This window comes from Heteronotia binoei, chromosome 1 (genome assembly GCF_032191835.1).
Source record: "Heteronotia binoei isolate CCM8104 ecotype False Entrance Well chromosome 1, APGP_CSIRO_Hbin_v1, whole genome shotgun sequence".
NCBI lineage: Eukaryota > Metazoa > Chordata > Lepidosauria > Squamata > Gekkonidae > Heteronotia > Heteronotia binoei.
The window spans coordinates 264607822-264678520 of record NC_083223.1 but is presented as its reverse complement, the minus strand read 5'-3'; the positions used below and the strand labels follow the sequence as shown (position 1 = coordinate 264678520).

Here is a 70699-nt window from a genome sequence, read left to right as displayed (position 1 = left end):
TAGCAATGAAGGCTCTTATCCTTGTTGGAAAAAGATTTGATCATGTCCTCAGGTGGTCTCCTGGTCTTCTGATTCTTTAACACGCATACCTGTCCCCCTGCACACACCGGGGCTAAAAGAATCCTCGTCAGGGAGAACTTTCAGTGGGGAAAGTTGCAGGGCAACAGTGGAAAAATTTAAAAAAAAAAACTTTCCTTGTTATTGGATCCCAGTTGTATCAGAAGTCCCTGTGGCTTTTTTTTTTTTAGATTAAATAATACACTGGGTGATCCAGTTGTGGATCTGCCGCAGGGATCCCTGTGGGCAACATGGCATCCATTAACACCTTTCCTGGTGCTCGCCGAATGGTTTTAGACAGGGTGGGGGTTTTGGTAGGAAAAAAACCCAGCCGGGACTCATTTGCATATTAGGCCACACCCCATGGCATCACCATTGTTTCACACAGGGCTTTTTTTGTAGAAAAAGCCCAGCAGGGGCTTGTTTGCATATTAGGCCACACCCTAGGCTTCCCAACCCCCCCGCCCTGGCGGGGGACTCCAGAATTTATAGCCTCCTCCCCCGCTCTTCAAAAGTCCAGAAGCGGGGGGGGGGGGGGGGGGAGGGGAACGGCGCCAATTTCATGCCACTCTCCTGGAAAGAGCCTGCCTGATTCCCTGCACCCACTGAAGGCTCGGCACTGGAGTCCAGTCATCACCCAGGCATGTTAAGAAAGAGCCTAAAAAGAAGGGAAGGGAGGGGGGGGGTGTCTGTCCTGTCCTGTTAGTAAGGAAGATTTGTAGAGCCTGCGCGACTTGTAGATCTCATTGCTCAAACGGTGGTTGGTGTGTAAATAAACATTCCTTCCAGGCACCGAGAGAGGGGAGATCTAGCAAACATTTTCTCCTCACACAAACCTGCCCTGTGCCTTCACTACAGAACAGAAAGGCATGAGGTGTTCTTGATGAGATTTTGAATGATGCATGAACTGATAAACTGCCTTGCCCTCAACCTGTCAGCAGCAACTTCTGCAGAACTTTGCAGTAGAATACTTATTGAGAACTTTTGGGGTTGCTTTGCTTTTAAGAAGAAAAGCCTCTCTTCCAGAACAGGAATTGCAGTGGGTGGGTGTGCAGGCAAGGAGTAGTCTTCTGACGCTGTTTTGCTCTGTGACTAAGGTGCTTTCTACAATGATTTAAGGTATTGGTTTAGAGTGCTTAAGTTTTTGTTTTATGTGCTTTTCAGCCGGGCTGGGCTAAGCGCAGTCCCAGCCTTGTGTTCTTGTGGAGACTGTTTATTTTTTCATTGTCTTATCTGATTTATTGCCTCCTCTGCTTTTATTGCCTTTGGCTACCCCATGTTCAGCTTAACTTTAGTATATGCTGGCCCGGGTGTCTGGAACATTCTGAAGAAATTTGTCTTAATTTTTAAAACCTTGCTAAAACTTTGAACCCAGTGGCACCTTTAAGACCAACAAAGTTTAATTCAAGGTATATTTTTTCATGTGCAAGCATACTTATTCAACTCATTTCCAGATTACAGAAGTCATTTTCACTTGAGAAAATGGGTGTTAAAACTAACCTATTTTTATTTGCTAGCATTGTTTAGCTAAGTTAATTATCTTGCTCTCCTTCCCCCCCCCCTTAAGATATAGCAGGTTTTTTTTATCACAACAAACACACCAAACAAACCAATCCTATAACAACTGGGGGGAGGGATTTTCCAGGTAAAGATCAGATAGTTTGACAGGAATTGTATTTTTTGTGAAAAAGAAGCAATATAGTTTATTGCATTATGAATATGTTGGTTCTAGATGACATTTAAACATATTTTTGAGCAATGTTTCCTCTAAGCTGAGTTAGTGTGAGCTAGTTCAGTTTTTAGTCTCCAGCTCACACATTTTTGTCTTAGCTCAGGAAAAATGGCCCCACATGAAACTAATTTATGCAGGAGCTCATGACTTCAATGCCAGTAGCTCACAAAGTAGATTTTTTGCTCACATGACCCCACAGCTTAGAGGGAACATTGCTTCTGAGTCTCAGGTGTTCTAAATGCAGTACTGCAGATATTGTTTTGATATTGTGTTCTTTTCTAATCCCACTAAATGGAAAGACGAATAACTGATACTTGAAAGTATTTCCTGGAATTATGGCATATCTCCAGATTACAAAGTCAATTTCTACTGGAGAAAATGGATGCTTTGGAGGGTGGCCTTTGGGAGCATTGTAACCCCCTGAGTTCTGTGTCCTCCCCAGGCTCCACCTCCAAGTTTCCAGGAATACCCCAACCTGGAGCTGGCAACCCTACTCCTGCCTCTGGTCAGTGACAGGTCCTGGCAACCCTAGAGCTATTCTATTACATGATGGTAACCAGAGCTGCTTATTAGGATTTTTGGTAGGGGTGATATATGCAAACCTCCACTCCCAATTGCTAGACATAGAGGAGGACATAATATGCTCTAGTGTGCATATAAGAATTTTCTCTGGTGTGAATTATCTTAAGCTTCCAAATTACCAAGTTCCTGAAGCATAAAGAGCTACAAATTCTTTTTTGTGGCAAAGGGAATGCAACTGAGAAATACCTGACCACAGAATTACCATAGGTATGATAGAGCTACTTAGCCTTGTAATTGTGTTTGACCTGAGAAGACAGCAGTAACTAAGTCTTACTAGGTTGGGAATGGCTTCCACTGTTTAAGGGGGAAGCCCATATCTGTTTTGAATTAAGTGACATTATTTAGCAAGCTTTCATCCAAATTTGTCAATTAGAATCTTATCATTTGAACTGAGTCTAGCACTAAAGTCTCTCCCCCCCCCCCTTTAGAATCAGGTGTGCTGGAGTATATAATAAAAGTTCTTCAATAAAAAATTCAGATTAATTACAGCACCTTGCTATATCTGATCATTTTTGCTGGGGAGGGATATATACATTTAGTATTAGAAGAGACCCCATTTTGAAGTGTAGGAGGATAGCCATTGCCCATGGGTTTGAATTTTTTAGATGGACACATTCAATTTAAGTGATGTAGAAATTAGGATTCCTAAACCCCCGTGAAGGGTTTTAGAGGTGGGGTTTGATGCAGTGTGCTGGAAGTGATATAGAGGAGTGAAGCTCAGGAAGTGACCTTTGACTTGGAAGTGATGTCACTTCCTTGCTCCTGGCTCCACCCCCAAAGTCTCCTGGCTCCACCCCCAAAGTCCCCAGATATTTCTTAAATTGGACTTGGCAACCCTACCACACCCCCTGACACCAAGCCAGCCGGAACTGTGCTCCTGTGCGTTCCTGCTCAAAGAAAGCCCTGGTTTTAGAAAATGGGCAGGGCGAGCGTTGACCCAGCAGAGCTTCTGATTAGCTAAGCAGATTAAAAGGCATCCTGTTCAGCAGAGTTTTGACCTGAACTGTTGAAAAATTATTATTAAGAGTTATTTATTCCCTTGTTCCCTGTCCTCTTGTGGTTGGCTCCGCCTCCCGCTGCAGCCATTTTATGGTTGGCTCCATCTCCTGTGGCGGCCATTTTGTGATTGTGCCCCCCGCCCCCCGTGTCAGAATTCCAAAGGTGCCTTCAGGTTCAAAAAGATTGAAGGCCGCTGATCTACAGCATTTTGTTTAGCCCTAAAGGAGATTCCCTGTTACCCCCCACCTCTGTGTCGGCCGAAGTGGGGTCAACATGGCTTTTTTTGTAGGAGGAACTCCTTTGCGTATTAGGCCACACAACCCTGATGTAGCCAATCCTCCAAGAGCTGACAGGGCTCTTCTTACAGGGCCTACTGAGACTCTTCGGAGTGGAGCTTACAGGGCCTACTGTAAGCTCTTGGAGGATTGGCTACATCAGGGGTGTGTGGCCTAGTAGGCAAAGGAGTTCCTGCTACAAAAAAAATCCGGGGGGGGGGTCAATGAACCTCTTCCAAGTTAAGGGGTCTCTTTGCAAATGCCCAGCAAAGGTCACCCTGGGGTTCTTTCCCTTCTCGGCTTCTAACAAGGGCACAGCTGAGCTTCTACCACTTTTCCTAGCTGGATTACCGTTTAATCCATACCGTTCGCCTTCCCTTTTTAATCAGGGGCAGAGAGTGACGGCGGGGGTGATCTTTCCTGATTGAGGTTCAGACTTCCAGCAGTAAGTAGATTAAAACCAAGGTCAGGCCGCACGCTAAGTGGACAGAGGCTCATTCGCTCTTGGGCACGCGTGTGGCCAGCCGCCTTCCACTCTCTCACACTGGAGAGGGGGGAAGAAAGGACGCACATTGCAACTAGGGTTCCCTGGTCCCATTTAAGAAATATCTAGGGACTTCGGGGGTGGAGCCAGGAGACATTAGGGTTGCCAATCCCCAGGTGGGGGCAGGGGATCCCCCAGTTTGGAGACCCTCCCCCCACTTCAGGGTCGTCAGAAAGCGGGGGGAGGGGAGGGAATGTCTGCTGGGAACTCTATTATTCCCTATTTGAGATTTATTCCCATAGAAAATCATGGAGAATTGATCTGCGGTTATCTGGGGCTCTGGGGGGGGCTGTTTTGGGGGGAAGAGGCACCAAATTTTCAGTATAGCATCTAGTGCCTCTCCCCAAAATACCTCCCAAATTTCAAAAATATTGGACCAGGTAGCCGGCTCCAGGTTGACTCAGCCTTCCATCCTTCCGAGGTCGGTCAAATGAGTACCCAGCTTGCTGGGGGGAAAGTGTAGAGGACTGGGGAAGGCAACGGCAAACCACCCCTTAAAAGTCTGTCGTGAAAACGTTGTGAAAGCAACATCACCTCAGAGTCGGAAACGACTGGTGCTTGCACAGGGGACAACTTTACCTCCCCCCCCCTTAGCTGAGTTAGTGTGAACTAGCTCACAGTTTTTTAGCCTCTGGCTCACACATTTTTGTCTTAGCTCCGGAAAAAATGGCCACAGAGCTGGCTAATCGATGCAGCAGCTCACAACTTTGATGCCAGTAGCTCACAAAGTACAATTTTTGCTCACAAGACTCCACAGCTTAGAGGGAACATTGGTTAGGACTTGGATGGGAGACCACCAGGCCTCATTCTGGGCAGGAGCTCACAGGAGCGGAGCTCTGGAACCTCTAAATTTTATTGTGCTCTTTCTTTCCTACCTCCACCCCACCCCAAATACTTGTTTCTGGGCTCCATTGTTCAACCCCCCTGTGAGAATTTTGCTGAACTCTAAGATTGGACAAACTTTCTAATATTTTTCCCCACCCAAAAAAAAGGGGGGGGGGGGGAAATAACCAAAACATAGATAGCAGACAGATGGGAAATCTTCATCAGGCCACTGTGGCTGTACAGGAGAAAGTAATGTAAAAAGTATGGTGGGAGTAAGCTTTTATTTATGACAATTATAATTCAAGAGGCATTTTAAGGTACATACTGACTAGGTATAATTTAGTATACCTTCTTGTGATGTCAAGGGTGTGTGGCATATGCAAATGAGTTCTGCTAATGAGCTCTAGCACCTGGAGAGCCAGTTTGGTGTAGTGGTTAAGTGTGCAGACTCTTATCTGGGAGAACCGGGTTTGATTCTCCACTCCTGCACTTGCATCTGCTAGCATGGCCTTGGGTCAGCCATAGCTCCGGCAGAGGTTGTCCTTGAAAGGGCAGCTGCTGTGAGAGCCCTCTCCAGCCCCACCCACCTCACAAGGTATCTGTTGTGGGGGAGGAAGGTAAAGGAGATTGTGAGCCGCTCTGAGACTCTTTGGAGTGGAGGGCGGGATAGAAATCCAATATCTTCATCTACCTCACAGGGTGTCTGTTGTGGGGGAGGAAGGGAAAGGAGATTGTGAGCCGCTCTGAGACTCTTCAGAGTGGAGGGCAGGATATAAATCCAATATCTTCATCTATCTCACAGGGTGACTGTTGTGGGGGAGGAAGGTAAAGGAGATTGTGAGCCGCTCTGAGACTCTTTGGAGTGGAGGGCGGGATATAAATCCAATATCTTCTTCATCTTCTTCTATTAAATCACCCCTGGAGTTCACTAAGGAAGACCAGTGTCACTACACAGAGGCAGGCAATGGCAAGCCACCTCTGTTGATCTCCTGCCTTGAAATCCCTACACCCAGGGTGGCCAGACTTGCTTAACGTAAAAGCCACATAGAATAAACATTGGATGTTTGAGAGCTGTAAGACACGAACAAATATTACACACATGTCTTTATTAAAACTCTTAATACTTTATTTGTACAAAAAGATAAAATACATATGTTTGCAATTTACAACACAGCCATGCTAGAAGGAGACTTTAAAAAAACAACCTGGGAATAACAGTCCCTATAAGACCAGCATAGGGAAAGGTTAAGGAATTGTTTTTTGGCACCAGTGGGAGAAGGAAACGCATATCCATCTCTCTTTGCCTTGACACAAAGGTTAAATACAGCTTATATAAGAGCTGTGAAACTAAGGGGGAACCCTGCGCCACCCTCTTTAATTCTGTCCCTCCTTCCAGTGGCTCCCTCAGCTCTTGCACTCTGTTTCCCTGCTCTAGTTCTCTGGGTGACCTATGGGGTGGAGAAGAGCTTGCAAGTCTGCCTGTTTTCCCCTCCTTCCCCACTTCATACATGGTGGAAATAGTCACCTACCTATGGGTCAGCGGCTGACTGAGGTCCCGATGCGAAGCACATTTACTTGAGAGTAAGCCTGCATTAAGTTCCTCCTTGACCACCGGGAGCCACACAATATGTGTGAAAGAGCCACATGTGGCTCCCAAGCCACAGTTTGGCAACCCCTGGGCTAGTCACTCTCTCACAACAATCCTGTAGGGAAAGGTTGGCTGAAAGTCTGTGTTCCCCCAAGCAAGAACTAAATCAGCATAATTTTTTTAAATTAGGACCATCCGAATTGACATAAAACATTGATCTGCCTAGGCCATTCAGGAATTTAAACCAAGGGCTACCAGGTCTAATGATAATGCCCTATTCCAGGTGTCCCCAATGTGCCTCCCATACCTTTCTTGGCGCCCACTGAGTGTTTTTAGAAAGTGGACAGGGCCAGCTGGGGCCTTTGCTCAGCAAGGCTTCTGATTGCGGGAGGGACAGTGGCTCAGTGGTAGAGCATCTGCTTGGGCAGCAGAAGATCCCAGGTTCAATCCCTGGCACCTCCAAAAAAGGGTCCAGGCAAATAGGTGTGAAAAACCTCAACCTGAGACCATGGAGAGCCGCTGCCAGTCTGAGAAGACAATACTGACTTTGATGGACCAAGGGTCTGATTCAGTATAAGGCAGTTTCATATGTTCATATGATTGGCCACTGGATTGTTGATTGGCTGTATGTAACTTAAATTTAATTTAATTGGCTTTTAAAGAACATTCATTTGGCAACAGCTGCACCCACAGCACAAGCATCCTCACTGCGTGACTGAAGGTACGATGCAGCTGCCATTTTGTGGCCGGCTCCGCCTCTTGCAGTGGCCATTTTGAGGCAGCAACCACCATGCTGTGTCATAATTCCAAAGGGGCCTGCAGGCTCAAAAAGGTTGAGGAACTCTGCTCTATCCACCACCTATAACTAGCAGTGTGAACAGGAAACGAAAAATCTTTACAGGATAAGCTAAAATATTCTGGACTTTTGAGCGCTTCCTTGCCACCTAAATCTACCTAAATAACCTAAATCACTACCTAAAGCCCCCTTTTGTAAAGGAGGATTTGGAGGGGGGCCATGGCTCAGGGGTAGAGCATCTGCTTGGCATACAAAAGGTCTCAGGTTAGATCCCCACCATCTCCAGTTAAAAGGCTCAGGTGATATGAAAGACCTCCACCTCAGACCCTGGAGAGCGACAATGCTGACCCCAATAGTCTCCTTCATCATGCATTTGTGTGTGTGTGTGTGTGTGTTTTCGGGACTCTGTCTCAGTGGCAGAGCATCTGTTTGGCGTACAGAAGATCACAGGCTCAATCCCCAACATCCCCAGTTGAAAGATCAGGTAGAAGGTGACATGGAAGACTGGAGAGCCCCTGCCAGTCTGGAGAGACAATGCTGACCCCCAGGGGTGGAATTCTAACAGGAGGTCCTTTGCATATTAGGCCACACCCTCCTGATGTAGCCAATCCTCCAAGAGCTTACAAATGAAAACCTTGTAAGCTCTTGGAGGATTGGCTACATCAGGAGGGTGTGGCCTATGCAAAGGAGCTCCTGCTAGAATTCCACCCCCACTGACCCCAATATACCTCTTGTCTGATAAAGTATAAGGTAGCTTCATGGGTTCAGTCACTCAGTGAAATGGAAGATAAACTAATCAGTACTAATCCCGATTTCTGGTTTCTATTAATTTGGGCTGCAAATGAGGACTCACAATATCGAATTCCTGCATATAGAAAAACACTCAGTCACTTTGTCTATTTGTGCCTATCATTAATTAATAATTAACTCTGGGGTACAGAGACAGGCCAGGTGGGTTGTCATTCTGTGTTAGGGTTGCCAAGTCCAATTCAAGAAATATCTGGGGACTTTGGGGGTGGAGCTTTGAGGGCAGAGTCAGGAGACATTGGGGGTGGAGCCAGGAGCAAGATTGTGACAAGCATCACTGAACTCCAAAGGGAGTTCTGGCCATCACATTTAAAGGGAACCGCACACCTTTTAAATGCCTTCCCTGCATTGGAAATCATGAAGGATAGGGGCACCTTCTTTGGGGGCTCATAGAATTGGACCCCCTGGTCCAATCCTTTTGAAACTTGGAGGCTGTTTTGGGGAGAGGCACTGGATGCTACACTGAAAATCTGGTGTCTCTATCTCAAAAGACAGCCCCTGCAGAGCCCTGGTTACCCACAGATCAATTCTCCATTATATCCTATGGGAATCAGTCTCATAGGGAATAATGGAGTGTCCGGCAGACATTTCCTTCCCCCCCCCCACCCCGCTTTCTGATGACCCTGAAGTGGGAGGAGGGTCTCTAAACCGGGGGATCCGCTGCTCCTACCTAGGGATTTATATATATACACACCCTAATCTATGTGCAACCCCCAGGAAAACTCCAGTGGTTCTGTTAGAGTGGGTCTGTTCTTACGGCTCTGTTTACTTGTGCAGGGATCAGGCTTGGATCCGCTGTGTTTAACAGGCTTCTCTTTAATTTGATTAGTTGAGATTAACAGCCGATCTGAGCTGATTACACAGGAGGGGGAGGGATGCGTTTCAGCAACCCAGTCTCCCATGCAATTCCGCCCCGCCCTCCCCCCGCCTTCCAAAGCAACGTCTGAGCTTCCAGCTCTCAAAAGGAACGGGTGTTCTTCATGGCCGTCGGCCCAGGTAATTGTTTCTGAAATCCAATCGCTGCCCCTGGCTATATGCTCTTTGGCTGGTTGCCACTTCTGCCTGTCTCTTGTGATTCTACTGGTCTGGCACATCCAATCAGAGGGTCTTAGGAACTGCCAGCTACTGAGTCAGTCCAATAGCATAATTTAGCCCCAGATGTGCAGCCTCCAGCTGGTAGCTGCAACTCAAAGGTAAGAGCTTTTTACACTGACCTTGTAACTTTTGATTCTTTCAATGGAGGTACTAAAGCTTTTCTCAAGCTTCAGAATTAAAATCATATTTCCGGGGCTTTTTTTATTTTATTTTTTAAAAGCGCAGCAGGAAGCCATTTGCATATTAGGCCACACCCCCTGATGGCACCATTGTTTCACATAGGGCCTTTTGTGAAAAAAGCCCAGCAGACATTCATTTGCATATTAGGCCACACCTCCCGATGCCAAGCCAGCCGGAATGGCATTCCTATGCGTTCCTGCTCAAAAAAAGCCCTGGCCATAGGGTATTGATGGAACTCTCTGGGGCAGTGATGCTCTGTATTCTTGGTGCTTGGAGGGGCCAGCCACCAGCGAGCCTGCAGCAAACGTGGACTATTGCACCCTTCTTAAATCTTCGTTCGCGAAGCCAAGCCGAGAGAGAGGGAGGGGCGGCAACAGTGGGAGGGCTTCTAGTGTCCTGGCCCCACTGGTGGACCTCCTGATGGGACCTGGGTTTTTTGGCCACTGTGTGACACAGAGCGTTGGACTGGATGGGCCACTGGTCTGATTCAACATGGCTTCTCTTATGTTCTCTTATGTTATTATGACTTCCCCCCATAGTAACCTGGGAACTGACATTCAGAGAGGTAACTGGAGAAATCTGGTTTTGATTTCTGTCTTCCCAGAACTACAGATTCCAGGGTTCACTGGGGAAAGGGAGGGGTGGCCATTAAAGCAGGCTCACATCTGGCATACACACATGTCCTTAGAATGCCTCTGAAATGTATCTGATCAGACAAAATAACAGGCCATGTGAATCCACTCTTATTGGTAGCAGCAGATCTCCAGGTTCTCCAGCAGAGAAAAGTGTTTCCATGTGACCTGGGGAGGCCAGAGATTAAAGCCAGAGATTCCAGATAGGGTTGCCATCCTCCAGGTAGGGCCTGGAGATGTCCCAGAATCACAACTGGTCTTCAGACTACAGAGATCAGTTGTCCCTGAGAAAATGGCTACTTTTGCAGGTGGACTCTACGGCACTGTACGAGGGTCGCCAATCCCCAGTTGGGGCCAGGGGATCCCCTGGTTTGGAGGCTCTCCCCCTGCTTCAGGGTCATCAGAAAGCGAGGGGAGTGAATGTCCCCTGGGCACTCCATTATACCCTATGGAGATCAGTCCCCACAGGGTATAATCAATCTATAGGTATCTGGGGCTCTGGGAGGGGTCTGTTTCTTTAGGTAGAGGCACCAAATTTTCAGTGTAGTATCTGGTGCCTCTCCTCAAAAAATCTCCAAAATTTCAAAAAGGATTGGACCAGGAGATCCAATTCTATGATCCCCAAAAGAAGGTGCCTCATCCTTCATTATTTCCAATGGAAAGAGGGCATTTTAAAAGAATGTGGGTACACCATAGAGTTTTCCCTCCCAAATTGCTAGAGTAGCTGGGGAAACCATAGAGTTTCCCCGGAAACACCTAGAGCGGCCGCACACGGCGTCACCGGCACGATGACATCACTTCCAGGTGATGTTATTCTGTCAAGTCCCCTGCTCCGGGACAAAGAGGACTTGGCAACCCTAGATCCTGACCAACCAAACACTTCTTGCCCAAAGGATCAACCATATTGGCCATGAAGCGAAACAGAACCTCCACATTTAGGAGGTGTCTATCATTATTGACTGGTTGTTCCAGTCAGAAAAGCAGTTGCTTTGGAAACAGGATGCAGTGGACCTCTTTAGTTGGAGGCAGCATGGTTTTCTTCTGTTTTCGTATCCACCTAGCCCCAGACACACAATAGAGACGTTCGCTAGAGGGAGAGAGGGATTAATGGCCGCACTTCTGAGATTGATTAAAGAGGCTTTAGCTGGGATTATGCGATCATGGCAGATCAAGAGAGATTGGCAATCAATCGAGGGAGAAAAAACAGGGAGGGGGGACTGAAGTGTTTTTCAGAGGGGGAGTCATAGATAGCATCAGCCTCTCCATTATAGGAAAAAAATTAAGCATTTGTGGAGGCGGCAGGAAAGGGACGACACCGCCTCAGTGCAGCCACAAAATAAGATCATGTGATATGGCATGCTGTCACTCTGTCACCATGGTAACTGCGAACCCGGAGAAAGGCCGGAATGCAAGGCCTCGCCAGAACCCCACAGCTTTGCCAACCTCCAGGTGGGGCCTGGAGACTTCCTGGAATGACAAGTGGTCACCAGATGACAGAGATCAGTTCCCTTGGAGAAAATGGCTGCTTTGTAGGTAGACATATTCCACCGACCTCAGGCAACACCCCTCAATCTCCAGGAATTTCCCGACTCAGAGTTGGCAGCCCTGTCAGATACTCATCAACTTTATTTAGAGCAGGGGTGTCAAACATGTGGCCCAGGAGCTGAATGAGGCCCCTGGAGGACTGCTATCGGGCCCACAAGCAACTCACTGTTATCAAAGATTTCAGGTTTTCACGGCTGGTAACATCATTAGGGTTTGTAGAATCTTTCGGGATCAAGTGCCGTGTTCTACTGGAGAAAGTTTTCCTTCCAGACGTTTCGTTCTCAGCTACGGAGAACATCCTCAGTGGCGTTGCAGCCGGAGCAGGCGCTCAGACCTTCTTGGCTGCTGTGCATTGAGTGGGGCCAGGGCTGCTGGAGAGCTGCTATTTGTAGGCTGGAGGGGGTGTGATGAAAGGGCAATTGGTTTGTGGATGTGCCCATTGTTTGGTGGGGCTTCCTGGAAGGGTAGTGATAAGGAAACTGGCTGTTGAATGTGACCATTGTTCTGTGTTAATTGCTGGGAAGGTTGGAAGGGGGTTGAAGATAAGGAAGATGGTTGTTGATTGTTCTGAAAGAACTGAAGTCCTTTCTACGGTCTCACATTATCATACCCGCCTGAACAGAGAAGCTATTGAGATTTACAAACACCAGCACAATTTTAACAGAAAGGAAGAAGGCATTTTCATCCACCAATCTTGGTACCCAGCTCTGCAAAACACTCTACAGACTATAAATTGCAGAAAGTCTCAGAACAACCAGCAAATTCCACAGAACAATCAACAACCATCTTCCTTATCTTCAAACCCTAATAACTCACTGTTGTCTGCTTCCTTCTCCCTCTCTTGCTTCCTTCTGCATCAGAACTTACTTTGCCTGGCTTGCTCCATCGCACAGGAGCAACAGAGCAAAGCTCCTCCCTTGGGGAGGAAGCGGGGGAAGGAGAGCTAACTTTGCCAGGCTCTCTCAATTGCACAGCAGAGCTACTGAGCCAAGCCTCTCTTCCTTCTGTTGGCTTAGGCTCAACAAGCCAGTGAGGTGGATTAGGCTGAGCGTGTGTGTGTGTTTGTCTGTGTTCTTTATAAAGTTTATATCTCCCCTACCTGGCATTACATTTTATGACACACGTGGCCCAACCCAACAAGGTGAAGATAAGAAATGAGTTTGACATCCCTAATTTGGAGGGACATGTTACTAATCCCTCTCAGTTCTGCTCCCTTAGAAACAGAACTAGAGTTAGCTACACCAGGGATAAAACAATGGGATTGGTGGGAAAGAGGGAAGCAGTTTCAGAATCTGGAGAGCCAGTTTGGTGCAGTGGTTTAGTGTGCGGACTCTTATCTGGGAAAACCGGGTTTGATTCCCTACTCCTCCACTTGCAGTTGCTGGAATGCCGTTGGGTCAGCCATAGCTCTTGCAGAGTTGACCTTGAAAGGGCAGCTGCTGGGAGAGCCCTCTCAGCCCCACTGAGCTCACAGAGTGTCTGTTGTGGGGGGAGAAGATAAAGGAGATTGTAAACTGCTCTGAGATTCAGAGTGAAGGGTGAGATATAAATCCAATATCTTCTTCTTCAATCTGGTCTTCTGGGCTTTTTTGACACCTTCACACAGGTGGATTCTTCATTCTTCCCTCCATTTCCCCTCACACCTGACATTTCTGTCACCTTGCTTCTGGAACGCTTTTGGCAAGATGAGAAAAAGAAGAAGAAAAAGAGAAGGAGGAGATCGGATTTATACCCTGCACTTCACTTGGAGTCTCGAAGTGGCTTACAACTATCTTCCCTTCCTCTCCCCACAACAGACACCCTGTGAGTTAGGTGGGGCTGAGAGAGCTCTGAGAGAACTTCTCTTGAGAAAACTGCTTTAAGAGAACTGGGATTGACCCAATGTTACCCAGCTGGCTGCATGAGGAGGAGTGGGAATCAAAACCATATTAGAGTTTGTGCTCTTAACCACTATACCAAACTGGCTCTCTGGAAAAACTATGTCTTAAAAAGAAGAAGAAGAAGAAGAAGAAGAAGAAGAAGAAGAAGAAGAAGAAGAAGAAGAAGAAGAAGAAGAAGAAGAAGAAGAAGAAGAAGAAGAAGAAGAAGGTGATATATCACTATATTGTAATGCTGCTCTAGTGATATAGAATCATAGAGTTGGAAAGTACTTCTAATGTCATCTAGCCCAACCCCCTGCACTATGCAAAGAATTCACAAATACCTCCCCCCAATATAGCTAATGCCAGTTTTTTTAAATAGCCCAAAACCTGCTGGTTCAGAAGGAAGAGGGTATGGGAATGGTAGGCATGAGGGGAAATAAACAAGGGAAAGCTGTGCTATATGAACAGGGAGGTATGGAAATCTGCGCAATCTCTCCTCAAACCTTTGAGACTGCTTTCTCAGGAAAGAGCAAATGAAGATAGGCTTGGAGGAAAAAACTAGTGTTGCCAGCCTCCAGCTAGGACCTAGAAAACCTCCAGGAATTACCTCCAGGAATGAGCCGCCCTGAGTCCGCTTGCGGAGAGGGCAGGATAGAAATTTAAAGTAATCAGCTCATCTCTAGACTATAGAGATCAATTCCTGTGGAGAAAATACCTCAGTGAGGACACTCCTTTCCCCAAGCCCCATCCTTCCTGGGCGCCGAATCTCCAGGAATTTTCCTTTGCAGTGTTGCCAACTTCCAAGTGATAGTTGAAGATCTCCCCTGGAATTACCCCTAATCTCCTGGTGAGAGCGATCAGGTCCCCTGGAGAAAACGGTTGCTTAGGAAGGTGGACTCTATGGCATTATACCCCATTAAAGTTCCTCCCCCCAAAACCCCCACCCTCCTCAATCTCCACCTCTAAAATTCCAGGGATTTTCCCAACTTGGAGCTAACAGTCCTACTAAAAATCCAAGAGAAGAAGAAGAAGAATACTGTAGATTTATACCCCACCCTTCTCTCTGAATCAGAGACTCAGAGCGGCTTACAATTTCCTATATCTTCTCCCCCCTCAACAGACACCCTGTGATGTAGGTGGGGCTGAGAGGACTCTCACAGCAGCTGCCCTTTGAAGGACAACTCCTGAGATAGCTATGGCAAACCCAAGGCCATTCCAGCAGCTGCAAGTGGAGGAATGGAGAAAACAAACCCGGTTCTCCCAGAAAAGAGTCCGCACACTTAACCACTGCACCAAACTGGGCAACAACAGAACTACGTTGTACGGAAGTCTCCTCCAACCCTGTTGCCTTTTGGTGGGGAAAGTGCAGAGAAAAACCTCCATGTGTTGTGCACAGTTTTACTGGCTGGTGAAACATTACTGCCTGGTAAGCAACTAAGATCCCTGCCCTAAGGAGCTTACAGTACGAATTTCAATAGTGGGAGAGATGAGTCAAAATACGACATCCTAAATCTTATGCCTTTATGACCCCTAAGGCCTACATCAGTCTGCTGAAGCCTTCTCACTACCTTCTGTTGCCCGTGGCAACCACTTGCAAAATCTTGGACAGCAGCAATGAAACCAGATGATGAGGATGCAGTGAAAAGTTTTAATGGCCTTGGATACACACAGACACACAAATGCAATCTCTCGTTACAGTCTTGAGGGGCTCTTGCATGCAGAGTTAAGATATCCGACAGTTACAGCCTTCATGGGACCTGCTGAACCCTCATGATGTTGGTGTAGCCAGCTCCAGGTCTCCAGCCGGTCACCACAATGACCACGTCCCCCGACTGCAGGAACCCACGCACCTTGCCTGTGGAGAAGAGTGAAAGAGTGAAGGGCTGAAGGGAAAAGAAGATGACCCAGAAGCCTTGCTAACAACCACCTAGGGCAGAGGTGTCAAACATGCGGCCCGGGGGCTAAATCAAGCCCCTAGAGGGGTCCTATCAGGCCTGCAAGCAAATCAAAAGTAGGTTTGCAACTTACAGATACACACCCAGGGCCGGCCCGCCCACTAGGCAAATTAAGCATTTGCCTAGGGTGCCAGGAGGGAGGGGGCACCGAATTGGGCTTTCTCCCCCTTTCTGGTACTACCCAAGACAAATGCCTAATGCCCTCCCCCAGTGGCACCCCCCAGGCTGCTCCCCTCTGCAGCAGCACCCCTCTCCTCCGTTCCGCAGCTCTGCCTCCCTGGTGTGCTTATAGGAGCAACACTAGCTTCGTCCTTACCCGCTTCAATGCGGGCATCTCAGCAAGTTTGGTGTAGTGGTTAAGTGTGCGGACTCTTATCTGGGAGAACCGGGTTTGAATACCCACTCCTCCACTTGCACCTGCTGGCATGGCCTTGGGTCAGCCATAACTCTGGCAGAGGTTGTCCTTGAAAGGGCAGCTGCTGTGAGAGCCCTCTCCAGCCCCACCCACCTCACAGGGTGTTTGTCGTGGGGGAGGAAGGTAAAGGAGATTGTGAGCCGCTCTGAGACTCTTCGGAGCGAAGGACGGGATATAAATCCAATATCATCATCATCTTCTTCTTCTTTTAATAGAAAGCAGGACAAAGCTTCGCTCCCCCTCCCTTCCGGAAATGGAAGGGAAGGCGAGTAAAGCCTTGTCCTGCTCTCTATGAAGAGAGAAAGCTGTACTGAGATGCCCGCATCAAAGTGGGTAAGGACGAAGCTAGTGTTATTCCTCAGAGCACGCCCTTCGGCTGGGGGGGAGCCCTGTCCCCTGCCACTACTCTCCCAGCATGCTCAAAGAGCGACGCTATCTTCTTCCTTAACCACTTCAACACGGGCATCTCAGTACAGGTTTTTCTCTTAATAGAGAGCAGGACGAGGCTTTCCTCCCCCTCCCTTCCGGTTCTGGGGGGCAGAGTGCAGCACTGCATTGCGGCGGAGGGGAGGGGTGCCGCCGCAGAGGGAGGGCGGCTGGCAGTAAGTCTGCCTAGGGCACCATGTGTCTTAGGGCTGGCCCTGAACAGCACCTGAACAGCATACTCAAGATTGCTACAGCACAGACGTTGTTTCCACTTTTTGATGCAATCATTCCAAACAAGCAGTGTCAGTTATCAGAGACTGTTAAATAAATAAAATATTGCAAGCATGCTAATGTTTTAAGCATGTTTTATTTAAAGTTTTTTAAAAAAAAAAAATATTTAATTGTGTTCGTCTGTGTTCGCTATCTACCATTATATTTTATGACACACATGGACCGGCCTGACAAGGCCTCATTTATGTCAGATCCAGCCCTCATGAGTTCAACACCCCTGTCCTAGGGGCAAACATCCTCTGTCCAACTCATCTGGGTGCTCAGGGAATCCGTTGGAGCCCCGATTAGATTAACCTCATTCAGGGCTTTTTTTTGTAGAAAAAGCCCAGCAGGAACTCATTGCAGGCCACACCCCCGACACCAAGCCCAGCCGGAGCTGCATTCCTGTGTGTTCCTGCTTTTTAAAAAAACCCTGATCCCATTTCTTTAGGGTTGCCAGCTCCCGTAAGATTTTGGGGGCAGAGGAACCTCAGCGGGGCATAATGCCAGTAAGTTCATCTTCCAAAGCGGCCATTTTCTCCAGGGATACTGTTCTCTGTAGCCTGGAGATTTGCTGTAATTCCAGGAGATTTCCAGTGTCCCCACAGCTCGGAGATTGGCAACCCTATCCTGGTTTAATTATGAGGCTTTCTGAAATGTAATGACATTGGAACAAACATGGGATTGGTTAAGTGCGGTGATTAAATGTGTGGCCTCTAATCTGGGAGAACTGGGTTTGATACCCCACTCCTCCACATGCACCTAGGACATTGGGGGGTGGTATTTGTGAATTCTTTGCATAGTGCAGTGGGTTGGGCTAGATGACATTAGAAGTACTTTCCAACTCTATGATTCTATATCACTAGAGCAGCATTACAATATAGTAATATGCAGCTCCCTCTGTTGGTTCTAGTGACAAACAAAAATCTGGCAAAGTTGTCTCTGACCCTTAATTTTCCAAGGAGCTCATGTCAGGGTACATAGTAGTTGGACTGGAAAAGGAGAAGAAGCAATTGGATTTATACCTCGCCCTTCACTCGTAGTCTCAGAGTGGCTTACAATCGCCTTTCCCTTCCCCTCCCCACAACAGACACCCTGTGAGGTAGGTGGGGCTGAGAGCTCTGAGAGAAACTGCTTTTGAGAGAACAGTTCTGCTGATAATTTGTGGCTGACCCAAGGTTACACTAGTAGAGTGCATGCGGAGTGGGGTATCAAACCCAGTTCTCCCAGATTAGAGGTCACCCATTTAATCACCGCACTTAACCAATCCCATGTATCTACTCCGTTAATGACAGCTGCAGGATCTGCCCCCCAGAGAACTTATCATTATCTCCAAGCAGAACGTTTTCTAATTCAGTTTGCTCCTTCCTTATTCCTTCATTTTTAATATCGTTTTCCACCAAGCTCTTTATTTGTTGCATCTGGAACCAGTCATACTTATTATTCAATTCTTCAGCTGTTTTCAACTTTATCTTGCCACCTTGTATTTTTAATAATTGATTATATGACAACCATCTTGCTTCACCCGTCTCAGCTGTTATTAATTACTTCTGCTGGCACTATCCACAACGGCTACCTGTCATCTCCATATTTTCTATATTTCATCCACGTATTTACTTCTTATATAGTGATGAGAGAAAAATCCATCCATCTTTTTCTTCCCATAGTACATATAAGCGTGCCAACCAAATATGTTCCCATGGTCTTCCAATGCTAAAAGTTTTCTATTCAACAACGTCACCCACTCTTTTATCCTTACTAGATATACTGCTTCATGGTATAACTTTAAGTCTGGTAACTGAAATCCTTCTCTTTCTTTTGCGTCTGTTAAAATTTTCATTTTGATTCTTGGTTTCTTCCCTGCCCATACAAACTCTGAAATTTTTCTTTGCCATTTATTAAATTGTTTACTGTCTTTCACTATCGGAATTGTTTGAAACAAATACATAATTCTTGGTAGAAATAGATTTATCCTCCATTAATCTATCTAATCCCCTTTGAAAGCTGTTTATTTGCTTAGTCGGCTGTACATAAGCTGTGATTCATATAAAATTTGGAGGAGAAGAAACCCCTGGGGGGAAATGGAAAATTCCAGTACTAATGCAGCAATGGCCAATATTATGATTCCCTTACATCTGCAGTCCAGCCTCATTTGGAATACTGTGTGCAGTTCTGGTCACCGTATCTCAAAAAGGACACTGCAGAGCTGGACAAAGTACAGAGGAGGGAGAGCAAGATTATTAGGAGCAGGGGTGGAATTCTAGCAGGAGTTCCTTCGCATATTAGGCCACACACACCCTGATGTAGCCAATCCTCCAAGAGCTTACAAGGCTCTTTTTGTAAGCTCCTGGAGGATTGGCTACATCAGGAGGGTGTGGCCTAATATGCAAAGGAGCTCCTGCTAGAATTCCACCCCTGATTAGGAGGATGGGACACCTTCTCTATGAGGAAAGGCCGAAGAGTCTGAGACTTTTCAGTTTAGAAAAGAGATTACTAAAGGGGGATATTATAGAGCAGAGATGGCTAAACTGTGGCTCAGGAGCCACATGTGGCTCTTTCATACACATTGTGTGGGTCTCGAAGCCCCACCCCACCGGCTGGTGGCTTGGAGAAAGAATTTAAATTTAAAGTTGCTTTCTTTCCACCTCCCACCACACTTATTTGCCTGTCTGCCTTCCTTCCTGTCTTGTGGCTCTCAAACATCTGACGTTTATTCTATGTGGCTCTTACGTTAAGGAAGTTTGGCCACCCCTGTTATAGAGGTTTCTAAAATGATGCACAGGGTGGAGAGACTTGACAAAGAACTTTTTCTCCCTCTCCTAAAATACAAAACCTCTAGGGCATCCAATGAAGCTAATGGGCAGTAAGTATAGCATGGATGAAAGGAAACACTACTTTACACAGAGAGTGATTAAAGTGTGGAATTCACCGCCGGAGGATGTAGTGATGGTCACAGGCACGGACAGCTTTAAAAGGGGATTAGATAGATTAATGGAGGAGAGGTCTATCAGCGACTACTAGCCATGGTGACTAAAGGGAACCTCCATGTTCAGAGGCAGCCAACCTCTGAATGCCAGTGGCAAGAGGCAACATCAGGGTAAGGCCTCAGCCTCTCTGCCCTGTTTTCGGCCTTTCGGAGGAACTGGATAGCCATTGAATGAGGCAGGATGATGGACTAGATGGACAACTGGGCCAATCCACTGGGGCTCTTTTGATGTTCTTATGAGGGGAAGGCCTGGGCCTCTCTGCCCTGTTGTTGGTCCTCCAGAGGAACTGGTTGAGGCCACTGTGTGAGACAAGATGCTGGACTAGATGGACCCTCATTGGTCTGATCCAGTAGGGCTCTTCTGATGTTCTTATGAGGGGAAGGCCTCAGGCTCTCTGCCCTGTTGTTGGCCCTCCAGAGGAACTGGTTGAGGCACTGCGTGAGACAAGATGCTGGACTAGATGGACCCTCACTGGTCTGATCCAGCAGAGCTCTTCTGATGTTCTTATCAGAGGAAGGCCTCAGCCTCTGTGCCCTGCTGTTGGCCCTCCTTTGAGGCCACTGTGTGAAACAGGATGCTGGACTAGATGGACCCTCACTGGTCTGGTCCAGCAGGGCTCTTCTGATGTTCTTATGAGGGGAAGGCCTTGGCCTCTCTGCCCTGCTGTTAGCCCTCCAGAGGAACTTGCTGGCCACTATGAGAGACAGGATGCTGGACTAGATAGACCCTCATTGGTCTGATCCATCAGGGCTCTTCTGAGGAAAAAAGTTTCAGACTCTTTGCCCTGTTTTTGGCCCTCCAGAGGAACTGACTAGCCAGTTAATGATGATGGCCTAGATGGACCACTGGGCCAATCCAGCAGGGCTCTTCTTATGTTCTTAATTCCCCTTCAGGAAAAGACTAGGTAATTCAGAATTCCAAAATCTGAAAAGAAATTGAGATGAGAACATTGCAAGCCTCTCAAGAGGCCTGATCTGTGTTTACATGGTACAGGCAAGGGAAGAGTTTGACCTCTTGCAAGACTGGCAGGACTCTATCTGTTGAACTGCTGTCTGTCTTTCCTGCGGTAGGTAAAGAAACAAGAGCCTTACCAGAATAGGAAAGATGATGGCCCCAGGCGGAGACGGGACAGCATCCCTCCAACTCACCTATCTCCATGCCAAACTGCACACGGCGATCGACATCATCCGCCCACACTTCCTGCTTAGCGCCACGCCACAGGACAGGAAAGACACCACGGTTCAGGTGCACCTGGCGGGCCACTTGCTCATTGCGGGTCACAGCGATGATAAGGGCACGTGGCCGATAGCGAGAGAGCAGCTGTGCAGATCTGAGTCGGGGGAGGAAGACAAAGGTGAAAGGGGGGATCGAGATACCCACTTACAGCCAGGGCTTTTTTTGTAGCAGGAACTCCTTGGTACATTAGGCCACACACACCCTGATGTAGCCAATCCTCCTGGGGTTTACAGGGCTCTTAGTAAAGGGCCTGCTGTAAACTCCAGGAGGATTGGCTACAGCAGGGAGGTGTAGCCCAATATGCAAAGGAGCTCCTGCTACAGAAAAAGCCCTGCTTACAGTCAAATTCAGGAGTGTTCTAGTGTAAACCGGGGGTCCTCCTTGGGTTGCCAGTTCTGTGTTGGGAAATACCTGGAGAGCATCACTGCCCCAGACAAATACCGTTTTCGCACACAGCTTACCTCGCAGTCACAATCCTGTTCCCTTCGCAGCGTCCGGTCGGATTTCCCACCATCTGCGCCGGAGTTACAGGAAGTGCCGCAGCTTCTGCGTAGCAAACGTAAACTGGGTTTTAGCGGTTTACGTTTGCTACGCAAAAGCCGCGGCACTTCCTGTAACTCCGGCGCAGATGGTGGGAAATCCGACTGGACGCTGCGAAGGGAACAGGATTGTGACTGCGAGGTAAGCTGTGTGCGAAAACGGTAAAAGAGTTCCAACAATAAGCTGTGGCTAATAGCCACTGATGGATGTCTGCTACATATGCTTATCCAGTCCCCTCTTGAAACTGTCTGTGCTTGCAGCCACCGCCCCCTCCTGTGGCAGTGAATTCCATGTGTTAATCCCCCTTTGGGTGAAGAAGTACTTCCTTTTAACCGTTCTAACCCAACTGCTCAGCAATTTCATGGAGTGTCCACAAGTTCTTGTATTGTGAGAAAGGGCGATTCATGCCAGTGTGCTAAAACGATTGCACAAGGTGCTCCTGTGCATGTTTATTATTTATTGTGAGATCCTGATGTGTGTCACTTCCCAGTAAAGGTTTTGCAACAACCAGTGTTTGTGTGAAAGAGCCATATGTGGCTCTTGAGCCACAGTTTGGCCACCTCTGGTATAATCTGAGCTGGACACTTCATGGGGTCCTGACTCCCAGGAGGGTCATAAGAACATAAGAGAAGCCATGTTGGATCAGGCCAATGGCCCATCCAGTCCAACACTCTGTGTCACACAATGGCCAAAAAACTCCAAGTGCCATCAGGAGGTCCACCAGTGGAGCTAGGTCACTTCACAGGCAGGCTGGCAAAATCAAGAGGTGTCTCTCGATTTCCGAATCCATCATCTTCCTCACCTGCCGGACGTCGTGAGAACGATGATGGTGGCTGCGCAGCACTTGAACGAGGCTTCCACGGCCCCGATGGCCGTTACCTCCGTGGGGTCTTGGCTCAGCGGGGTCAGGCGGCGTAACTCCTGGAAGAGCTGCTGGTGGTACATGGCAGCCTCAGCTTCCCGGGTGATCTGTGGGACAGAGGTTTGTAAAATGACGTCTGGTGCCAATTGGGTCGCCAGCTATGGGTTGGGAAATCCTTTCTATTAAGGGGTGGAGCCTGGAGACAGTGGGGCTTGCGGAGGGGAGGGGCCTCCACAGGGTATAATGCCACATAGCCCGCCCTCCAAAGCAGCCATTTTCTTCAGGGGGGTCTGATCTCTGTTGTCTGTAACCCCAGGAGATCATTTGGGTTTTTCTTTGTAGAAAAAGCCCAGCAGGAACTCATTTGCCCAGCAAGAACTCCTTCGCATATTAGGCCACACCCCCTGATGTCACCATTGGTTTGAACAGCCCAGCAAGAACTACAAAAAAAGCCCAGCAGGAACTAATTTGCATATTAGGTCACACCCCCTGATACCAAGCCAGCCGGAACGGCATTCCTGTGTGTTTCTAATTCAGGCAGCATAAGTACATAAGAGAAGCCATGTTGGATCAGGCCAATGGCCCATCCAGTCCAACACTTTGTGTCACACAGTGGCCAAAAAAACCCAAGTGCCATCAGGAGGTCCATCAGTGAGGTCAGGACACGAGAAGTCCTCACACTGTTGCCCTTCTCAAGCACCAAACAGTTTTTCTCCAGGGGAACCAGTCTCTGTAGTCAAGGGATCAGGGGTGGAATTCTCATAGCTCCTTTGCATATTAGGCCACACACTCCTTATGTAGCCAATCCTCCAAGAGCTTACAAAAAAGAGCCTCGTAAGCTCTTGGAGGATTGGCTACACCAGGGGGGTGTGAGGTCAGGACACAAGAAGTCCTCACACTGTTGCCCTTCTCAAACACCAACCAGTTTTTCTCCAAGCCAGTTTGGCCAGGAATTCTGTAGGTTTTTTGCCATCTTCCGGGCATGGAGCAGGGGGGGTTACTAGGGGCAGGGCCAACCCTGCCACTAGGCAAACTAGGCAACTGACTAGGGTGCCAGCCTTCTGAGGGCACCAAATTGGGTGCCCCCCATGGGACTTGGTGACAGTATTAATGCGGGGGGGGGGGGGTTTGCCAGAAGTTAGCCTTGCCTGGGGTGCGAGAGAGTCCAGGGCCAGCCCTGACTGGGGGGTGTATAACGTTTTCATGGGGCTTGTCATACATCCAGGCTTGCCTTCCTTTCAAACAAAGACAGAATCTGTGCTGCTCTCTTATCACCCCTAAGCTCAGTTTGCTGCTTTAACAATATCAAATGTATCATTCATATAAAATGTGAAACGATCCTTGGTGTGCACACCTAGAGTTAGGAAGAATTGGAAAGAGAAAGCGTATACAATCGTAGTATTTGTCATATGTACGAATGTAAATTGCTTCGTTTTTTATAAGCAAAACTGCAAATATACCCAACTGAGTAGAGTTGCGCTAGCTCTGGATTGGGGAATGCCTGGAGATGTTGGGGGGGTGAAGCCCGCAGAGGGTGGGGTTTGGGGAGGGGAGGGGCCTCAGTGGGGTAAAGTGCCATTGAGTCCACCCTTCAAAGCAGCCACATTCTCCAGGGGAACCAATCCCTGTAGTCAAGAGATCAGGGGGTGGAATTCTAGCAAGAGCTCCTTTGCATATTAGGCCACACACGCCTTATGTAGCCAATCCTCCAAGAGCTTACAAAAAAGAGCCTCGTAAGCTCTTGGAGGATTGGCTACATCAGGGGTGTGTGGCCTAATATGCAAAGGAGCTCCTGCTAGAATTCCACTCCTGCAAGAGATCAACTGTAATAGTGGGTCAATCTTCATGTGCTACCTGGAGGTTGGTAACCCTATGACACGGAGAAAGAGAGACAAGCAAGAATCCAGTAGCATCTTAAGAGAGCCAATTTGGAGTAGTGGTTTAGTGTGCAGATTTTTATCTGGGAGAACCGGGTTTGATTCCCTACTCCTCCACTTGCAGCTGCTGGAATGGCCTTGGGTCAGCCATAGCTCTCGCAGGAGTTGTCCTTGAAAGGGCAGCTTTTGGCTCTCTCAGCCCCACTTATCTCACAGGGTGTCTGTTGTGTGTTGGGGGGGGCAGGAAGGTAAAGCCGCCCTGAGCCTGCCTTGGCGAGGAGGGCGGGGTATAAATAAAATATTATTATTATTATTATTATTATTATTATTATTATTATTATTATTATTATTATTATTATTATTATTATTATTATTATTATTATTATATTAAAGGCAATTGTGACCGCTCTCAGACTCTGAGATTCAGAGTATAGGGCAGGATATAAATCCAATATCTTCATCTTCTTCTTAAAGACTATCAAAATTTGGGGCAAGGCATGAGCTTTTGTGAGTTACTGCTCCCTCCTGTTCTGAAGACCCCTTCTTGGCAGAGAAGAAGAGGGATATAAAGCCATATAAATTAAATTAATAAAAAAAAATCTTCAGATGCCCTCTTTCAGGTGCCTTTGCCTCCTGAGATTAGATAGGTGGCAACGCAGGAGAGGGCCTTCTCAGTAGTGGCACCAAAACTCTCTCCCCTGGGAGATTCCCTGTCCTCTTCTCTTGTAGGGGTTCCATTACTACTTATTGGCTGATAACAGCCAGCCAATTTGGGATGGATGGGAGGCATCCTGAATTGGGCTGGCTCAAAAAGAAGCATCCCAAAGCATCCACACACTCCTGCAAGCCATCCCCATGTTGGATCAGGCCAGTTCAACACTCTGTGTCACACATTGGCCAAAATACACACACACACACACACACTGGCTAATAGCCACTGATGGACCTCCAATCGTTTGGACAGATTTTTTATCCAATCGTTTGGACAGATTTTTCAAGTCAGTTTCTGAGGCGTCTCTGAGTCGCCTCAAACTGCCGGTCTGTTATCAGCCAACATGTTCCACTCCAAAAAATGTTTTCAGCTTGTTCTTTTAAATATAATTTTGGCAGCCGGAATAGTTTTTGCTCCATTTTGGAAATGAGACATATTTCCAAAGATATGTCTGTGAATGGAGAAAATTAAAGAAAAACATATAATGACTAAATTAACCTTCTCTACAAAGAGGAGAAAGCTTCCGGCAACTTGAAACAGTATGAAATCCCTTAATTAACCAAATGGAAGTCACTTTTTAGAGATTAACATTGGCACTCTATCATACAGTGAGAATATGTTTCTTGATTGTCATTGTTATTAACTGTTAATTTTTAAAAAAAACAATGTATTTTTAAAATACCAGGGGCAGGGCTTTTTTTGAGCAGGAACACAGTTATGGCTGGCATGGCATCAGGGGTGTGGCTTAATGTGCAAATGAGTTCCTGCTGGGCTATTTCTACAAAAAAAAAACCCTATCAACTGGAGATGCTGGGGATTGAACCTGGGACCTTCTGCATACCAAGCAGATGTTCTACCACTCAGTCATGGCCCCTCCCACATTGGTTGTTGTGAGGGTAGAAGGAGGGTCGGTAGAAGGAGGGTCGGTGGAGAGCCAGTTTGGTGTAGTGGTTAAGTGTGCGGACTTTTATCTGGGAGAACCAGGTTTGATTCCCCACTCCTCCACTTGCACCTGCTGAGATGGCCTTGGGTCAGCCATAGCTCTGGCAGAGGTTGTCCTTGAAAGGGCAGCTGCTGTGAGAGCCCTCTCCAGCCCCACCCACCTCACAGGGTGTCTGTTGTGGGGGAGGAAGGGAAAGGAGATTGTGAGCCGCTCTGAGACTCTTCGGAGTGGAGGGCGGGATAGAAATCCAATTTCTTCTTCTTCTTCTTCTTCTTCTTCTTCTTCTTCTTCTTCTTCTTCTTCTTCTTCTTCTTCTTCTTCTTCTTCTTCGCTGCAGAGTCTTGTGAGCAGAAATTCTACTTTGTGAGCTCCTGGCATTAAAGTTGTGAGCTCCTGCATCAATTATTGTGCTCTGGGGCCATCCTTTCTGAGCTAAGACAAAAACGTGTGAGCTGGAGGCTAAAAATCTGTGAGCTAGCTCACACTCACTCAGCTTAGAGGGAAACACTGTTAGAGGCCAATATTCCCTCTAAGCTACAGAATCTCGTGAGCCAAAATTCTACTTGGTGAGCTACTGGCATTAAAGTTGTGAGCTGCTGCATAAATTACTGTGCTCTGGGGCCATCCTTCGTGAGCTAAGACAAAAATGTGTGAGCAGGAGGCTAAAAAGCTAGCTCACACTCACTCAGCTTAGAGGGAACACTGCTCCATTGCTCAACAGAGGTTTAATGGCCTGGGACCTGCCTACCTGAAGGACCGTCTCTCCCCACATGTTCCCCAGAGAGCACTGAGGTCAGGAACACAAAATCTCCTCACTATCCCCAGGCCAAAAGAAGCCCGCCTGAAAGCCACCAGGGAAAGGGCTTTCTCCGTTATGGCCCCCGTATGGTGGAATCAGCTGCCGGAAGAGGTGAGGGCCCTGCGGGACCTAGCGCAGTTCCGCAGGGCCTGTAAGACGACCCTCTTCCGGCTAGCCTATACCTAGCCTACATTTAGCTAGGATAATAACTTGAGGAAACTGGCCAGCCATCTGTTTATAGGAAATTGAATTACTCTGTTTTAATGTTTTAACTGCTTAAATTATTTAACTGTTTTATATTTGAAATTGTTTACTTTTAAGTTTGACTAATTGTTGGAAGCCGCCCTGAGCCATTCGTGGGAAGGGCGGGATATAAATCCCAAATAAATAAATAAATAAATAAATAATGGGCCAAATTCCACTGCCCGGTCATCAGAGATTCACATTTACATTTGCCCTGTCTATTTATTTTATTTTATCAGATTTGTACCCCACCCTCCCCTGACGGGCTCAGGGCGCCTAACAACAACAAATTAAACCACAAAAAACATTAAAAACAAAATACACAATAAAAATCATTCATACAATTTATGGTCATTAAAACCAAGATGTGTGTTTCCGATTACTCTGATGTTTTTGATTCAGTTATAATGATTCAGTGGGATTATCGGTGCCGTGGAGTAATAGCTACCTCCCTTCAACCGTTAAAAGCAAGTTTAAATAATTTGGTTTTACAGGCCCTGCGGAACTGTGGCAAGTCCCACAGTTTGTGGAGAGGGCATTCCACAAAACAGGGGCCATTACTGAAAACGCTCTGGCTCTGGTGATGGACAGTCGAACCTCTTTCGGTCTGGAGATCTTAAGGAGGTTTTGAGACACCGAATGGAATGCTCTCTGGGGCACATATCGGGAGAGGCAGTATCGAAGAAGAAGACTGCAGATTTATACCCCGCCCTTCTCTCTGAATCAGAGACTCAGAACGGCTTACAGTCTCCTATATTTTCTCCCCTCACAACAGACACCCTGTGAGGTGGGTGGAGCTGAGAGGACTCTCACAGCAGCTGCCCTTTCAAGGACAACCTCTGCCAGAGCTCTGGCTGACCCAAGGCCATTCCAGCAGGTGCAAGTGGAGGAGTGGGGAATCAAACCCGGTTCTCCCAGATAAGAGTCCACACACTTAACCGCTACACCAAACTGTGCTAGTTTCCCCCTGGGAAGTCTGTTGCAAAGGAAGTTCTGCCCACATACTGCGTGTTGCATCTGCACAGCCTCCACAGGGTAGTTGCCTTTGGCTGTCTCCCCCGACAGCATGATACAGTCAGCTCCGTCCAGCACGGCATTGGCCACATCGCTGACTTCCGCCCGTGTGGGCCGGGGCTTTTTGACCATGCTCTCCAGCATCTGTAGGGAAAGGAGAAAGGTGAGAAGGATCCTGAATTAAAGGTCTTGTCAAAACAGTATGGTCCTCCTTCCTGAACAATCAAGATGCATAGCTGTGTCATTCTGTCTGAAGGAGTCGGAGTCGGATTTATACTCTCCCTTCATAGAGTCTCACAGTGGCTTACAATCTCCTTCCTCTCCCCCACAACAGACACCTTGTGAGGTAGGAGGGGCTGTGAGAGCGCTGAGAGAACTTTGACCGACCCAAGGTCACCCAGCTGACTGTATGAGGAGCAGGGCTTTTTTGTAGCAGGAACTCCTTTGCAAAATAGGCCACACACCCGATGGAGCCAATACTCCAAGAGCTTAGAGTAGGCCCCGTATGAACAGCCTTGTAAACTCTTGGAGGACTGGCTACATCAGGGGGTGGGGCCTAAAATGCAAAGGAGTTCCTGCTACAAAAAAAGCCCTGCAGGTAGGGTTGTCAGGTCGCCCCTGGCCACTGGTGGGGGATGGGGTCATGGGGTTGTCAGATCCAGGTTGGGAAACTCCTGGAGATTCAGTGATGGAACCTGGGCAGGACAGGGCACTACCTAAGTGGGGTACAATGCCTCAGAGTCCACTGGGGTTGCCAAGTCCAATTCAAGAAATATCTGGGGACCTTGGGGGTGGAGACAGGAGACTTTGGGGGTGGAGCCAGGAGACATTAGGGGTGGAGTCAAGATCAAGGCTGTGACAAGCATAATTGAACTCCAAAGGGAGTTCTGGCCATCACATTTAAAGGGACGGCACACCTTTTCAATTCCTTCCTTCCATAGGAAATAATGAAGGATAGGGGCACCTTCTTTTGGGGCTCATAGAATTGGACCCCCTGGTCCAATCTTTTTGAAACTTGGGGGGTATTTTGGGGAGAGGCACTAGATGCTAAACTGAAAATATGGTGCCTCTACCCCCAAAAACAGCCCCCCCAAAGCCCTAGATACCTGCGGATCAATTCTCCATGATTTTCTATGGGGATAAATCTCCACAGGGAATAATAGAGTTCCCAGCAGACATTTCCCTCCCCTCCCCCTGCTTTCTGATGACCCTGAAGCGGGGGGAGGGCCTCCAAACCGGGGGATCCCCTGCCCCCACCTGGGGATTGGCAACCCTAGAGTCCACCCTCCGAAGCATCCATTTTCTTCAGAGCAGGACATTTTTTGTAGCAGGGACTCCTTTGCATATTAGGCCACACACACCCTGATGTAGCCAATTCCCCAAGAGCTTCCAGGGCTCTTCTTACAGGACCTACTGTAAGCTCCAGAAGGACTGGCTACATCAGGGGGTGTGGCCTAATAGGAAAATGAGTTCCTGCTACAAAAAAAAAGCAGAGGAGAAGAGGAGTAAGAGTGGGGAATCAAACCTAGTTCTCCAGATTAGAGTCCACCACTCTTAACCACTACACCAAACTGTCTCTAGCAGCAAGAGTCCGATAGCACCTTAAAACTAACAAAATTTGTGGCAGGGTGTGAGGTTTCATGAGCCACTGTTCACTTCTTTAGATGCTCATGAAAACTGCTGCCCTGCCAGGGGTCGCCAAACTGTGGCTCCGGAGCCACATGTGGCTCTTTCACACCCATTGGCTCTTGAAGCTCCCACCAGCCACCGCTCTGTCAGCTGATCTGGAGAAGGCATTTCTCTCTTTAAATCACTTATCCAAGCCAAGCCAGCTGCCGGCTTGGAGAATGCATTTAAAATTAAAGCTGCTTTCTTTCCACCTCTCCCTCCATTTGCCTTCCTTCTCACGTCTGACGTACATGTCTTGCAGCCCTCAAAAATCTGACATTTATTCTATGTGGCTCTTATGTTAAGCAAGTTTGGCTACCCCTGTACTACACACTTTCTTCCCTGAAAGGGACTTGACAGCACTTTGCACCACCACAAATCAGAGGAAGTCCACAGTCTCTCTGCCCTGTTGTTGGCCCTCCAGAGGAACTGGTTGAGGCCACTGTGTGAGACAGGATACTGGATTAGAGGGACCCTCACTGGTCTGATCCAGCAGGGCTCCTCTTAGGTTCTTATGAGCGGAAGGCCTCAGCCTCTCTGCCCTGTTGTTGGCCCTCCAGAGGAACTGGTTGAGGCCACTGTGTGAGACAGGAGGCTGGACTAGATGGACCCTCACTGGTCTGATCCAGCAGGGCTTTTCTGATGTTCTTATGAGGGGAAGGCCTCGGCCTCTCTGCCCTGTTGTTGGCCCTCCAGAGGAACTGGTTGAGGCCACTGTGTGAGACAGGATGCTGGACTAGATGGACCCTCACTGGTCTGATCCAGCAGGGCCCTTCTGATGTTCTTATGAGGGGAAGGCCTCGGCCTCTCTGCCCTGTTGTTGGCCCTCCAGAGGAACTGGTTGAGGCCACTGTGTGAGGCAGGATACTGGACTAGATGGACCCTCACTGGTCTGATCCAGCAGGGCTCTTCTGATGTTCTTATGAGGGGAAGGCCTCGGCCTCTCTGCCCTGTTGTTGGCCCTCCAGAGGAACTGGTTGAGGCCACTGTGTGAGGCAGGATACTGGACTAGATGGACCCTCACTGGTCTGATCCAGCAGGGCTCTTCTGATGTTCTTATGAGGGGAAGGCCTCGGCCTCTCTGCCCTGTTGCTGGCCCTCCAGAGGAACTGGTTGAGGCCACTGTGTGAGGCAGGATACTGGATTAGATGGACCCTCACTGGTCTGATCCAGCAGGGCTCTTCTGATGTTCTTCTGAGGGGAAGGCCTCGGCCTCTCTGCCCTGTTGTTGGACTCCACAGGAACTGGTTGAGGCCACTGTGTGAGGCAGGAGGCTGGACTAGATGGACCCTCACTGGTCTGATCCAGCAGGGCTCTTCAGATGTTTTTAAAACTGATAAACGCATGAAGGCAGAGGGACTGTGGAAAACTACTAGAAAATACAGGAAGGTGGGGCATTTGAATAGATAAGGCTGGTGGGCTTGTCTGCTTGTTTTGAGTTGTGAATAAAAATGGTCAGAAGGCTGATGATTTTAACTTAGTCATTTTGGGCTTATGCCGACAAGTTCTACTTTGATGTCAAAGTAAAATACCTCGTTTCAAAGCAAGCAATGTGTGGGGCTTCGTTATTTTCCTGCTACATGGCCAAACTTGCTTAGCGTAAGAGCCACATAGAACAAACATCAGATGTTTGAGAGCTACAAGACATGAATAACTATTACACACTTGTCTTTATTAAAACTCTCAACACATTCTTTGCACAGCAAGATAAAATTCATATTTAGGGGGAGGTATTTGTGAGTTTCCTGCATTGTGCAGGGGGTTGGACTAGATGAACCTGGAGGTCGCTTCCAACTCTATGATTCTATATGTATGCACTTTACAACACAACCATGCTAGAAGGAGACTTTTTTAAAAAGCTGGGAATAACAGTCCCGATAAGACCAGCATAGGGAAAGGTTAGGGAAGTATTTTTTGGTACCGGTGGAAGAAGGAAACATGCATGTATCATATAAATCACTGACCACCGTTTGCAGCATTATGCATCTCTCTTTGCCTTGAAACCAAGGTTAGTAAGTACAGCTCCTAAAAGAGCTATGAAACTAAAGGGGAGCCCTGCACCACCTGCCTTAATTCCACCCCCTTTCAGTGGCTCCTTCAGTTGTTCTGTTCTCTTTCCCTCTCTAGGTATCTGGTTGACCTCTGAGATGGAGAAGAAGAGCTTGCAAGACTGCCTATTTCCCCCTTCTTTCCCACTTCACACATGGTGGCAAGTCGCCTCCTTATGGGTCAGCGCTTAGAGGCTGACTGAGGTCCTGAAGCTAAGCACGATTACTTGAGAATAAGCCTTTACCTCTAGAAACCACACAGTATGTGTGAAAGAGCTGCGTGTGGCTTCCAAGTCACAGTCTGGCCACCCCTGCTCTAGAGGAACTGATTGAGGCCACTGTGTGAGACAGGATGCTGGACTAGATGGACTCTCACTGGTCTGATCCAGCAGGGCTCTTCCGATGTTCTTACGAGGGGAAGGCCTCAGCCTCTCTGCCCTGTTGTTGGCCCTCCAGAGGAACTGGTTGAGGCCACTGTGTGAGGCAGGAGGCTGGACTAGATGGACCCTCCCTGGTCTGATCCAGCAGGGCTCTTCTGATGTTCTTCTGAGGGGAAGGCCTTGGCCTCTCTGCCCTGTTGTTGGCCCTCCAGAGGAACTGGTTGAAGCCACTGTGTGAGACAGGATGCTGGACTAGATGGACTCTCACTGGTCTGATCCAGCAGGGCTCTTCCGATGTTCTTATGAGGGGAAGGCCTCAGCCTCTCTGCCCTGTTGTTGGCCCTCCAGAGGAACTGGTTGAGGCCACTGTGTGAGGCAGGAGGCTGGACTAGATGGACCCTCCCTGGTCTGGTTCAGCAGGGCTCTTCTGATGTTCTTCTGAGGGGAAGGCCTTGGCCTCTCTGCCCTGTTGTTGGCCCTCCAGAGGAACTGATTGAGGCCACTGTGTGTGACAGGATGCTGGACTAGACACACCCTCATTGGACAGATCCAGTAGGGCTCTTTTTACATGCAACTGTAGAAGCAGTCTAAGTAGCTCTCCTTTCCGCTGGTTGGGAAGGATAACATGGGATGTTTCTTGCCTATGAGATCTAGTGGAGCAGGATCCAATTCACGGCGTCTCCAGGAGCTCACCTGAGTGGCACATATGACAGGCTTCCCGGCACGGTTACAACGACCGATCATCATCTTCTGAGCAAGGAAAACCTTCTCACTAGGGATCTCGATGCCCAGGTCACCTCGAGCTACCATGATGCCATCACTGGCCTCCAGGATTTCATCAAAGCTGACAGGAAGCAATAGCAGGTGGTTAATTAATTAATTATGGTATGGCATTGCGTGAAGTATAGCCAGGAGATCCTAAGATTGTCTGGAAGCCTTAAGTTTTAACTCTTTTTTGCGTTATGCACCACTAGGTGGACTTATGGAGGGGGCCTGAGAGAGTTCTGAGAGAACTGTGACTGACCCAAGATCTCCCATCTGGCTTCATGTAGAAGAGTAGAGAATCAGATCTGGTGCTCCAGGTTAGAGTCCACCGCTCTTAACCACTACACCAAGCTGGCTCTCAGGTGGTGACAGGGCCAAACAGAAAAGACAGACAGTGGGGGTGGGTCTTACCTCCTGATGATTTTGGCAACTGTGTGACACAGAGTGTTGGACTGGATGGGCCTCTGACCTGATCCAACATGGCTTCTCTTATGTTCTAATATCTGGGGCAGTGATGATTTGTGTTCATGGTGCTGGGGGGGCAACAGGGGAAGCTCTTCTGATGTTCTGGCCCTATTGGTGGACCTCCTGAGGGCCCCTGGGTTTTGGTCACTTTGTGACCCAGCGTGTTGGACTGGATGGGCCATTGGCCTGATCCAACATGTACCTCTATCTTACCGCCCCACTGCACAAAGCTGGATGCCTTCCTCAAACCGAAGAGGCTCTTCCTATAACAGAAAAGCCCCTTAAAATGGAGAAAGGCTCCTTACAGGAAGGTTAGAAGCCACAGAAGTATGCCTGTATCTGTGCTAAAAATAGGGCAAGAAAGGCCATCTTGGGCTGCAAAGTCTAAAATGCAGAGACAGCAGCTTGAGCAGGTGACAGACAGAGATCAGCTTTAAAAAAAACCACAGTTCTGAGTAAAGAGGGGATACTGCTAAGCCAAAGGAACAAGTTCCATGAAATCAGGGCAGTGAAAAATACCTATATGTTTTTATTCCACCTTCCCTTCAAGGAGCTTGAGGTGGTTCTCAGATGGACACACGAAGCTGTTTTATACTCCAGGGTGGAATTCTAGCAGGAGCTCCTTTGCATATTAAGCCACACACACACCCCAAAGTAGCCAATCCTCCAAGAGCTTACAGGGCTCTTTTGTAAAAGCTCTTAGAGGATTGGCTGCATTAGGGGTGTGTGGCCTAATGTGCAAAGGAGCTCCTGCTAGTATTTCACCCCTGCTGATACTGAATCAGACAATCAATCTATCAAGGTCAGGACTGTCTACTCTGAGAGGCATAAGAACATAAGAGAAGCCATGTTGGCTCAGGCCAATGGCCCATCCAGTCCAACACTCTGTGTCACACAGTGGCCCTAAGAACATAAGAGAAGCCATGTTGGATCAGGACAATGGCCCATCCAGTCCAACACTCTGTGTCACACAGTGGCCAAAGAAATTATATATATACACACACACTGTGGCTAATAACCACTGATGGACCTCTGCTCCATATTTTTATCTAACCCCCTCTTGAAGCTGGCTATGCTTGTAGCTGCCACCACCTCCTGTGGCAGTGAATTCCACGTGTTAATCACCCTTTGGGTGAAGAAGTACTTCCTTTTATTCGTTTTATAATGCGACCAGAACTGCACACAGTACTCCAAATGAGACCGCACCATCGATTTATACAGGGGCATTATAATACTGGCTGATTTGTTTTCAATTCCCTTCCTAATAATTCCCAGCATGGCATTGGTCTTTTTTATTGCAATCACACACTGTCTTGACATTTTCAGTGAGTTATCTACCACGACCACAAGATCTCTCTCTTGGTCAGTCTCTGCCAGTTCACACCCCATCAACTTGTATTTGTAGCTGGGATTTTTGGCCCCAATGTGCATTACTTTGCACTTGGCCACATTGAACCGCATCTGCCACGTTGACGCCCACTCACCCAGCCTCAACAGATCCCTTTGGAGTTCCTCACGATCCTCTCTGGTTCTCACCACCCTGAACAATTTAGTGTCATCCGCAAACTTGGCCACTTCACTGCTTACTCCCAACTCCAAATCATTTATGAACAAGTTAAAGAGCATGAGACCCAGTACAGAGCCCTGCGGCACCCCACTGCTTACCGTCCTCCACAGCGAAGACTGCCCATTTATACTCACTCTCTGCTTCCTATTACTCAGCCAGTTTTTGATCCACAAGAGCAGCAGCTTTCCAAGGTCTCAGGTGGAGGTCTTTCACATCCCTTCCTGCCTGGTCCTTTACAACTGGAGATGCTGGGGATTGAACCTGGGACCTTCTGCATACCAAGCAGCAGGGCTCTTTTTGTAGCAGGAACTCTTTTGCATCTTAAGCCACACACCCCTGATGTAGCCAATCCTACTGGAGCTTACAGTAGGCCCTGTACTAAGAGCCTTGTAAGCCCTTGGAGGATTGGCTACATCAGGGAGGTGTGGCCTTATATGCAACGGAGTTCCGGCTACAAGAAAAGCCTTGCCAAGTAGATGTTCTACCACTCAGTCATGGCTCCTACTAAGATGGGCAGTAGCTCTCCAGAGTCTCAGGCTAAAGTCTTTCCCATCACCTACTGCCTGGCCTTATAACTGGAGATGCTGGGGATTGAACTTGGGACCTTCTGCATACCAAGCAGATGTTCTACCACTCAGTCATGGCTTCTACTCAGATGGGCAGTAGCTCTCCAGGGTCTCAGGCTTAAGTCTTTCCAATCACCTACTGCCTAGAACTTATAACTGGAGATGCCGGGGATTGAACCTGGGACCTTCTGCATGCCAAGCAGATGCTCTACCACTGGGCCATGGCCCCTCCCACATTGGTTGTTGTGAGGGTAGAAGGAGGGTCGAGACCAATGTTCCCTCTAAGCTGCAGAGCCTTGTGAGCAAAAATCCTACTTTGTGAGCTGCTGGCATTAAAGTTGTGAGCTACTGCATCAATTAGTATGCTCTGGGGCCATCCTTCCCGAGCTAAGACAAAAACGTGTGAGCTGGAGGCTAAAAATCTGTGAGCTAGCTCACACTCACTCAGCTTAGAGGGAACTCCAGGTGGACCCCTATTTATGCCATCCTGGCCTTCTTTTCAGGTAAGTAGAATGTAAATAGATACTGAAATAGCTCCCAGAATAAGGAAAGGGGAACTGTGTGACACTTGCCCCCTCCCAGAGAGCCAGTTTGGAGTAGTGGTGAAGTGTGCAGACTCTTATCTGGGAGAACCGGGTTTGATTCCTCACTCCTCTACATGCAGCTGCTGGAGTGGCCTTGGGTCAGCCATAGCTATCACAGAGGTTGTCTCTCAGCCCCACCTACCTCACAGGGTGTTTGTTGTGGGGGAGGAAGAAAAAGGAGATTGTGAGCCGCTCTAAGACTCTGAGTGGAGGGTGGAATATAAATCCAGTGTCGTCTTCTTTTTCCCCACCACCCCAGATCCCTGGGTAAAAGAGAAGGGCAAGGAAAGACAGAAGGGGACAGTTACTTTTTGACCCCCTCGTGGTTTTCGATTTTGCTGATGACCTTGATGCTGCGGCCACGCTCCCCGAGCACCTGTCGGACCGCAGCCACGTCGCTGGCCTTGCGGATGAAGGAGGCAAAGACGATGTCGACGCCATGCTTCAGGCCGAACTGGAGGTCCTGGATGTCCCGCTCAGACACTGCCGGCAGGTCCACTTTGGCTCCTGGCAGGTTGACCCCTTTGCGACTGCAGAGAATCCCCCCGTTCTCCACTTCTACCAGGCAGCCATTGGGGCCTAGCGTTTTGGGGAGGAAAAAAGGAAGAAAGAGACGTCAGTGTAAAAGACTGGCAGGATGGATGCTGTACAAGGCCTGGGACAGGCTGAGAAAGTGCCAGCAGAGTGACACTTTTCCAAAGGCAGAGGTGAAAGGTTGAATACATGAAACCACATACTGGAATTCACTGCCACAGGAGGTGGTGGCAGCTACAAGCATAGACAGCTTCAAGAAGGCATTGGATCAATATATGGAGCAGAGGGCCATCAGTGGTTATTAGCCACAAAGTATAGATGGAACTCTCTGTCTGGGGCAGTGATGCTCTTTATTCTTGGTGCTTGTGGGGCAACAGTGGGAGGGCTTCTAGTGTCCTGGCCCCACTGGTGGACCTCCTGATGGCACCTGTTGTTGTTTTTCCACTGTGTGACAGTGTTGGACTGGATGGGCCACTGACCTAATCCAACATGGCTTCTCTTATGAATCAGACCTTTGGTAAGTCAACATTAGTATTGTCTACTCAGACTGGCAATGGCTCTCCAGGGTCTCAGGCAGAAGTCTCATATCTGCTACTACCTGGTCATTTTTAACTGGAGACACTGAGGACTGAAACTGGAACCTCCACTGTGTGACTGAAAGCAAACTGCAGCAGCCATTTTGTAGCTGGTTCCTGTGGCACCTATTTTTGGCAGCCATTTTGTGCCTCCACCTCTCATGCTGTGTCAGAATTCCAAAGGTGCACGCAGGCTCAAAAAGTTTGCGGACTCCAAGCCCACTAGATGAGACGATAAGGATACCACAGAAGTCCTGCGGCATGTAGATATTCCAAAATAAGCTTTCATTAATCTTCCATTTTTTGGTACTCTTTTAAGGTGCCACTGGAATAAATTTTGCATGCCAGAGGACTCTTGATTTATTCTACTGATACAAACCAAATTATTTCAAATTATTGTCACAGTTGAGGTAGACCAGGGTGGCCAAACTGTGGCTTGGGAGCCACATATGGCTCTTCCACACATATTGTGTGGCCCCAACATCCCTTCGGCCAGCTTGGAGAAGGCATTTCTCCCTTTAAATCACTTCTTCAAGCCAAGCCAGCCAGTGGCTTGGAGAATGTATTTAAAGTTAAGGTTGTTTTCTTTCCACATCTCCTCCTTGCCCCATCTTTCTTCCTTCCTTCCTTCCTTCCTTCCTTCCTTCCTTCCTTCCTTCCTTCCTTCCTTCCTTCCTTCCTTCCTTCCTTCCTTCCTTCCTTCCTTCCTTCCTTCCTTCCTTCCTTCCTTCCTTCCATCTTGCAGCTCTCAAACATCTGACGTTTAGCAAGTTTGACCACCCCGAGCTAGACATTGCTTTGTGGGGGGTATTAAATGGAGGGTGCTGACCAAGGTACTGAAGTTTCAAGTGATGGTAGACTTGACCAGCAGAAAGAATTGGTTTGTGGAAGGATTAGGAAACAAGGAAATCTTTGGTACATATATCAGCCCCATCAAGTCACAACCAACTTATGGAAACCTCAGCAAGGGGCTTTCCAGGTAAGTAAGAAACAGAGGTGGCTTCCCATTGCCTTCCTCTGCAGAGTCCTCCTTGGTGGGCTGCCATCCAAGTAGCAACCCTGATTAGAGTGGCCAAACTTGCTTAACATAAGAGTCACATAGAATAAATGCCAGATGTTTGAGAGCCATAAGTCAGATGTTTGAGGGAAGGAAGGAAGGAAGGAAGGAAGGAAGGAAGGAAGGAAGGAAGGAAGGAAGGAAGGAAGGAAGGAAGGAAGGGAGGGAGGGAGGGAGGGAGGGAGGGAGGGAGGGAAAGAGGGAGGAAGGAAAATAGATGGGTGGAAGGAGAGGTGGAAAGAAAGCAACTTTAACTTTAAATGCATTCTCCAAGCCACCAGCTGACTTGGCATGGCAATGTGATTTAAAGAGAGAAATGCCTTCTCCAAGCCAGCTGATGGGGCGGTGGGGGCTTTAAGAGCCACACAAGATGTGTGAAACAGTCACATGTGACTCCCGAGCCACAGTTTGGCCACTCCTGGACTATACCATGCCACCTTCCCCCACAAGCACTTGGTAGTGGATGGCAAAAGGGGACTCTGTCCCAGGGACAGGGAAAAGATACCTACGTATTTCCTTGATCAGTAAAGAAATGAGCCCGTCGTCAATGAAGATCCGTCTGCCGACCTTGACAACCTTTGGCAGGTTGGCATAATCTACCCAGATGTTGTGCTGGTCACAGCGTTCTCGGAGTGCTGGGTCTGTGGTTACGATCATCTGGGATCCCTTTATCAGCTCCACTTCCTTGTTCTCTCCCTGTAGATGCAACTTCAGAACATGAGCAGCCTCTTTCATAACAACAGGAATAATGATACTACTGCTAATAAAAGGAAATATTATTTTACACAGACAGTGATTAAAAATGTGGAATTTGCTGTCAGAGGAGGTAGTGATGGCCACCGGAATAAGCAGCTTTAAAAGGGGATTAGATAGATTCATGGAGAAGAAGTCTATCAATGGCAACAAGCCATTGTGACTGAGGGGAACCTCTGCATTCAGGGACATTAAGCCTCTGAATCCCAGAGCCAGGTTGCAACATCAGGGGAAGGCCTCAGCCTCTCGACTCTGTTGTTGGCCGTTCAGATGCACTGGTTGAGACCACTGTGTGAGACATGTTGTTGGACTAGATGGACCACTGGTCTGATTCAGCAGGGCTCTTCTGATGTTAGTATCATTGTTTGCAGCTTTTAATACTTTATGTTCTGTTCTGTTCTGAATAACACCTTGCATTTTAGATCAGTGAAGTTCTCCAGGCTGCCCTTCTTCTTCTTCTTCTTCTTCTTCTTCTTCTTCTTCTTCTTCTTCTTCTTCTTCTTCTTCTTCTTCTTCTTCTTCTTCTTCTTCTTCTTCTTCTTCTTCTTCTTCTTCTTCTCCTCCTCCTCCTCCTCCTCCTCCTCCTCCTTCTCCAGTTTGGTGTAGAGGCAGTTTGGTGTAGTGGTTAAGAGTGGTGGACTCTAATCTGGGAGAACCGGGTTTGATTCCCCACTCCTCCACTTGCACCTGCTGGAATGGCCTCGGGTCAGCCAAAGCTCTGGCAGAGGTTGTCCTTGAAAGGGTAGCTGCTGTGAGAGCTCTCTCAGCCCCACCCACCTCACAGGGTGTCTGTTGTGGGGGAGGAAGGGAAAAGAGATTGTAGGCCATTCTGAGACTCTGTCCTTGAAAGGGCAGCTGCTGTGAGAGCCCTCTCAGCCCCGCCCACCTCACAGGGTGTCTGTTGTGGGGGAGGAAGGGAAAGGAGATTGTGAGCCACTCTGAGACTCTTCGGAGTGGAGGGCGGGATATAAATCCAATATCTCCTCCTCCTCCTCCTTCTTCTCCTTCTCCTTATTTTATTTATTTATTTGCGTTATATTTATATCCCGCTCATTCTGTACAGACTCAAGGCAACTAACAGCATAAAATAGACAGTAACAAAAACAATATTAAAACAATAAAACAATCAGATAAATGACAATGATGCTACTTCAGGAGGATCGTGTAATATTTTCTTTCTCACGCGCACAGATCCTGGGCAGTTAGGAATAAAAGCGCTATGGATCCAGATGTGGTGGCAGCCCTCTCCCATTAGATGTTATATGCCATCCTTCGTCTTCTTCTTCGTCTTCTTCTTCGTCTTCTTCTTTGTCTTCTTCGTCTTCTTCTTCTTCATCTTCTTCTTCGTCTTCTTCTTCGTCTTCTTCTTCGTCTTCGTCTTCTTTGTCTTCTTGCCTTCTTCGTCTTCTTCTTCTTCGTCTTCTTCTTCGTCTTCTTCTATCAATTAACAGGATTTTTAACCCAACCTTTCCGCCCCCCATAGGGCCACCAAGGCGGCTAACAAATTAAAACATAAAAATCAAAATCTCACCTTAAAAGCCATTAAAAAGCTGACCCACAAATACACTAAAACAATTTAAAACCAGAGTTTAAAACAAGTACAAATGATATCAGTTGTTAAAAGACTGGGCAGAAAGGAGGGATGCCTGAGAAAACACCAGGCAAGTCCTCACTTGCTAATGGAAGATGCCCTTGTCCATCATTAGCCTCCTTCCTTAGTAAAATCATACAACAACTATGGGAAACCACTTGACCTGATGCGTTTTGACCTGAAATGGTCTTCTTCAGAGGTCAAACAAAAACACCCACAAACAGGCTCAGATTATAAAATGCAATAAAGCAATGCTGGGCCAAAAAGAAAGTAATTTAATAAAGTGACAAAGGCTAAGAGATGGACGGTGGCTCAGTGGTAGAGCATCTGCTTGGAAAGCAGAAGGTCTCAGGTTCAATCCCCGGCATCTCCAAAAAAGGGTCCAGGCAAATAGGTGTGAAAAACCTCAGCTGGGGACCCTGGAGAGCCGCTGCCAGTCTGAGAAGACAATACTGACTTTGATGGACCGAGGGTCTGATTCAGTAGAAGGCAGCTTCATATGTTCATATAAGAGATGTGGTTGAAGCAACGGTGATGATACTTCCCCCCCCCCGGAAATCAGGGGGTGGAGCCCCCACAGGCCCCCCTGTGGCTACAGGCCTGGAAGCCATAGCTTTCATTTTGCAAGACCTGAGTCAAGTTGTTAACAACAGGACATTTTGGAGGACATTGATCTACTGGGTCACTGTAAGTCAGAAGCAACTCGATGGCACTTAACACACATGTTCCCATAACTGTAAACTAGCTTGCAAATGTAAAACAAAATCCTCTCCTTTGTGTGATGTCATACTTGGGAAAGAAACTGGTCTTTCATTTAAGTAAATACTAGGTTTCAGTTTTTATGAAATTTGCATTTCCCCCCCCAGAAACGTATTGTTACCATTGTTTCAGAATTTCCAGAGATTTTGCACCCCTTATGCCCAACACAATGGCTTCCCCCAGGCTTACCCCTCTGATCAGTCCGGTACGGATTTCTGGCCCTTTGGTATCCAGCGCGATAGCCACAGGTCGGTAGAAGACAGGGTTGGAGGCAAATCCTTCAGTAGCAGCCCGAATATTCTCAATGGAACCTGCATGGTACTGAAACCAGGCCTTGAATTCAGCAGGAGCTCACAGGAGCGCAGTTCCTGAACCTTTCTGAGGGTTCCCTCTCCCCCTCCCCACCTACCTTGTCCATTGAATAGTAGGTGCAGCTGCATAACAATCCCTGGATTAGGAGAGCGGGCGGGCAGCCAGCCACCAGGGCCTTTGCCACACCCCCAGCAGCCCTCATTAACCCCTGGAGAAACCCATGCCACCCTTTCTCCACTTATGTGATTTTGTGTGGCGGGTGGCTTGCTGGCCTTTTGACTGTGGGGTGGGGGAGGCGGCCAACGAGAGCCCCAAGTAAGCGAGGACTGTTTGGGCTGGCTGGAACTCTAGCCAGACCAAGCAGGCCTCACTTGCCCAGGGCTCTCCTTTCTTGCGTTGCATTCATGTGCTAACTAGTTATGCTAATGAGCTCCACCACCTATTTTTCTACAAAATGATCCCTGACTGAAAAAGACACCTTTTGAAAATTGCAGATTTATATGCCGCCCTTCTCTCTGAATCAGAGACTCAAAGCAGCTTACAATTTCCTATATCTTCTCTCTCCACAACAAACACCCTGTGAGGTGGGTGGGGCTGAGTGGGCTCTCACAGCAGCTGCCCTTTCAAGGACAGAGTCTCAGAGCAGCAGACAATCTCCTATATCTTCTCTCCCCACAACAAACACCCTGTGAGGTGGGTGGGGCTGGAGAGGGCTCTCACAGCAGCTGCCCTTTCAAGGACAACTCCTGCCAGATCTATGGCTGACCCAAGGCCATTCCAGCAGCTGCAAGTGGAGGAGTGGGGAATCAAACCCGGTTCTCCCGGATAAGAGCCCGCGCACTTAACCTCTACACCAAATCGGCTCTCATTTGGAAGATGGAGCAGGGCTTTCCAGATGAGAAATCCTCTAGGATCCCTGCCCAAGATTCAGTGGGGAGCTAGGGTTGCCACCTTTGGGTAGGGAAATCCCTGGAGATGTGGAGAGGGGAGGGACTTCAGCTCTGGAAATTCCCGGAGATGCCTCTTTGTACCTCATGTGAGCCATGCGAGAAATTCAGCCTTGCAATGTTCATCCCGGCCTTGATCATCTCACGCAGCATCTCCACCGAACGGGAAGCAGGACCTGCAGTGGGGGTGGTGGCAGAGCTGGTGAGTGGTTTGCACAGTGCTTTGGGGGTAGCCTGACATCCACCCTGGGGCTAGGCTTGCCAGTCCCCAGGTCCCAGCGGGGGTTCTCCCGCTTTCCCAGGCTCCTTCCTGCCCCCAGTCAGCTGGCCGGTGGGGGGAAGCTCTGCCCCCACAGCTATCATGCGCCTTTCCCCTTCAGAACGCTCGGAGAAAGCTTGCCAAGGCTTCCTTTTGGGATGGTGTGTCTGTGTCTTTAAGGCTGAACGGGGGCAGGGTGAGCAGGCAGAACAACGTGGCTGCTCCCAGGAGCTGTGAAAGCAGCCCAGACCCTCCGTTGGTTGTACAAGCTTTTCAGAGGTCGTTTGCATAGGAAAGGGTAAACTTGAACCTTTGGTTCCCCTGGGTTATTGGAAGTTCAGCAAATCATGAGTAAATTGCCCCAATGAGACCACACCAGTGTGGGATTGCAAACGGTTTTATTTTTGCTTCTGTGTGTGTGTGTGTGTGTGAGAGAGAGAGAGAGAGAGAGAGAGAGAGAGATGATTTGCAGCTGCTTGGGTGAGGAAATGAAGACTGCATTCAGGGAAACTGCACTGCTGTGTCTTTATTTATTTATTTTAGGGAAAGTCTCCTGGCTCCATCCCAAAAGTTTCCCAGCCCCACCCCCAAAGTCCCCAGATATTATCTGAGTTAGATTTGGCAACCCTACCTGGGGCTCAAAACCAGTGCTTTTTTCTGAGCAGGAACACACAGGAACGCAGTTCTGGCTGACTTGGTGTCAGGGGGTGCGACCTAATATGCAAATAAGTTCCTGCTGGGCTTTTTCTATGAAAAAAGCCCTGCTCAGAACCAAATCCTTATATAACCTTTGCTCCTCCTGGGACTGTTAGGTAGGTAGGTTTACAAAATGATGCATGGGATAGAGAAGGTAAAGAAAGAAGTCCTCTTCTCCCTTTCTCACCATACAAGAACTTGTGGGTACTCCATGAAATTAATGAGGAGTAGGCTTAGAACCGGTCAAAGGAAGTACCTCCTCACCCAAAGAGTCATCAACGTGTGGAAATCACTCTTCTGCAGGAATTGGTGGCAGCTACAAGCATAGACAGCTTCAAGAGGGGGTTGGATGAATATCTGGAGCAGAGGTCCATCAGTGGCTATTAGCCACAAGTTATAGATGGAACTCTTTCTGGGTTTTGGCCACTGCGTGACCCAGAGTGCTGGACTGGATGAACTATTGGCTACAACAGGGTGTGTGTGGCCTAATATGCAAAGGAGCTCCTGCTAGAATCCCACCCCTGCTCCCATCCTAATTCTAACCAGAGCCAATGCTGCTTAGCGTGTGAGATCTGACGAGATCGAGCTAGCCTGGCCTATCGAGGTCAAGGCATTTAGCACGGTGCTTTCTTCTCCAGGGAATTGTATTTTATTGCATTATTTTAGGGTCTTTGGATCCACATAATGCGTTTTATCTAATTGTGAAAGATGCCTCGGAGAGCTTTCTCTCAAAAGGCAGGACATAAATAGGTTCATCGAGAGGTCCGCGAAACCACACACGTGACCAAGCCCACCCCAGATGCCCAGAGCCGTTTATCTGACGTTGCCTCCCTGACACACAAACAACTGAAATTCTGAATCCAAGGAAACCAAATTCCACATCAAGAAAAAGCCCAGCCCCCCAGGATAAATACATCAGGCTGCATCTTCTCCCCCCACCCCGCCCAACTTATTTTGCACAATTCATTCCACAATTTTACTACTCAGCGTAATTTATTCTGATGTGGTCTGTCAGGGCAAGGAGATTTAGAAACCTCGTTCCGCCAAAATTCAGAGACTTCAGCAAGCTTTGCCTTCTTGCCGTCAAGCAGCGATTTGCGCCCATGAGGTCTAGAAACTCGGCAGCCTTTTGGTTTCCAAGATGTTGACCAGGATTGCCCATTGCAAGTGAGTCTTTGTAGCCGTAAGGACTAGAAGCTTTGTTTTTAAAGAGAAAGCGGGTATTCTCAGCTTTCTTGCCCTGAGTGTTTCCTGCAGGCTTTTGAATCAAAACAGAGATAGAGTTCTCTCCCTAGCAGGGCAGGGTTGCTTATAGTAGTAGTAGTAGCAGCAGCAGCAGCAGCAGCAGCAGCAGCAGCAGAAGAAGAAGAAGAAGAAGAAGAAGAAGAAGAAGAAGAAGAAGAAGAAGAAGAAGAAGAAGAAGAAGAAGACCACCGTAGATTTATACCCTGCCCTTCTCTCTGAATCAGAGTCTCCGAGCGGCTCGCAATCTCCTTTACCTTCCTCCTTCACAACAAACACCCTGTGAGGTAGGTGGGGCTGAGAGAACTCTCAGGATAGCATTCCGTGCTTCTCCTCAGAATACCCTCCAGGTTTCAAAAAGATTGGGCCAGGGGGTCCAATTCTATGACCCTCCCCGAAGAAGGTGCCCCTATCCTTCATTATTTCCAATGGAGGGAAGGCATTTAAAAGGTGTGCGGTCCCTTTAAAGGTGATGGCCAGAACTCCCTTTGGAGTTCAATTGTGCTTGTCACAATCTTGCCCCTGGCTCCACCCCCAAAGTCTCCTGGCTCCACCCCCAAAGTCCCCAGATATTTCTTGAATTGGACCTGGCAACCCTACCTTGAATACATGTTAAGTTCACCACTTTTTTGCCATAGACCTCTTGGGAATCGTATTTACCGCACTCAGAATCACACTTCTGTGACTGGGCAAGCTCTGCTACATTCACCAAATATCCCAGTAATGTCTCCCTGCCACCTGTCTGCACACATGCTCCCAGCTGCCCAGAGTTACGAAGGAAGGACACATGAATGGGAGCACAGGGAAAGGGATGCGCAGGTGCTGCAGAGAGCTGAGCGCAGACCGTGAGAGGCAGGGGTGGAATTCTAGCAGGAGCTCCTTTGCATATTAAGCCACACCCTCCTGGTGTAGCCAATCCTTCAACAGCTTACAAGGCTCTTTTTTGTAACCTCTTGGAGGACTGGCTGCATCAGGGGTGTGTGGCCTAATAAGCAAAGGAGCTCCTACTAGAATTCCACTCCTGGTTAGAGGCCTTGAAAGCGGGAGAAGGATGCACAGACAAGTAGGGGGCATGCCGGAGGGAGGCCCCCGGCAGTAGGCAGGTGGGAGCCCCCAGATCCTAGACCTGGCCATGACAAAGGCCCCATTTCCCCACAATGCACTGCAGTGGCCCAATAAGAGGGCAGCCATTCCGCAGTACAATGAGGGGAGGACCAGTTTCCTTGCACTGTCCTCTTTAGACTAGGCAAGGGGAACTCCCCATTCCCCAAAATCCTTCTTCAGGGAGAGACAAGGGACAACATGGCTTCAGCCCCACACACACACCCCAGCCTACGTGCCCAGGGACTTACCGATGGTGCAGACGATGCTGGTGCTGCGGGCCGTGATGGGCTCAGAGTCGATGTCCAGAAGGCACAGGTGCTCCAAGAAGGTGTCGGCCATGGACGCCGGCAGCTGCTGCCTCTGGAAGAAGGCTGTGCCCAGCTCCTGGGTGAGGGAGGCCATGTCGTCTGCTGGGGAACAAAAGGAACACTGCTGGCTGAGGTAAAACTCTGCCTCGGGAAGAGGCACGGCGCCAGCACGCTGCCGATACTCGGCCCCCAGTAATCACGGCACCACCTCATGACTGAAGCGTGTGCTCCCTTCCTCAGCTGCTGGCTGTTTGCATGGCACAACCACTACCAGCCTGTGCCCTCACCGCAGGACTGGCTAGAACGCACCTGCCATCTTGCCACTCCCGTTTCCCACACTTTGGCCTCCAACTGTGTCTCTGGCTCAGACAGACTCTGTTCCCAAGGCTGGGCCTCCAGACTTCCCCTCTCCCAATCTCTCTGCTTGGTTAAAAATTTACCAGCTGGATTCTGACGCCACGCAACATCTGCCCAGCGCTGCAAAAGTGCTTTCGCTGCAAAAGGCCATGTCTGCTGAAGGGAGATTTTAGCCCGCCAAAATTGCTGATCTCTAAGGTTTTGATGGACCTGCATCACACGGCTGATTACTTCCCTGAGCAAGAACTTTCTGTTTTCTTTTAAAACAGGGGTGTCAAACATGCGGCCCAGGGGCCAGATCAGGCCCCCGGAGGGTTCCTATAAGGCCTGCGAGCAAATCTGCTTTCTTCTCCCTCTTTTGTTTCCTTCTGCGTCACAGCTTGCTTTGCCAGGCTTGCTCCATCACACAGAGTTGCAGAGGAAAGCCTCCATTTTGTCCCATTGGCTGAAGCTCCTCCCTTGGGGAGGAAGGGAAGCTTGTTTTGCCAGGCTCTCTCATTCGCACAGCAGAGCTACTGAGCCAAGCCTCTTTTCCTTCTATTGGCTGAGGTTTTGCCCCCTCCTCATCCCCTGTGGGGGGGGGGGTGGGAGGGAAAGAGCCAGAGCTTCCTTTGCCCAGTTCCCTTGATCACACGGAAAAGATACAAAATCTTAAATTGTGTTTGTCTGTGTCCTTTATAAAGTTTATATCTCTACTACCTGGCATTACATTTTATGACACACAGTCTCATTTATGTCAGATCTGGCCCTCGAAACAAATGAGTTCAACACGCCTGTTTAAAAAAAATTATTTTCAATATTATTGCGATTGCTGTTATTAAGGGGTAGAGTTTAGTTTGGTGTTGTGGTTAAGAGGGGCAGACTCTAATCTGGGATTTCCTGCTCCTCCTCCACATGCAGCTGCTGGACTGAACTCCGAGCTGTTCTCTCAAGAGCAGTTCTCTCAGAGCTCTCTGAGCCCCACCTACCTTACGGGGTGTCTGTTGTGGGGAGGGGAAGGGAAAGGAGGTTGTGAGATGCTCTGAGACTCTAACTGAAGGGTGGGGTATAAGCCCAGTCTCTTTTTTTTCTAGTAGAGGAGCCAGGTTCAACACTGCTATGGAACTCACTGGGAGATCTAGAGTCAATCACTCTTTCTGTCAGCCTAACCTCCCTCACAGAGGTGTTGTGGGATGAAGTGGTAGAAAACTGATCCCACCCTGAAGTGCTTTAGAGGAGGAGGAAGAGATTTATACCCTGTCTTTCAGTTTCTGAAGGAGTCTCAGAGTGGCTTACAATCTTCTTGGTTGTAAACCAGTTTGGTGTAGTGGTTAACTGTGCGGACTCTTATCTGGGAGAACCGGGTATGATTCCTCCCTACTTCACTTACTGCTGCTGGAATGGCCTTGGGTCAGCCATAGCTCTGGCAGGAGTTGTCCTTGAAAGGGCAGCTGCTGTGAGAGCCCTCTCAGCCCCACCCACCTCACAGGGTGTCTGTTGTGGGGGGAGAAGATAAAGGAGATTGTGAGCCGCTCTGATTCAGAGAGAAGGGCAGGGTATAAATCTACAGTCTTCTTCTCCTTCCTTTCCCTTCCCCTCCCCACAACAGACACCATGTGAAGTAGGTGTGACTGAGAGAGCTCTCCAAGAACTGCTGTTGAGCTGAGAGACTTATGACTGACCCAAGGTCACTCCAGCAGCTGCAGGTGAAGGAGTGGGGAATCAAACCCGGTTCTCTCAAATAAGAGTCTGCTCACTTAACCACTACACCAAACTGGTACCTCCACGGTCATCTAATCCAACCCCCTGCACAATGCAAGAGATTCACAAATACTCCTCCTCACACACACCCATCCCTAGTGACCCCTGTTCCATGCCCAGAAGATGGCAAAAACTCTCCAGGATCCCTGGCCAAACTGGCCTGGAGAAAAATTGCTGACTGACCCCAAAGTGTTGATCAGCATTTCCCTGGGCTTGCAAGAAAGGGTCAGGAGAACGAAGCACCTTCTTCAGGCAACTCTCCCACAATTGGCGACACTGTCTGCAGGTGCTGGATGGCAACATCAGGGGAAGCCTCAGCCTTTATGTCCTGTTTGCTGACTCTCCAGATGAACTGGCTGGTTGCTTTGTGAGACGGGATGCTGGACTAGAGATGGACCACTGGTCTGATCCAGCAGGGCTCTTCTTACGATGGCAGCCAGGGCTTTTTTTGTAGCAGGAACTCCTTTGCATATTAGGCCACACACCCCTGATGTAGCCAATCCCCCAAGAGCGTAAGGTAAAGGTAGTCCCCTGTGCAAACACCAGTCGTTTCTGACTCTGGGGTGACGTTGCATCATGACATTTTCACGGCAGACTTTTTACCGGGTGGTTTGCCATTGCCTTCCCCAGTCCTCTACACTTTCCCCCCAGCAAGCTGGGGACTCAATTTACCCACCTCGGAAGGATGGAAGATTGAGTCGACCTGGAGCCGGCTACTTGAACCCAGCTTCCACCGGGATCAAACTCCAGTCGTGAGCAGAGAGCTCAGACTGCAGTACTGCAGCTTTACCACTCTGTGCCACGGGGCTGCTCATAACATAACATAAACTAATGTCATGACTTTGGAATGTGGTTCCTGCCTGGTTCGTTGGAGCCATGAGGCCTGAGCTTGGGGACTCAGGAGCTTGCAGGGCTCTTCGCACAGGGCCTACTGTAAGCCCCAGGTGGATTGGCTACATCACGGGGGCGTGGCCTAATAGGCAAAGGAGGTCCTGCTAGAATTCCTTACAGGGCTCTAAGTACAGGGCCTACTGGAAGCTCCAGGAGGATTGGCTACATCAGGGGAGTGTGGCCTAATAGGCAAAGGAGGTCCTGCTAGAATTCCTTACAGGGCTCTTCGCACAGGGCCTACTGTAAGCCCCAGGTGGATTGGCTACATCAGGGGGGCGTGGCCTAATAGGCAAAGGAGCTCCTGCTGCAAAAAAAGCCCTGATGGCAACCATCATTTTTAGAAGAGGCAGGCTACCTTCTTTCCCAGACCTAAGACAGAATGCATAAACTGGTGCCTGCAGTGTTATATCGGTCCTTGGGCTTTGTCCAAGAAGAGGTACTTTCCTTTTATCCCTTGTAGAATGGAAAGCCTTTTCTAAGATTTCTGCTACCATCACACACGCACACGCACAATATCTAAAAATAACAGAAGGGTGCTTTTTGATATGGAATTATTTTGACATCTGCCAATGATGAAGCGATTAACTCAAAAACTCGCAAAATCTCATATGGTTCTTATTATAACACCCTCTCTCCACATGGCAATTGACCAAATAAAATAAGCAGATAAATCCGAGCAGATCTGCACCCTAAAGAATAGAGAGAGAGAGAGAGAGAGAGAGAGAGAGATGATAGATAGAGAGAGAGAGAGAGAGAGAGAGAGAGAGAGAGAAATGATAGAGAGAGAGACAGATGACTGATAGAGAGAGAGAGATGATGGTGATGATAGAGAGAGAGAGACAGAGAGCTAGACAGAGAGAGAGATGATAGATAGATAGATAGATAGATAGATAGATAGATAGATAGATAGATAGATAGATAGATAGATAGATAGATAGATAGATAGATGATAGAGAGAGAGAGAGAGAGACAGATGACTGATAGAGAGAGAGAGAGAGAGATCAGTTTTATTGCATAGGGCCAAAATAATAACGATAATAATAACAAAACAACAACAATAATAAGCTGTCAAATCACAACTAGACCACGGGGTTTCCAAGGGAAGAGACATTCCAAGGTGGCTTGCCGGTGCCTGCTTCTGCATAGCAACCCTGGACTGCCTCGGTGGTCTCCCATCCAATTATTCCCCAGGGCTGACCCTCCTCAGCACTTCTGAGATCTGACGTGATCCAGCTAGCCTGGGTCAACCAGATCGGGGCCGAGACAAACAGCAGTGGTGGCCGTTCCCTGCTAGGGATGCCAGCTTTCAGGTGGGACTTGGGGATCCCCCGGGAATGACAGCTCATCTCCAGAGTACAGATATCAGTTCCCATGGAGTAGATGGATGCTCTGGTGGGTGGGCTCTATGGCATCGTGCCCCACTGAGGTCCTCCCCAGGCTCCATCCCTAAATCTCCAGGAGCTTTCCAACTTGGGTGAGACAACCCTACCCCCGAACCCGCTGATGATGGCCAGGGGGGAACTGGCAACGCTGTGGTCTGCACAGAGACCATGGACTTCCTGGGTAGTCTCCCATCCAAGTGCTAATCAGGGCTGCCCCTGTTTAGCTTCCAGGCTCCAACAAGACCAGGCTGGCCTGAGGAGGAGGAGGAGAAGGAGATGATGATGATATTGGATTTATATCCCGTCCTATACTCTGAATCTCAGAGTCTCAGAGCCGCTCACAATCTCCTTTCCCTTCCTCCCCCACAACAGACACCCTGTGAGGTGGGTGGGGCTGAGAGAGCTCTCCCAGAAGCTGCCCTTTCAAAGACAACCTCTGCCAGAGCTATGGCTGACCCGAGGCCATTCCAGCAGGTGCAGGTGGAGGAGTGGGGAATCAAACCCGGTTTTCTCAGCATCCACACACTTAACCACTATACCAAACTGAGCTATGAAGCTTCTGCTAAAGAGCTTATAAATCTCTAGTTTGACAGGAGGATGAAAGGGAGAGGTCGGGGGGGGGGCAAGGGCTGACATCCTACAGTCTGGCTGGAAAATTGACCTATACTGGTACCATGAACAGCAAATCCAGGCAGTTTTTTCTCTCCAGACTTTTAGGATTAGTTGCTGTGAATCGTCCAATCACACTGGAAGAGGCAACTAGAGGCCATCTAGTCCCACCCCCTGCTCAGTGTAGAATCAGCCTAGAGCAGGGGTGGCCGAACTGTGGCTCGGGAGCCACGTGTGGCTCTTTCGCACATATTGTGTGGCTCTCGAAGCCCCCACTGCCCTGTTGGCTGGCAGCTTGGAGAATCCATTTAAAGTTTAAAGTTGCTTTCTTTCCACCTCTCTCTCCCACATTTATTTTCCTTCCCTCCCTCCTCTTGCAGCTCTCAAACATCTGGTGTTCGTGTCTTGCAGCTCTCAGACATCTGACATTTATTTTATGTGACTCTCATGTTAAGCAAGTTTGGCCACCCCGGATTAGAGCATCCCTTACAAGGATTTGTCCAGCCACTGCTTAAAAACTGTCAGAGAGAAGGAGCTCACCACCTCTCTCAGGAGCTGATTGCACTGTTGAACAACTCTGACTGTAAAAAAACTCCAGCCGGTATCTTTCCACGCATAATTTAAACCTATGAGTCCTGCCCTTTGCCGCTAACAGGAACAGCTTCCTGCCCTTCTCTCAGTGACAGCCCTTCAGATACTTCCAGAGAGCCATCATGTCCCCCCCCCCCTTCCACCTCCTCTTCTCCAGACTGAAGATTCCCAAGTCCCTCAGCTTTTCCATGCAGGGCTTGGTCGCCAGGCCTCTGATCCTCCTCCTCGCTCTCCTCTGGACTCCTCAATTCTGTCCACATCCTTCCTCCTCTGTCTTTAGTACTTTCTTGATTCTAAGGCAGATCTGTTCTGCCTAAGGCAAAAGTCCCAAGAGCAGGCCAGGGCTGCTGGTCTCTTCTCCCGTTGCTGTCAGTGAGAGACGGCAGGCAGCCACTGTCTCCTCCTGCTGCCCCCCCCCCACCCCTGCCAGAAAACACCCTCTTTTGCCACAGTGCCCCAGACCCAGAATGTGGGGGGGGGGGAGGGCCACATCCACCCACCTTCTTGCAGCTGGGCTTCCTTCTTTGCTTTCTGTGGCCTAGGAAACAGGAAACAAGGGGGAGAGGCGGCTGCGTAGATGGGCCTTGGGCCAGCCCCTTCGAAGTGGAATCTTCCAGTTCAGCCACAAGTCAGCCCTCACAGCCACACCCTTTCTTTCTGTTTGCTTGTTCCTCAGACAGGCTTCACATTCCCAAATTCTCAGGGCCTCCGGCAGCGGCTAAACCCGTTTCTCTAATTCCAGAAAGCATGGACTCCCGTCCTTCTCTTTTTTACCTCAAGGGATTTCTGGTTTTTCATCCTTCGCCCTGTTTTGTCAGAGATTTACACTTGGTGTTTTCCCTGCTGGGAAGCCAAAGTGGCCGGATTATGACATTCAATTTTACAACAACCTTGTGAGGTGGGCTTGTCGTTTGTTGTTTTGCTCTCAAGTCGCAGCAGACTTCATGACAGCCCCATAGTAGGCCTTCAAGGCAAGAGATGTTCAGAGGTGGTTTGCCATTGCCTGCTTCTGTACAGTGACCCTGGACTTCCTTGGAGGTCTCTCGTCCAAGAGTCTCAGAGTGGCTCACAATCTCCTTTACCTTCTCCACCCCCCCCACAACAGACACCCTGTGAGGTAGGTGGGGCTGAGAGAGCTCTCCCAGCAGCTGCCCTTTCAAGGACAACTCCTGAGATAGCGATGGCTGACCCAAGGCCATTCCAGCGGCTGCAGGTGGAGGAGTGGGGAATCAAACCCGGGTCTCCCAGATAAGAATTCGCGCACTTCACCACTACACCAAACTGGCTTAAATGACTGAGATAATACCTAGGCTTTAAGGATGGTTTGAACTTAGTATTAAAATCTGTCTAACTGTAAAAGGTGTAATATTTTTTTCCTACTAAACCCCCTGCTTACATCATTTTTCTCTCCTCCATTTTACCCTCACAACAGCCCTGTGAGGTTGGTTAGGCTGAGAGAGAGTGACTGGCCCACGGTCACCCAGCAAGCATCCATGGTGGAGTGGGGATTCGAACCCAGGCCTTCCAGATACTGTTACTAAATGCTCTTAACCACTGCACCACACTGGTTCTCCATATGATTCTGCTTAGCAGAGTTAGTTGGAGAACATGTATTCAGATGAGTCCTGGTACATTTTTTTTCCTTTCCCATCATCTTCAAGTACTTGAAGAGCTGTCCTATAGAGGATGATGTGGAATTGTTTTCTGTGACCCCAGAAGGTCGGACCAGAACCAATTGGTTCAAATTAAATCAAAAGTTTCCGGCTCAACATTAGGAAGAATTTCCTGACCGTTGGAGCAGTTCCTCAGTGGAAAAGGCTTCCTTAGGAGGTGGTGGGCTCTCCTTCCTTGGAGGTTTTAAAATAGAGGCTAGATGGCCATCTGACAGCCATGCAGATCCTTGAATTTAGGGGGCAGTATTTTTGAATTTCCTGCATTGTGCAGTGGTTGGACTAGATGACCCCGGAGATCCCTTCCAACTCTAAGATTCTATTATTCTAACTGAATGGCTTTTCCACCTTGTGGCTATTACACTTTTCGCAGCATATCGGAAAATAGAAACTGTTTCTTGTACAACCTTTGGCGAAGTTTCATCAATCCAGTCGTTCAAAAAATATATTCCGGTTGAAGCTGGATATTGATATCTGTTATGCGGTGTATGTGTTGTAAAATATCTAGCCAGAAAGGCTGTATCAGTGGATTTACTTCATTTATACTCCAGTGAGGGCTTACAAAATTCTCCAGTCTTCTTTATCCCGACAACAGCCCTGTGAGGTAGGTGAAGCTCAGAGTGTGTGACCGGCCAAAGGTCACCCCGCAAGCTTCTGTGACCAAGTTGGGGATTCAAACCTGATTCTTCCAGATCATAGTCTAACACCGCTACATCACACTGGCTCTCCGCATGCTTATACCCAGCATTCAACTTTGTTGGTCTTCAAGGCGGACTCAAACTTTGCTCTGCTGCTCTTATCTTCATTGTTGGCTAGAGCATCCAGTGGACGCTCTAGCCAACAATGACGCTCTAGCCAACAATGAAGATTAGAGCAGCAGAGCAAAGTTTGAGTCCAGCGGTGCCTTGAAGACCAACAAAGTTGAATGCTGGGTATAAGCATGCGGAGAGCCAGTGTGATGTAGCGGTGTTAGACTATGATCTGGAAGAATCAGGTTCGAATCCTCAACTTGGCCACAGAAGCTTGCGGGGTGACCTTTGGCCGGTCACACACTCTGAGCTTCACCTACCTCACAGGGCTGTTGTCGGGATAAAGAAGACCGGAGAATTTTGTAAGCCCTCACTGGGGTATAAATGAAATAAATAAATATATATGAGAAAAGGTGGAGAATCCAGGATCTTTGAGGCATGCTTATTTCTTGCTAAGGGGCTTAACTCGAGGACTCTTCTAGAACCTCTATTTCTCGTCATCCTGGGGAAGAGAGGGTTAAAAGGCCCCTTGACAGAATCTCACTTCCTGGGGCTGAGGGTGGGGATAAAAAGATTAAATGGTCTCTCCAAACAAGAAAGCGTTTGCAAACTCATCCACAAGGGGTCACTGTGGCACAGTGGCTTTATAGCCTTACAATGAGAATGCTGAAACCATGAAGAACCTATTTCCTTTAATGGGGGATGTCATGCAACTAAAGCACCTCAGTTGATGAATTAAAACTGTGTGTGAGAAAAACAATAGCTGTGATGGGGCTTTTTTTTTTCAGCAGGGATGCACAAGAACACAGTTCCGGCTGGCTTGGCATCAGGGGTGTGTGGCCTAATATGCAAATGAGTTCCTGCTGGGCTTTTTCTACAAAAAAAGCCCTGGAAGTGATGAAGAAGAAGAAGAAGAAGAAGAAGAAGAAGAAGAAGAAGAAGAAGAAGAAGAAGAAGAAGAAGAAGAAGAAGAAGAAGAAGAAGAAGAAGAAGAAGATGATGATGATGATGATGATGATGATGATGATGATGATGATGATATTGGATTTATATCCCACCCTCCACTCCGAAGAGTCTCAGAGCAGCTCACAATCTCCTTTACCTTCCTCCCCCACAACAGACACCCTGTGAGGTAGAAGAAGATATTGGATTTATATCCCGCCCTCCACTCCGAAGAGTCTCAGAGTGGCTCACAATCTCCTTTATCTCCCTCCCCCACAACAGACACCCTGTGAGGTGGGTAGGGCTGAGAGGGCTCTCACAGCAGCTGCCCTTTCAAGGACAACCTCTGCCAGAGCTATGGCTGACCTAAGGCCATGCTAGCAGGTGCAAGTGGAGGAGTGGGGAATCAAACCCGGTTCTCCCAGATAAGAGTCTGCACACTTAACCGCTACACCAAACTGATGAAAAGAAAGCAAATTATTATTGTGGATAAGACACAATTTCTACAAAGTAGGGTACCCCGAGCACCACAATGTTTGAAAGGGTGTGTGGTCCCCATTTATTCATTCATTTATTCATTTATTTTTCATATTTATATCCCGCCCTCCCTGCCGAAGCAGGCTCAGGGCGGCTAACAACATCATATGTCAACAATAAAACAAAAACAATCACAAGTCCATTAAAGTTAAAACAGGTTACAATTTAAAATGATTAGTGCTGTTTCAAAACAACAGTTTGGTGCTAACAACGCGCCATTCTTCAGTGATGTTTGGCATCTACACATTTCGGTTGAAGGCCATTCGAAATAGTGTTGTTTTGAAGGCCTTGCGGAACTGGGCAATGTCCCGCAAGGCTCTAACATCGTCTGGGAGTTGGTTCCACCAGTGGAGGGCCGCAATAGAGAAGGCTATTTCTCTAGTAGCCTTCAATTTCGCCTCCCTCGGCCCGGGGATTACTAATAGGTTGTGCGATCCGGATCTTAGTACCCTCTGGGGAAAATATGGGGAGAGACGGTCCCTAAGGTAGGCAGGCCCTTGACCATGTAGGGCTTTAAAGGTGATAACCAGAACCTTGTAGCGAATCCGGAACACTATCGGCAGCCAGTATAGTTTCCGCAGCCCCGGCTGAATATGGTCCCGGCTAGGGAGACCCAATAACAGTCTGGCCGCTGCATTATGCACCAGCTGCAGTTTCCGAATTCGAGACATGGGCAGCCCCATGTAGAGGGTATTACAGTAGTCTAGTCTCGAGGTGACCGTTGCATGAATCACTGTTGCTAAATTGCCGTGCTCTAGGAAGGGGACCAACTGTCGTGCCCGCCTAAGGTGGAAAAAGGTGGATCTCGCAGTGGCTGCTATCTGGGCCTCCATGGCCAATGTGTGCTCCAGTAGCACCCCCAGGCTCTTGACTTTGGGCGCAGGTATTAGTGGCGTCTGATCAAAAACTGGTAGAGGGATTTCCCTTCCCAGACCACTGCAGCTCAGACAAAGGACTTCTGTCTTCATTGGATTCAGCTTCAGACGACTCAGCCCGAGCCACCCCGCCACAGCTTGTAACGCCAGGGCCAGATTTTCTGCGGCAGAGGCAGGCCGGCCATCCATCAGCAGATAGAGCTGGGTGTCATCAGCGTACTGATGGCAACCCAGTCCAAATCTCCGGACAATCTGGGCAAGGGGGCGCATATAGATATTAAACAACATTGGGGAAAGCACCGCCCCCTGAGGCACCCCACAATTGAGCGGGTGCCTCTGGGATGATCGTCCCCCAATCGCCACCCTTTGTTCCTGACCACAGAGGAAAGAGGAAAGCCATTGCAAGGCCAATCCCTGAATCCCCACGTCGGTGAGGCGATGGACCAGCAGCTGGTGGTTGACCATGTCAAACGCAGCTGACAGGTCCAACAACAGGACTGCTGACCCATCTCGATCCAGTTGTCGCTGGAGATCATCCACTAAGGCGACCAGCACTGTCTCCGTCCCATGGCCCAGGCGAAAGCCGGACTGTTGTGGGTCTAGAACGGAAGCGTCCTTCAGAAAACTCTGCAACAGCAACGCTACTGCCCTCTCGATGATTTTACCCAAAAAGGGTAAATTTGATACCGGCCGATAATGCGCCAATTCGGCCGGATCTAGAGTTGGTTTTTTTCAAGAGGGGATGGACTATCGCCTCTTTAAGAGGTTCTGGAAAAAGCCCATCCCAGAGGGACCTATTTACAATATCCTGTATAGGATACTGAAGCTCCATCCGGCAAGCTTTAATCAGCCAGGATGGGCAGGGGTCCAAATGGCATGTTGTGGGGCGTGCAGTTGCGAGGATGCTAGTCGTACTGAAACGTTGTTGCATAACCACCAAGATACACAGTTTCCATTGCTTTAGGTAAACCAGATTTGGACTGACAATCCTAATTGTGTGACGCGATTTATTGTTCTGAGCAAAGCCATCTGCCGCTTGAACAGTTCTTTTATTTTTTAAAACATTTGTGACGTTGGCTCACTGATGCGGCTCAAATTGTGGACAAAACAGTATCAAAGGTATAAAGTCGATTCATCTAACGTTTATTTGTTTTGTTTTGTTCTCTTGTCGATTTCATGTTCCCAATCAAAAGTGTCCTTCCCCTTCAACAGTCCCTTGGTCATAGGACTTTTTTTGTAGCAGGAACTCCTTTGCATATTAGGACACACCCCAGATATAGCCAATCCTCCTGGAGCTTACAATAGGCCCTGCAAGTTCAGGTATAAAGAGATAAATATCAAGAGCAAGCTTTCCTCTTTCCTCTCTTTGCAGCCTTCCTCTCCTGTGTGAGAGAAACCCACAAATTCAGCAAAACTGGCTCAGAGTCCGCTACCGCAAACATTTCTGTCAGAAGTGTCCAAAAGCTTCAGTCCCCTCAGGTTCCGGCCCTTGCTTACTGTGGCTGACGCACTTTAGCTCTTTCAGCCTCTAAAATGCACTAAATATGCTGTTAGAAGAAGAAAACAGAATGGGCATCTCCATCCCTCATCACTGCAAAGAGCTTTAAAAAGAAGTGGCTCGGTTTCTGTCAGGGCACTTCTCTATTGGTTACCTAAATTGCCCTTGAAGGAAAATCCAAAGTGCCTTTTTGGGGGGAGGGGGAGAGGAGAGGTTCTCTTCAGACAAAACATCTGAGGCATTTTGAAATGACGAGTATTGCTTTTTTCTATTGTTTTATTTACTTGTCTAAAACGCTTCACAATTAGGGCACTTAAAACACATCGATATTTGGCACGATTTGAATTTACTACAACGCAATATTCCGTACAAACTAATTTCATGTGACTATACGAAACGTCTAACGAGGTTTCATCTTCTTGAATCCAAAGGTTTTAGACTTCCTCTGCCCCTGCTCTTTAATCAGGTTCTGCACCGATGCTGTGTTACTTACTCTGCCAACAGAGAGTTCAGTGGGAGATTTTCAGGTACCACCTGGAGGTTGGCAACGGTACTCTTCCAATACTCCAGACCACCAGTTAAGATTTTTTTCTCTAGCCCTGTCCCGGGGGGGGGGGCACAGTGGAAGGGCTTCTAACCCCACTGGTGGACCTCTTGATGGCACTTGGTTGTTGCTTTTTTTGTCACTGTGTGACACAAAGTTTTGGACTGGATGAGCCATTGGCCTGATCCAACATGGCTTCTCTTATGTTCTTATGTTCTCTCCTCTGGGAAAGGACAGAGCAGCGCAACTGAGATGCAACTCACTTCCTTCTTCCACGAGAATGGAAGACGGAAGTGAGTTTTGAGAATGATGCACAGCCATCCACTGCCACCATCAACCACAATTCCTAACACAAAGCTCTACCCTGCTTTCTTCCCTCTGACAATCAGAGAGGATCCACTGAGGAAAGACTCGGGAGCAAATCTAATTTCAACACAAGAATAAAAGCCAGAATCCTGAACCTGGGCCTGGGAGATTTCCAGTATTAAACTTGGTATGGTGCAGCAGATAAGCGTGAACACTCTAATCTAGAAGAGCCCAGTTTGATTTCCTACTCAGAGTGCACCAAAAATCCAGCGGTAGGACTTAGGAGGAAGATCAGGTATGACTTGAGGCCTACAAAAAGTACTTGACCAAGAGCATCGCTGAAAGAACCAGTGCTCAGAAATAGCACTACTCCCAAGCATGGATGTGGTCGGACACTTCAAGGGAAGGTTCTAGAACGACACCGCTTCCGTGTGGGCGTTGTGGTGCGAAACTGTCACCGAGAAAGGTCACGGAGACATTTATGCAAAGGAAGCCACCAAGCAGACACCTTGAAGACCACCCATTAACAGTTGGAACTTTGGGCAGTTGAGACTTCTAAGCTACAGAAGGCGATTGGTCACTTCGCTTGCTTCGGCACCCTTCTGATTCCTTCCTGGTAGGTCCTGGTTGGCTGTTCTTTTCCAGATCTTCTGCATTTCTGTTCTTCCGGTCAGGCACATGCTTCCATGGGAATCACCCTACCAATAGGGAGGGTGAGGCAGATAACCGTAAAGTTTTCCATTCGGTTTCAGATTGGACCTAAGATCAGAAAGAGGGTCATCTCTCCAGCAGTGGCAAATGACTGACAGTCGGTCATTTCCAGAGGAGTCAGTCATTCAGGGCCTTAAATTGTTAGCTATTGATTAGTGGAACAGGCTTCCTCAGGAGGTGGTGGGCTCTCCTTCCATGGAGGTTTTTAAACAGAGGCTAGATGGCCATCTGACAGCAATGCGGATCCTGTTAATTTAGGGGGAGGTATTTGTGAGTTTCCTGCATTGGGCAGGGGGTTGGACTAGATGACCGTGGATGACACTTCCAACTCTATTATTCTAGTATTCTATTATTAGACCATCAGTATTCTTCATTTTCACCTTCCGTCAACTATTAACAACATAGTTATTTAGAAAGGCCTTTACTGTCAACAAATCATAGAATCACAGAGTTGGAAGGGACCTCCAGGGTCATCTAGTCCAACCCCCTGCACAATGCAGGAAACTCAGAAACACCTCCCCCTAAATTCACAGAATCTTCATTGCTGTCAGATGGCCATCTAGCCTCTGTTGAAAAATCTACAAGGAAGGAGAATCACAGAACCCTAGAGTTGGAAGTGACCTTCAGGGCCATCTAGTCCAACCCCCTGCACAATGCAGGAAACTCACAAATACCTCCCCCTAAATTCACAGGATCTTCATTGCTATCAGATGGCCATCTGTTTAAAGACTTCCAAGGCAGGAGAGCCCACCACCTCCCGAGGAAGCCTGTTCCACTGAGGAACCGCTCTAACGGTCAGGAAGTTCTTCCTAAGGTTGAGCCAGAAACTCTTTTGATTTAAGTTCAACCTGTTGGTTCTGGTCCTCCCTTCTGGGGCCACAGAAAACAATTCCACACCCTCCTCTATAGGACAGCCCTTCAAGGACTTGAAGATGGTGACTCTATCACCTCTCAGCCGCCTCCTCTCCAGGCTAAACATGCAAACAAATCATTGATGATCCTGGTGGTTCTTGGAGTTAATTCTAGGGTTGCCAGGTCTGTGTTGAAAAATACCTGGAGGCTTTGGGAGAGGGCAGGGTTTGGGAGGGGAGGAGTTTCATCATGGTACAGTGCCATAGACCAGGGGTGGCCAACGGTAGCTCTCCAGATGTTTTTTTTGCCTACAACTCCCATCAGCCCCAGCCAGCATGGCTAATGGCTGGGGCTGATGGGAGTTGTAGGCAAAAACATCTGGAGAGCTACCGTTGGCCACCCCTGCCATAGACTCCACCATTTAAAGCAGCCATTTTCTTCAGGGGAGCTGATCTCTGCCAGCTGGAGATCAGTTGTAAAAGTGGGAGATCTCCAGGCTCCACTTGGAGGCTGGCAACCCTAGTTGGTTCATTACCTTCGTTATTGCAGAGTTTTTTTCAGGCTGCATTTGGTCTCATTTTTATGCTTGCGATTGTCTTTCCTTGTACTTTTGACAACTATTATTTGCAAGGGTCACACACCGCTGATGTATCCAATCCTCCAAGAGCTTACAAAAAAGAGCCTTGTAAGCTCTTGGAGGATTGGCTACATCAGGGGTGTGTGGCCTAATATGCAAAGGAGCTCCTGCTAGAATCCCACCCTTGTTATTTGGTAAGTAACAACCTGAGTTTTGTGCTTTGTTTGCTGCTTTGGGTAAAATTTTTGTAGGCACGAAAGCTATGAATCAAAGACCTGAAACGTATATTTATATCAAGAGTCAGGGAGATTTAGATTTTCCTCCTCTGTCAGCAAATAGCCTGGGCCATCAGCACACAAATGCAACCTGTGTGGGGCTCCCAGAAGCTGCCAATGAAATCAAAAGAGCACCTTGCTCATCTTTTGAATTTCTGCCCGATTGCATGCCTTAGGAGAAAGCACTGCATACCCCAGAGCCATCCAAAAACATCTCTATACTATGTGCATGTCAATGCAACGCATCTCTCAGTCTTCATCACTGTTCCCCCAGAAGTTGGCAGGCAATAGAAAGACATCCTGGTCCAAGGAGAGATCTCCTCGCCAGCCGCGTCTCCTTCGTAGCTGAGATGTCGCTGCCCTTGGCTGGGTTGATTCTTCTGTCCCTGCACAGTAAGTATTTTCAAAAGCCACTCTGTTTCCCGATTCCTGTTTGCTTCACCTTCAGTTTAGCCTGGGGAACTACGGAGATGTCTTCGAGAAAACGAGAAGGATAAACATCACTTTCCTAAATCACGCGCAAGTGAATTGTTCTTAGAGACGCTTACTGGGTGCTTTCACAAAATGGCCACAGGAAATTACAATGGCATTTAACATTCAGACAGCGCATCCGAAGGTTCCAAGTGGTTTGGATGCTTTTCCTTTGTTGTGGGAGCTGTAATCCGATACTGAAAATGAAATTTATATTGTGAAGCTACGTTCTTGTTTTGGAGGACACACCCTGGCATTCCCTTTGCCGCAAACTTATTTTGCACAGTTGTTCAGTTGTTTTGTTCAGTTGCACAGTTGAGTCTGACTCTTTGCGACCGCCATGGACGAAGTCATGCCAGGTGGGCTTATAAACATCCCCCACCCAGCTCTGGAATAAGGGAGCGACAATACTGACTGGCCCTACTGAGCTGTCGTAATTGCATTGATAATTTGGTCTTGTGATTGCCAATCCCCAGGTGGGGGCAGGGGATCCCCTGGTTTGGAGGCCCTCCCCCCACTTCAGGGTCATCAGAAAGTGGAGGGGGAATGTTTACTGGGCACTCCATGATACTCTATGGAGACCAATTGCCATAGGGTGTAATGGGGAATTAATCGGGGGTATCTGAGGCTCTGGGGCGGCTGTTTTTTGAGGCAGAGGCACCAAATTTTCAGCATAGCTCCCGGTGCCTCTCCTCAACACCCCCCCCCCACACACACACACACAAAGTTTCAAAAATATTGGACCAAGGGGTCCAATTCTATGAGTCACCGAAGAAGATGCCCCCATCCTCCATTATTTCCAAAGGGAAGGTGTTTAAAAGGAGTGTGGTCCCTTTAAATTTGACGGCCAAAACTCCCTTTGGAGTTCAATCATGCTTGTCACACCCTTGCTCCTGGCTCCACCCCCAAAATCCCCAGATATTTCCTGAGTCAGACCTGGCAATCCTACTTTTAACAGTTTCATTTATTGTGTTACACTAAGAATGTTGTATGCAGAAACCTGCCCAGTTTGGTGCGGTGGCTGGCGGCGATGAACATTGGGCATGTGTAATGATCAACACTGAGCATGCTTTTGGCTTTCCCATACAGCTGCTGAATCACAAGGGGACAGAAATATCCAGCCAAAGGCAGAGCCGATCTTGGTGACTCCTGGAACAGAGGTTACAATCCAGTGCAGCCTTCCATATTGGCTGAATACGTCTTCAACGGAGGTGCCGTGGTACAAGGAAGAACTGAACCGAAGCCTGCACAGGATATATCAGAGTTCTTTATTTTCGAAGCCACAAGGAAAATACTCAAGTCCATCCAAAGCTCCACCGTATGGTTCTCTGACCATCAGCAATGTGCAAAGAAATGATTCTGGGGTGTACTATTGCACCACCCCTCCCTACAGATCTTTTGCAAGCCTTCAAAGGACCAGGCTGATTGTTACAAGTGAGTATCCCCTCTTCTCCCCCCCCCCCGCCAAAAAAAGAACTGTGATGTTGTGACAAACTGTATACCCATTTACAACTTCCAAAATATTCCATAAAGTCTCAGTACATACCACAGGTTACAATCTACAGCAGGGGTGGCCAAACAGTGGCTCGGGAGCCACATGTGGCTCTTTCATGCATATTGTATGGCTCTTGAAGCCCCCCCCCCTCCCCATTGGCTGGCTTGGAGAAGACATTTCTCTGTTTAAATCACTTAGAACATAAGAGAGAGAAGCCATGTTGGATCAGGCCAATGGCCCATCCAGTCCAACACTCTGTGTCACACAGTGGCAAAAAATTTTATACATACACACACACTGTGGCTAATAGCTTCTTCAAGCCAAGCCAGCCTGTGGCTTGGAGAATGCATGTAAAGTTAAAGTTGCTTTCTTCCCATCTCTCCCCCTCTCCCAGTCTATTTACTTTTCTTCAATCCTTCCTTGCGGCTCTCAAACATTTGATGTTCATGTCTTGCGGCTCTCAAACACCTGGCATTTATTCTATGTGGCTCTTACGTTAAGCACGTTTGGCCACCCCTGATTTACAGTATCATCATCTCGGTTTATCACAGCAGTGGCCAAACGTGCCTAGCACAAGAGCCACATAGAATAAGCATCAGATGTTTGAGAGCTGCAAGACATGAGGGTCAGATATTTGAGAGCAGGAAGGAAGGAGGGAGAAAAAGGAGATAATGATGATGATGGTGATGATATTGGATTTATATCCCGCCCTCCACTCCAAATTTTAGAGTCTCAGAACAGCTCACAATCTCTTTTATCATCCTTCCCCACAGCAGACACTCTGTGAGGTGGGTGGGGCTGAGAGGACTCTCACAGCAGCAGCCCTTTCAAGGACAACGTCTGCCAGAGAGCTATGGCTGACCCAAGGCCTTTCCAGCAGGTGCAAGTGGAGGAGTGGGGAAGGAAGGAAGATCAGGGAGGGAGAGGTGGAAATAAAGCAACTTTTAAATGTGTTCTCCAAGCTGCCAGCTGGCTTGGAGAACTGATTTAAAGAGAGAAATGCCTTCTCCAAGCTGGGCTTTGAGAGCCACCCAGTATGTGTAAAAGAGCCACATGTGGCTCCCCAGCTACAGTTTGGTCACCCCTGGTTTATCATATTTTTTTATCCTGCTCGCTGCTGGACTGAATAGTCATAATCCACCCATCCTCGTGGCATTTTTTGCTTTTACCAGGTATCTTTGCTGTCAGATTCAGATGTGTTTCCCCTCCACACACACACACACACTATGTAATTCATTTGCTTTTGGACTGAATAGTTCTAGTCATTTCATTTTCATTTCATTTCATTTTATTTGATTTATATCCCGCCCTACCCCATTGAGGCGGGCTCAGGGCGGCTTACAACATAGAAGTTCTAACAATAGAATTTAAGAATTAAAATACATAATAATTTACATAATTAAAACAACTAAAATCTCAATCAATCAATGTCAGTGTGCTATCTTACAATCTTCCTTCAGAATATTTCAATGCCGGTCAGTTATAAGCCAACCGGAAGAGGGCTGTCTTACAGGCCCTGCGGAACTGTCCAAAGTCCCGCAGGGCCCTGACCTCTTCCGGTAACTGGTTCCACCAGCAAGGGGCTGTGATCGAGAAGGCCTGTCCCTAGTTGACTTCAACTGGGCCTCCTTTGGCCCGGGGATTACAAGCAGATTTCAAGAACCGGATCGCAGCACTCTCTGGGGGGCATATGGGAAGAGACGGTCCCTAAGGTAGTCATGTTTGTAATCTGTCTTCTTATTATTTCTGTTCTTACTATTCCTTAATAAGCTTTGTGCTGCTATGCAGAACCCCCAAAAAAGCTGAAGGCCACAAATAGGGTTGCCCAGTCTGGGCTGGGAAATACCTGGAGATTTGGAGGGAGGGGAGCCTGTGGAGGGCAGGGTGTGGGGAGGGGTGTGAGCTCAGCAGGGTGTAATGCCTTCACCCAATAGGATTAACCTATTCAAGGGGTAGGATCTAGGGGTCTTAGTGGACCATACGCTGAACATGAGTCAGCAGTGTGATGCAGCGGCTAAAAAGGTGAATGCAATTTTGGGCTGCATCAACAGAAGTATAGTGTCCAGATCACAGGATTGTGATGGTATCGCTTTACTCTGCTCTGGTAAGACCTCACCTGGAGTATTGTGTTCAGTTTTAGGCACCACATTTTAAGAAGGATATAGACAAGCTGGGACGGGTCCAGAGAAGGGCGATGAAGATGGTGAGGGGTCTGGAGACCAGGTCCTATGAGGAAAGGTTGAAGAAGCTGGGGATGTTTAGCCTGGAGAGGAGGCGGCCAGAAAGTGATAGGATCACCATCTAAAAGTACTTGAAGGGCTGTCCGATAGAGGATGGTGTGAAATTGTTTTCTGTGGCCCCAGAAGGTAGGAGCAGAGCCAATGGGTTGAAATTAAATCAAAGGAGTTTCCAGCTCAACATTAGGAAGAGCTTCCTGACCATTAAAGCGATTCCTCAGTGGAACAGGCTTCCTCGGGAGGTGGTGGGCTCTCCTTCCTTGGAGATTTTTAAACAGAGGCTAGATGGCCATCTGACAGCGATGAAGATCCTGTGAATTTGGGGTAGGTATTTGTGGGTTTCCTGCACTGTGAAGGGGGTTTGACTAGATGACCCTGGAGGTCCCTTCCAACTCTAGGATTCTATGTTTCTATGAATTTGCATACCTTTGCCTGTGGCAAAAACAATAGTTCTCAACAAGGCTTTTTTGTAGCTGGAACTCCTTTGCCTGTTAGGCCACACCCCTAAGGCAGCCAATCTTCCTGGAGCTTACAGTAGGCCCTGTACTAAGAGCCCTGTAAGCTCTTGGAGGATTGGCTACTTCAGGGGGCATGGCCTAATATGCAAAGCAGTTCCTGCTACAAAGAAAGCTCTGGTTCTCAAGATAAAAAGCACTGTAGACTTTTCTCAACCGTTTGCTCAAGTGGGAAGGTCTCCACCCAGACATACACCCCCTAGTGAAGTATACTTGCGGCATGAAAATACCCATCAGCATTTTTATTTAGTCCGGTTTTTCTTGGTTGTAGTAAGCTAAACTGGTTTGAGATTTTACTGCATAGCATTCAGTTTCTGAGGTTTTATTCTATTTGGCTCACATCTGAATTTGTTTTAAACGACCGGCTACTCATACTGAACCTAAGAGAAGGGGTAGGTTAAGCATCTAAGAAACAACTGACAATTATCCTTCCAATGAGCAGTTTGTGATTCAATTCGCCCTTCCTTTAGATACTTCTGGGCCAACCTTCTCCATCCTGGCTCCTCCCACCTTGCCGAAAGATCAAGTTAACCACACTGTCCCTCTACTCTGCCTCATCTTTGACGCAGACCCCACTTGGGAAAATGTCTCCTGGGATATTGATGGGGAAACATCTCAGGCCCCGAAGCATGTTGACATGATAGACGCGAATGGAGTCTTCAGCATCTGGAGCTTAAAGCTGGTTCCTCCCAAGTCATGGACCCAGGGGGCAACTGATAGATGCTCGGTCCAACCCAATGGACGCTTCAGTGCTGCAGCTTCTGCAAATACAGGTAAGATGTGATGTCACAGCTACGTGAATCAATCAGAGAGTGACTTCCTGTTATAATGGCACCGTATCTCTTCAATGGCTCCATGCAGGGGCGGCCCGAGGGTGCGTGGCACCCCATGCAAACTTACTGCCCGCGTGCCCTTGGGCCGCCCCCCTCCCCTCTTCTCTGCTCTTTATTTATTTTGGTTAATTTATATTCCGCCCTTTCCCGGATGGGCTCACGGCGAATTACATCCAGATAAAACCAGTCACATACAATAAAACCAATAAATTACCGTTAAACAACAATACAATACAGTTCTGTATAACAAAGGCGGGGGGGGTGGGTTCATAGTGCAGGTTGGAGTGTAATCACTGGCCCGAATAAATAGCTCAGATGACAGCCCACTGTGGGGGAGGATAGCCGATGGTATAGGTCAGGGGTGTCCAAACTGTGGCTCGGGAGCCACACGTGGCTCTTTCCCACATATTGTGTGGCTCTTGAAGCCCCTACCACCCTGCCAGAAAGCTTGGAGAAGTATTTCTCCCTTTAAATCACTTGAACATAAGAACATAAGAGAAGCCATGTTGGATCAGGCCAGTGGCCCATCCAGTCCAACACTCTGTGTCACAGAGTGGCCATAAGAACATAAGAGAAGCCATGTTGGATCAGGCCAGTGGCCCATCCAGTCCAACACTCTGTGTCACACAGTGGCCATAAGAACATAAGAGAAGCCATGTTGGATCAGGCCAATGGCCCATCCAGTCCAACACTCTGTGTCACACAGTGGCCATAAGAACATAAGAGAAGCCATGTTGGATCAGGCCAATGGCCCATCCAGTCCAACACTCTGTGTCACACAGTGCCTATATATATATATATATATATATATATATATATATATATATATATATATATATATATATATATATATATATATATATATATATATATATATACACACACACACACACTGTGGCTAATAGCCACTGATAAACCTCTGCTCCATATTTTTATGGAGTTGGCGGCTTAGAGAATGTATTTAAAGTTGCTTTCTTTCCACCTCAACATCCCTCTGCCTCCCCCATCTATTTGCTCCTTCCTTCCTGTCTTGTGGCTCTCAAACATCTGATGTTCATGTCCTGAGGCTCTCAAATATCTGACATTTATTCTTTGTGGCTCTTACATTAAGCAAGTTTGACCACCCCTGGTATAGGCCATAAGGAAAAGGGCGCCCACTTGCCTCAATCAAACGCCTGGCAGAACAGCTGCATCTTACAAAAGTAACAAAATCACTCCACCTGTCCGCCCCCCGGTGCACTCAGAGGAGCAACGCCAGCTTTGTGCTTACCCAGTTCAGCAGGGATCACAATAGACCCTTCTCTTAATAGAGAGCAGGAAGAAGCTTCGTTCACCCTTCCCTTCTGGAACAGGAAGGGAGGGGGGGAGTGAAGCCTCGTTCTGCTCTCTATTAAGAGAGAGCATTCTACTGATGCCCGCCGAAGCAGGTAAGCACGAGGCTGGTGTCGTTGCTCCTCTGAGCACACTGGGGGTGGGAAGAGAGGCTGAAGCCAAATTAGGCATTTGTCTTGGGTGCCGGGAGGGGGGGAGAGCCCAATTCACTGCCCCCTCCCTCCCGGCGCCCCAGGCAAATGCCTAATTTGCCTAGTGGGCTAGCCGGCCCTGGCTCCATGGTACCACCTGCCCAGATGAGATTCATTGCGCTGCTAACCCAACCTACAGCTGAGTTTTGGGGGAAAGGTAGCAAGTATCCCTGCTTCCCGTGCACAACCAGATCAAAGTGTAGAGAAGCCTTTATTCAGGAACTAACATACTTGATAATAAAGAGGAGAGACAGGGACAGGTTTCAAACTACACCACGCACTGAGAGAGAGAGAGAGCGCTGTGAAGCTTCCAAGAAGCAACAAGATACGGCCCTGAGAACAGCCATCTGGAATCAGACAGAAAGGGAGAAAGTTGTGTGTTCTCATTGGGGGCGGGAAGCGGGGTATAAATGCAGCAAACAAAGAAACATATATGAATTGCATAAACCAGATGACGTTGGTTAGATGCCTCTTTTGTCTGCCCTCAGTTGCTCAACAGCAGAGCTAGCAGCTGACCTCCCCCTCCCCCCAATTCTTTCTCACTGTCTCATTTTACAGGAAGCTGCAATCCCGTGTTACACTTTGGAGTGCCCTGTGTTGTCATCCTCTTAGTCATTCTGTCCTTGATCCTTCGCTTCAGAAAACATCTCACCAGAGGTAAAGCGTTTATGAAACCTTTGCATGGAAACACCCGCCATTATTGGAGTGCATCCAGTTTTTCTCTTTTGTTTTATGTATTGATTTATTTTGCTTTTTTTCCTTTTGCAGGGAAAGTGAAACAACCAGCAAGTCCAGTACACACGAGGGAGATCCCGCAGGTAACTGGCATCCTTGGAGACTGACATATCTGAAAGCTGGGACATGCCGAATTTTGCTGAATGGAAGGAACCTCTTCAAACGCTCTGTGCTGCCCAGTGTTTGGAAGTCATATTCATATTGGGCTAAAGAAGGGAAGCGGCCCTGGAATAGTCCTCCTATGACAAGTAGAACTGTCAGTGGACAAAAAAAGATCCATTGAAAAAAATTATGGGCTAATAACTTCTGCAGTTGCAGTTGCAAGATTCCTTCTAGGCAATGTTCCCTCTAAGCTGTGGAGTTCTGTGAGCAAAAATTCTACTTGGCCAGGGCTGCAGCTCAAAAAAAAGGTCTCCAGCAAAGGGAAGGCACTAGGCAGCCACGTGCTCCCAGACCACATACTCTGTCCTCTCTGTCACCTCCAATGGGTTTGCAAAGAGAGGGAGAGATGTGGAGCTGTCCACAAGCGCCCCCTCCTGGGAGAAGCTGGGCCTCTCTTCCTGGCCCTGTTTGGGGAGGAGAAGGTGAGAAGACGCATCCATGAAACGCATCGGATGGCACTGTGTTGCTCTGTGTCCACATGCGGAAAGTAACCTACTGAACAGGTGATGTCACTTCTGGTGATGTCAGGGGGCGTGGTCTAATACGCAAATGAATTCCTGCAGGGCTTTTTCTACAAAAATAAGGATTTTGGGGGATCTACAAAAGGCAGCTTGTGAATATTTTTTTTTTATTAATTGCTTCTCCAGACTGTTCTCGAAGAACATAAGAACATCCAGTCCAACACTCTGTGTCACGCAGTGGCCAAAAAAGCCAGGCGCCATCAGGAGGTCCATCAGTGGGGCCAGAACATTAGAAGCCCCCAAACACCAAGAATACTGAGCATCAGTGCCCCAGACAGAGAGTTCCAGGTCAACAAAACGCTATGGCTGATAGCCACTGATGGACCTCTGCTCCAATTTACAGGAAGCATTTCTCTGCACACTTGAAGAATTTCCTGATCTGTTTCACTGCCCAACGCACAGGATTCTTAGGTTTCCTATTAGAAGAAGTGATTATGAGGGTATTTTTAAGCAGGTTCTTCATTTGGTTTAAAGACAAGGGAATTTTTTTTAATGCATTTCTTATAAACTGGTTTTTAACCTTCCTGTTTTGGTTGCAGGTGAATTATGCAGACTTGCGTTACAACAGCCCAAATGTGGTTGAAACAGACTGACACTAGGAAAAGTGGACTGTTTTCTGAAGAAGAGAAAGGAGAAACAGAAATGAAAACTGAAAAACTCCAGCTAGATCTATCTGAGGAAGTGTGTGCGAGACCTTGAATAAAACTTTGTTGGTCTGGAAGGTGTCACTAGACTTGAACTTTGTTCTGAAAACTCCAGAGTTTACAGTAATTTAACTTGCTGGTTGTAGAGCAGGGGTGGCCACACTGTGGCGTGGGAGACACATGTGGCTCTTTCACACATATTGGGTGGCTCTCAAAGCCCCCACCCCCACCCCGTTGGCTGGTTTGGAGATGGCATTTCTCTCTCTAGATTACTTCTCCAAGACTGGCAGCTTGGGGAATACATTTAAAGTTAAAGTTGCTTTCTTTCCACCTCTCTCCCCCCCACAATGAAATATTATAGATTATTACTTTGTCAAGGTAGGATTGCCAAGTCTGAACTCCTCCCAGGCAAGGGAATTTAGGGGGCATTCCTGGGGGGGGGGGGGGCAGGGTGTCTCCAATGCAATGACAGCACGTTG

The 70699-nt window shown here is 48.1% G+C and overlaps 2 protein-coding genes across 3 annotated transcripts; one reads left to right on the top strand and one right to left on the bottom strand.

The window, feature by feature from the left end:
• Positions 1-15147: 15147 nt before the first annotated feature.
• Positions 15148-52096, bottom strand: PKLR (pyruvate kinase L/R). Of its 2 annotated transcripts, none has more exons than XM_060255223.1 (11): positions 52049-52096; positions 45919-46077; positions 42454-42545; positions 41300-41431; positions 38517-38703; positions 36150-36420; positions 32588-32738; positions 27790-27942; positions 22151-22317; positions 20721-20902; positions 15148-15374 (listed from the first exon to the last, which is right to left on the bottom strand). In XM_060255223.1, the coding sequence occupies exons 2-11, from the start codon at positions 46070-46072 to the stop codon at positions 15268-15270; spliced, it is 1596 nt and encodes a 531-aa protein (XP_060111206.1). In that variant the 5' UTR covers positions 46073-46077; positions 52049-52096; the 3' UTR covers positions 15148-15267. The 2 variants fall into 2 exon arrangements, with proteins under 2 accessions (XP_060111206.1, XP_060111199.1); XM_060255216.1 differs by having other exon boundaries at positions 45919-46080; positions 52049-52091.
• Positions 52097-61895: 9799 nt separating this feature from the next.
• Positions 61896-70294, top strand: LOC132581548 (uncharacterized). Its single transcript, XM_060252893.1, has 6 exons — positions 61896-61914; positions 62645-62989; positions 66273-66575; positions 68717-68815; positions 68927-68976; positions 70116-70294. The coding sequence occupies exons 1-6, from the start codon at positions 61896-61898 to the stop codon at positions 70167-70169; spliced, it is 870 nt and encodes a 289-aa protein (XP_060108876.1). The 3' UTR covers positions 70170-70294.
• The last annotated feature ends 405 nt before the right edge of the window (positions 70295-70699 follow it).

Coding starts and splice junctions, on each gene's coding strand:
- PKLR (XM_060255223.1), bottom strand. CDS start 46,072: ATGGCCTCCCTCACCCAGGAGCTGGGCACAGCCTTCTTCCAGAGGCAG. Junction 22,318..27,789: donor CTGTGCAGATGCAACACGCA/GTATGTGGGCAG, acceptor TCTGTCCCACAG/ATCACCCGGGAAGCTGAGGC. Junction 15,375..20,720: donor GCAGTTTGGCATGGAGATAG/GTGAGTTGGAGG, acceptor TCTTCTCCACAG/GCAAGGTGCGTGGGTTCCTG.
- LOC132581548 (XM_060252893.1), top strand. Junction 62,990..66,272: donor GACCAGGCTGATTGTTACAA/GTGAGTATCCCC, acceptor CCCTTCCTTTAG/ATACTTCTGGGCCAACCTTC. Junction 68,977..70,115: donor ACACGAGGGAGATCCCGCAG/GTAACTGGCATC, acceptor TTTTGGTTGCAG/GTGAATTATGCAGACTTGCG.